The 72089-nt window shown below is 44.1% G+C and overlaps 1 non-coding gene and 4 pseudogenes across 1 annotated transcript; 2 read left to right on the top strand and 3 right to left on the bottom strand.

Moving 5' to 3' along the window:
- The first annotated feature begins 4767 nt into the window (after positions 1 to 4767).
- On the top strand, positions 4768 to 5430 carry LOC101116997 (chromobox protein homolog 1-like; annotated as a pseudogene).
- Positions 5431 to 25049: 19619 nt separating this feature from the next.
- On the bottom strand, positions 25050 to 26500 carry LOC132657176 (protein NYNRIN-like; annotated as a pseudogene).
- Positions 26501 to 29174: 2674 nt separating this feature from the next.
- On the bottom strand, positions 29175 to 30294 carry LOC132657177 (uncharacterized; annotated as a pseudogene).
- A 10508-nt stretch (positions 30295 to 40802) lies between these two features.
- LOC101108497 (acyl-CoA 6-desaturase-like) lies at positions 40803 to 42149 on the bottom strand (annotated as a pseudogene).
- Positions 42150 to 51586: 9437 nt separating this feature from the next.
- LOC114116516 (U6 spliceosomal RNA) lies at positions 51587 to 51690 on the top strand. Its single transcript, XR_003590419.1, has one exon. It is a non-coding gene; the product is annotated as a U6 spliceosomal RNA (small nuclear RNA).
- Positions 51691 to 72089: the final 20399 nt, after the last annotated feature.

Raw genomic sequence — 72089 nt, 5'->3', positions numbered from 1 at the left:
GTTCAAGCTAGGTTTTAGTGGTACGTGAACCAAGAACTTCCAGATGTGCAAGCTGGGCTTAGAAAAGGCAGAGGAAACAGAGATCAAATTGCCAATATTTGCTGTGTCATAGAGAAAGCAAGGAAATTCCAGAAAACATCTACTTCTGCTTCATTAACTATGCAAAAGCCTTTGACTGTGTCAATCACAACAAACTGTGGAAAATTCAAAAGATGGGAATACAATTTCCTCTTACCTGCCTCCTGAGAAACCTGTATGCAGGTCAAGAAGCAACAGTTAGAACTGGACATGGCACAACGGACTGGTTCCAAATTGGGAAAGGAGTATGTCAAGGCTGTATGTTGTCACCCTGTTTATTTAACTTACATGCAGAGTACATCAGGCAAAATGCCAGGCTAGGTGAATCACAAGCTGGAATCAAGACTGCCAGGAGAAATATCAATAACCTCACATATGCAGAGAATAACACTAATGGCAGGAAGTGAAGAGGAACTAAAGAGCCCCTTGATGAGGGTGAAAGAGGAGAGTGAAAAAGCTGGCTTGAAACTCAATATTTAAAAAAAAAATGGAGATCACAGCATCCAGTCCCATCACTTCATAGCAAATAGATGGGGAGACAATGGAAACAGTGACAGACTTTATTTTCTTGGGCTCCAAAGTCACTGATGACAGTAACTGCAGCCACAAAATTAAAAGACACTTGCTTCTTGGAAGAAAGCTATGACAAAACTAGACAGCATATTAAAAAGCAGACACATTACTTTGCCAATAAAGGTCTGTATAGTTAAAGCTGTGGTTTTTCCAGCAGTCATGTATGTACATGAGAGTTGGACCATGAAGAAGGCTGAGCACTGAAGAATTGATGCTTTTGAACTGAGGTGTTGGAGAAGACTCTTGAAAGTCCCTTGGACAGCAAGGAGTTCAAACGAGTCAGTCCTCAAGGAAATCAGTCCTGAAAATTCACTGGAAGGACAGATGCTGTAGCTGAAGTTCCAATACTCTGGCCACCTAATTAGAAGAGCTGACTCACTGGAAAAGACTCTGATGCTGGGAAAGATTGAAGGCAAAAGAAGAGGGAGGCAGATGATGAGACATTTAAATAGTATCACTGATTCAATGCACATGAGTTTGAGTAAGCTGTAGGAGACAGTGGAGGATAGAAGAGCCTGGTGTGCTGCAGACCATGCAATTGCAAAGAGCTGGACATGACTGAATGACTGAACAACAACGTAAAGGGTAAAATGACCCTCTTCCCAGCCTCCTCCATCCACACCCCCAACTTGCTTACTTCCAATGACACCCACCCAGATGCACTTCAAGGGGCTGTACTTGTCTGCCTTTGCTTGGTTCTCTTAGACTTCTTACTCACCTGGGGACTGACCGATTGTCCTTTAGGACAGTTACTATATCATCTGAGTAAGTGTGAAAGTGTTAGTCACTCAGTCATGTCTGACTCTTTCCAATGCCATGGACTGTAGCCCACCAGGCTTCTCTGTCCATGGGATTCTCCAGACAAGAATACTGGAGTGGGTTTCCATTCCTTTCTCCAAGGAATTTTCCCAACCCAGGGATTGAACCTGGGTTTTCTGCTTTGCAGGCATATTCTTTATCATCTGAGCTACCAGGGAAGCCCCATACAGTCTACAGTATAGACAGTATCTGGTCTGTTGTAAACAACCAGTCCTCATTAGCTGAACCAAATGGAATTCCTCAGGGCATTAGAGAGGCCACTGAAATTATAGGATGTTAGTCTCTCTATCCAGTACTCTTGCCTGGAAAATCCCATGGATGGAGGAGCCTGGTGGGCTGCAATCCATGGGGTCGCTAAGAGTCGGACATGACTGAGCGACTTCATTTTCACTTCTCACCTTCATACACTGGAGAAGGAAATGGCAACCCACTCCAGTGTTCTTGCCTAGAGAATACCAGGGATGGGAGAGCCTGGTGGGCTGCCGTCTACGGGGTCACACAGAGTCCAACACGACTGAAGCGACTTAGCGGCAGCAGCCTCTCTCTCTCTATATGTGTGTGTGTGTGTGTGTGTGTGTGTGTGTGTGTGTGTGTGTGTGTGTGTGTGTGTGTGTGCGTGTGTATACACATACATACATTCATACGCACACCATAGCTATAAATATAGATACAGATGCCTAGAGAGCAAACATGGTGTGTGTATGTATGTGTGTGTACATATGCAGAAAGAGAGAGAGAGAGTATACATACATATTGTAATTTTACTGGCCTCTGAGGAATTCTATTTGGTTCAGCTAATGAGAACTGGTTGTTTACAATAGACCAGATGCTGTGCTCAGAAGTCAAAGGTAGTTGTAAAAGTGATCCCTTGTTAACCTCTCCCTCATATAAGCCTCCTAATACAGAACCTTATAACTCTCGTATGTTTCAGACTCACTGGGAGCATGTTATATTTCTGCCCAGGCTACATGCTATAGAAATTCTGACATCCAGTCTAAGATGTCACTGCCTATTTGAAGTGTATTTTGTCTAAAACTAAGAAAGAAAAATGCTTCAAGTTGTTATTTCATCAGTTTTAAGAAGCACAGATTTCTGAAATGTAGGGGAAATTACATCTAAGAACAGTAGTTTGCCTAGTTTGGGGACCCAGGCATTAATGTGTGGTTTTCTTTAAATATTTATTTATTTGGCCATGCTGGGTATTAGTTGCAGCATGCAGGATCTTAGTTGCAGCATGTGAACTCTTAGACGCAGAATGTGGGATCTTAGTTCTCTGACCAAGGATCAAACCTGGGCCCCCTGCATTAGGATAGGAGTATGAACTCTTCACGACTAGACTATGTGTTTTAAATGAGACTTAAATGATTCTAATAAGAATCACTGCCCTGCTACCTCTACCATATGTCTTACTATTCACCCATTCTTCATTCAAGAAGCATAAACACTTACTGAACTGCAGATGGTCTATAATGTGTAATATTACACACACATTTTATATATATATATATATATATTTCCCACCCATATGGAGTTTATACTCTAGTATAGAAGAGATAGGTAAATTAATGAGGGCACTTTCTGTCTCCTTCACCAGATCATGAAAGCAGTAACTCTTCCCTAAGTAAAATGGCTCTATTCCTAATAGAATGGGGAGAGACTATGCAAACCTCCTGTCCCATGGATGAAAAACTTCACCTTTGTTATGCTCCAGGACGTTGACTCTTGATACACCAGACCTCACCCATCAAAAACTATGAACAGTATTGCTCTTTCCAGCTGAGAAGCAACTGGGCCTTGAACAGTAATAACAACAAGGAAGGTGAGGTATTCTTGGCTAGAAATTGCTGGAAAGCTGAGCACACACAGGCAACAGAGTCAGGAGGAAGAAAGACCAAAAAACTAAAGTAACAAGTGGAACAGAAGAAAAAGAATAGCAAGCGGCAGGGGGTGGCAGATAGAAGACAGGACACTAGAGATTAGAAGCAGCCAAGACCACAAAAATGACCAGAAGCAAAAAGTGACAATGGACAAGAGATCTGGTAACAAAGAATCAGAGGGGAAAAAAGACCAGAACATTAGCAGTTACAGTGCAAATAGAAATGCATAGCCAGCATCAGGTGAGGAATTTGGAGCAGAAATGAGTCAAGTCCTACCTGAAGGATACTTCATTACAAAGTAGAAGAGCAACTGATGTTAATAATCATTGAGATTAATGATTATTTTCTATTATTAAAATTGCTGCCCAACTCCATTTAAAAGCTTTGAGAGGTTTACACAGTTAAGATTGAGTCCCTTTTAAGGAATTGCTGATAAGACTGTTGTAGCCACGCATTCTGGGAAACAAACTCACTCAGGACAAGGCAGATAGTGGAGTGGAGTTTATTACACCAGTGGCTCCAAGGCAGAGTCTCCTCTTAGCCAAGGACCCTGACCAGCTTTTCTGAAAACATTATATACCCTAAGTGTATGTGACCAAACCCACCTCCCCAAATTACCTGAAACTAGTCTGAGCAAAGGAAAAGAAAGACACAATCAAAGTTAACCCGTGATTCATATGCCTTAAGCCTAGGTAGTTAACAGTGGACAATTATCAATAGGCCTGTGGTCATACCCCAATAAGCATAATAGAATTTATGATTCTATTCAGTTACACAGATAATTAGGGTATTCTTTTAGGCAACAGAGAGTCTAGGTACGACCCCTGGGGCTCTTGCATCCAGGGGGCCTGGTTTTCCAGTTGGTATGTCGTTTCCATAGATACTGGGGCACAGAGCTCAAAGCCCACAGTCCGGCCCAAGATGGAGTCCTGCTTTCAAGATGGAGCTTGTTCTGTCTGTTTCCTCCTCATCTATCATTTATTGAGTTGCTACTTTATAGCAGGTATTAAGAGACAAAAATCTCATAGTCCACTAAAGGAAAGAAACACAAAAACACATAACTGGTACTGCAAGGAATTTGGCACAGCACCTGGTGACTCCAGATCCTGAGTCCATGTCTGCTGACCTGAAGGTGCACAGGTGTTCATGCCACCAGTAGAAGCTCAATTTGGCTGAGCAAAGGACTCATTATCAGAAAGTACAGAACAGGAGGCATCTGCGGGTCGCTCTTTGGCCTGAGTAGACCGAGACAATGCTATGTGGGCTGGGTGGTCGGCTGGGAGACTGGGCTGGAGAGGAAACATAGTAAATTGGGAAGAGGACAGACGAGACAGCCTGGACGCTTGAACCAGCATAGGGAGGGTTGACGACTACAAGACCCGAGCAGCGTCATCCTTTATACCAGAAAGCTGGTGGCATTATGGGGAAAAAATAAAACAAGAAGAAAGTGGAGGAGGTGCTAGAAGAGGAAGAAGAATAAGTGATGGAAGAGTTTTAGACCATTGAGTGGTAAAGGGCAAAGTGGAGTATCTCCTAAAGTGGAAGGGGTTCTCAGATGAGGATAACACATGGGAACCAGAAGAGAAACTGGATTGCCCTGACCTCATTGCTGAGTTTCTGCAGTCACAGAAAACAGCACACGAGACAGATAAATCAGAGGGAGACAAGCGAAAGCTGATTCTGATTCGGAAGATAAGGGAGAGGAGAGCAAATCAAAGAAGAAGAAAGAAGAGTCAGAAAAGCCACGAGGCTTTGCCCGGGGTTTGGAACCAGAGCAGATTATTGGAGCTACAGACTCCAGTGGAGAACTCATGTTCCTAATGAAATGAAGAACTCTGATGAGGCTGACCTGGTCCCTGCCAAGGAAGCCAACGTCAAGTGCCCACAGGTTGTCATATCCTTCTATGGGGAAAGGCTGACGTGGCATTCTTACCCCTCAGAGGATGATGACAAAAAAAGAAAACAAGAATTAACTCTCTTGAATACCAGCCCCTGTCACATCTGACTGTGGGTTTCAAGTGGGGAAAGGAGGAGTTCTACTTGTTTTGACACCATAAAGGTGGCTTGAGAAGATGTCCTTTGAAGAGCCAGTATAGTTTCTATGCCCTACAGCAGCCCAAGGGCTTCAAAGCCATTCCACACTATACAGTTTGCACACCCATCCCAGTGGAGGGGGAGGGAAGGAAGGTCAGTGTTTGAAGGCAACCCATTCTGAACCTTACCAAAAAAAAAGCAAATGGCCTTCTAGGAAGAACAAAACGCAGAATGGGATGTGGGAGAGCAAGTGATACTATAGATCTTCAAAGAGCATCTCCACAACCCACACAGCCTTGTTCCCAAGAGTGTTAACTCTGCAGTTTTACATCGTAGCATGTGTGTAGTTTTTGGTTATTACTGGTGTATCATTTGGGGTGGGTGGGATTAGGTGGGAAAGAAGGGAGATGGGTTAGGATCATTTTTGTTAAAATTTGGGGAAACAGTGAAAGGAAGGAAAAAACAACTAATAATGACTGGGTTCTGTGTCCAGAATATTGTATCCTTTCAAAAAATGTCATTGGCAACCTAAATGAGGACTGTGAGAGACTATTTAAAAGCTGTGAATGCCTGAAACTTAGAAGCCAAGGTATTCCCTGCCTGAGCTTAATGCTGTTCCCAACAAAAGACTAAGAAACTACCAAAAAGATATATGCATCACAATGCTCAGTTCAGTTCAATTCAGTAGCTCAGTCGTGTCCAACTCTTTGCAACCCCATGAATTGCAGCACGCCAGGCCTCCCTATCCATCACCATCTCCCGGAGTTCACTCAGACTTGCGTTCACTGAGTCAGTGATGCCATCCAGCCATCTCATCCTCTGCCATCCCCTTCTCCTCCTGCCCCCAGTCCCTCCCAGCATCAGAGTCTTTTCCAATGAGTCAACTCTTCACATGAGGTGGCCAAAGTACTGGAGTTTCAGCTTTAGCATCATTCCTTCCAAAGAAATCCCAGGGCTGATCTTCTTCAGAACGGACTGGTTGGATCTCCTTGCAGTCCAAGGGACTCTCAAGAGTCTTCTTCAACACCACAGTTCAAAAGCATCAATTCTTCAGCACTCAGCCTTCTTCACAGTCCAATTCTCACATCCATACATGACCACTGGAAAAACCATAGCCTTGACTAGATGGACCTTAGTTGGCAAAGTAATGTCTCTGCTTTTGAATAGGCTATCTAGGTTGCTCATAACTTTTCTTTCAAGGAGTAAGCGTCTTTTAATTTCATGGCTGCAGTCACCATCTGCACTGATTTTGGAGCCCCCCGCCAAAAAAAGTCTGCCACTGTTTCCACTGTTTCTCCATCTATTTCCCATGAAGTGATGGGACCAGATGCCATGATCTTCGTTTTCTGAATGTTGAGCTTGAAGTCAACTTTTTCACTCTCCTCTTTCACTTTCATCAAGAGGCTTTTGAGTTCCTCTTCACTTTCTGCCATAAGGGTGGTGTCATCTGCATATCTGAGGTGATTGATATTCCTCCCGGCAATCTTGATTCCACCTTGTGTTTCTTCCAGTCCAGCGTTTCTCATGAAGTACTCTGCATAGAAGTTAAATAAGCAGGGTGACAATACACAGCCTTGATGTACTCCTTTTCCTATTTGGAACCAGTCTGTAGTTCCATGTCCAGTTCTAACTGTTGCTTCCTGGCCTGCATACAGATTTCTCAAGCTCATAGCAGCATTATTCACAACAGACAAGGAAAGCAACCTAAATGTCCATCAGCAGATGAATGGATAAAGATGTGGTACATGTATACAATGGAATATTACACAACCATAAAAATAAGGAAATATTGCCATTTCCAGCAACATGGCTGAAACTAGAAATTATCATACTGAATGAAGTAAGTCAGAAAGAGAAAGTCAAATACCATATGATATCACTTATATGTGAAATCTAAAAACAAAAAAAAGGATACTAATGAACTTATTCACAAAACAGAAACAGACTCACAGACACAGAAAACAAATTTATGGTTACAAAGGGGAAAGGGAAGGGGGAAGGATAAACTGGGAGTTTGGGATAAACAGATATACAATATTACATATAAAAAACAGAAAGGTCTTACTGTATCTTGTAATAAACTATATTGGAAAAGAGAAATATATATATATATACATATATAGATATGAATCATTTTACTGTATACCAGAAACTAACACAACATTGTAAATCCACCATATTTCAATAAAAATAAAGAAATAAAGCATTGAGCCTGGAGCCAGGGAGATCTGTTGAAAGAATAATGGTCCCAGTGAATGATCACAAAGGTTTGAACCAAGCCAGTGGTGTCAGGGATGGAGAAAGGGATACCAAGACATGTTTAGGAACAGAATCGAGAGGACTCGGGCTGAATGACAAGTTCCTAAAAGAAAGGGCAAAATCAAGAGTGGCTTGGGTAACTGCATAGAAGCTTTTTACAGAAACTGATTACAACAACAGGAGAGAGTTGAAGCAAGAAGGTGGGGCAGGGAACAGGTGACGCTTCGGTCTTGTTAAAGTTAAGATGACTCTGAGACATCCAAGTTCAAATCTCTAGTAGCCACTGGGAGTACAGAAAAATAGTTGAGCCAGAGTTACCTGTTAGATCTCCAAAAGCTGTAACTAAGGAGACAAGAGAGGATGTACGCATGGAAACAATTAGTGAACAAAGAAATGTGGAGCATTTAAGATGCTAAAATTCCTTAAGTGGGATAATCAGGATTCAAAGAGGAGGGAGAACCATGCCAGCTAGCAGAGTAGGAGAAAGGAAGCTTGGCTATGAGGAATGGGAAGAATTTGGAATAGCAGAGGAAGAACACTTCAGTGGTCAGAAGATGCACACACCAAGTCAGAAGGCAGAAGTGGAAACCTAGGCAGAAGTTAGGTTACAGAGTACAAGCATGATGACTAAAAATCTAGGGAAGAGCAGGTTACCAGGGGTCCAAAAGTCAGGAAGAAGAAGGAAGTCTCATCACAATAGGGAACAAGAGGCTGTTACACATTTTGAATAGAAGAAGGTCATGATAGAAACATTTAACCACTCCATTTGAATGTAGTCTAGGAGATTCACCCCATGCGTATTCACATCTGTGCCCAACACAAAATTATCATCTCTTCAGTAAAGCCTTTTGATCATCCACATTTATATAAAGAAATCTTAAAATGAAGAATTTCCCAAAGATCTAGCAAGGTGAAGAAGCACAGTAACAGTGAAATTTCATGATGCCAAGTATCATTACAATAAATTACTCTGCCTAACGAACATGTCCACGTTCTACAGATGGTCTATAATAACAGTGTTCTGTTGAGCAGCTTATAACATGCCTTCTGTCTGAGAGATCCTGTTTAACACATGCTTTCCTTTATACTTGACCATGGGGGTCACTTGCAATGGTGACTCTGAAATATTCATGAGCTATCCAAAATCTTGGATCACAGATGAATAACAGAACAGGAATTCCTTTTTTCTTCATTAACAGTTGAGTCAAGAATCTAATAAGGGTTTTCCTGCTTCTCTGGGTAGGACAGTTAGCTTAGGAGTCAGTTTGAATAATAGGGACCCAACTTCTTCCACTCAGTTCCTCTGAGTTGAGCAGACTGACAAAATACTCCTATGAACCATCAAGACCACTGCCTCCATAGCATCACAGGTAGGCATGTGACTAGAGGTGGTAGCTGTGATTGGTTCAGGAATGGATACATAACCTGAATTAACCCAGTGAGACACAGGCAGATACTGCCAAGGATTGAAACAGCCCACCTCTTCTTCCTTGCAAATTAAATTCTGACTTTCAATTATTGGGTGACCTTAGCAACATCATATCTAGCCCCTAGGGGATAAATGTCAATAAGCCTAAAACTACCAAGTAATTGTATTCCCTTTGAAAAGGATTGGTAAAGCATGAGTGTGCAAGGTAACTGACCCACGAGACCTCAAGGAGTTCTGTAGAGTTTTTCTGCATTCTCAAAAGACACAAGCAGGGACTTACTCTTTACTACTTTTGGACATTGTCATATGAAGATGTGATATCAGGAGCTGCTACTACCATCTGAGATTACGAGGAGGAGGCCCACAGAGAAGCTGACCAAATGCCCTCACATGATTGATCCCCTACATCAACTCATTTTGGAACTGCCTCTATCTCTGGGCTTTCCGCTGTGTGAGAAAGTAAGCCCCTTTGACCCAGTTTTCCGTTCCTTGTGGCCAAAACCATCCTGAGTGATTCAGGATGAAATCTGGCCCTTTTGCTGCAGCTCTCAGAAAACGGAAGTTCTTCCTCCACTGATGTGACTCATCAGGTGGGACGTGACCTTGGTTCTCTCGACCTCTATCAGGGAGGCAGCAATCAGAAAAGCAAGCCAACAAGAGAAGCACTGTTCGGAGACAGACAGATGATATTATTTGAACATCTAGGTCCAGTTTTTTCCATTAAGTTACCTCCAAATTTTTCAGTTATGTGAATCAAAAAATTTCCTTTTCCCTTCTTCCTAGTTTATGTAGCTTCTCCTCCACTTGTAATTTAAAGACATCTACATATACACAGGTATGGAGGGAGAAAAAAAACTAATTGAGATAACATGGAAAACCTCCAGAAGAATGTCAGGTCATAGGCAACAACAGTGGAACCTTAATCTATGCTTTCTGTACTTCTTTTATATCCTTCAGTCAAATTATCACAACCAAGAATAACATCAAGTAAGTGCCAATCCTCTCCAACTTCCTCCACCTCCCCAATCCCAAATGTCCCACAAGTTTGAAATAAGACCCAGCCAAGCATCCATACCAGCCCTGAAAACAAGGCAGAAGAAAAAGGAAGCAAGGTGGTCAATTATGTGACCTTTCCTTCCTTCCCTTCCCACTCTAAAGAAAGTTCTTTTCATGTATTAGATTCTTTTACTATAAATGAGTCCCAGCTGTTTCATCCTCAACTGCTGCCAAATGGCTGAAAAAATTCCAGCATTTTATCAATCATATCACATTCACAGGTCACATCTGGTTCAGTCCTCTGTCACAGCACATTTGGTTTATATGCTAATGTTTATCTGTGCTACAAAATGTCAAGTCCCTCAAGACTAGGAAGAGTCTTCTCTATTGAACACTCCATGCCTAATACAGTACATACAGTACATAACACACTGAAGGCATCTAAGAATCCTTGCTAATTGAACAGGAGAATGAATTCCACCTCAAGGCTCCCTTAATTTATATGAGAAAGTAGGGGTGTTCTTTAAAGATGAGTCAGGCCAGGGAATACAAATACACCAGATTATTTATCTATCAAGAGCAGTTCTTAGCTATAAGCAACAGAGGAAAACCCTGACTGATTAATTAGAAAAGAAATGTATTTAAGAGATGTTGGGTAACACAAAAATTGTTAGGAGGTCTGGAGAACCAGTGCAAGGCTTACCTTTAAAAACAAAGCCCAATTTCACACCACAGAACTGGCCAGTTGAGGAAAGCAGCACCGTACTAAGCACTGGCAGAAATGCTACCTTGGCCACCAGTGTCACCAAAAATGGAGGCTCCATCCCCATTATGTTATGTTATATTCTTCACATGCGAATTGTAAACTTATCCAGGTGCATCTGACTGCAGAGTCTGGCTTCATATTTGCATTCTCATGGCAAAAAGACTTGAAATTTACATCTATTTCTATATTGAGGAAGTAAAAATTCACTATAAGAGAAGTGTCTCTAAACATAGAAAGGCCACTCAAAAGATGATGAGCAGTCATGAATGTAACACATGCTCACTACTTTGGAACTTAGAATTTTAGACACAAAGTCCTCTGTATGCGTCCCACCCATATCTGGACCAAAGCCCTGAATGAGGCAATGACTGACTCCAGGGCCCTCAGAGATGGCTCTTCAGACTCTTCTCCAGTGGTCTGCTCTGCCATCAGCCACCTAGGCTGACCTTAAGGCAGCGAGGAAACCAGAAAGGAATGCAAGTAGAGTGTATGAGTTTAGTTTGAGAAATGTGTCTCACACAAGTGGTTGAAAGTAAATGATAAGGAATTTGCATCCACTAACTCACAATCTTGGGAGGGGGATAAGAAGGCAAAAAGATATGATAGCAGAAGAGAGCCCAAAAGGTTGGAAGGTGTCCAATATGCTACTGGGAAAGAGCAGAGGGCAAATACTAATAGCTCCAGTAAGAATGCTAGGCCAAAGTGGAAATGACACTCAGTTGTGGATGTGTCTGGTGGTGAAAGTAAAGTCCAATGCTATAAAGAACAGTCTTGCATAGGAACCTGGAATGTTAGCTCCATGAGTCAAGGTAAATTGGACGTGGTCAAGGAGGAGATGGCAAGAGTGAACATCTATATCTTAGGGATCAGTGAACTAAAATGGATGGGAATGGGCAAATTTAATTCAGATGACCTATATATGAACTGATATATCTACTACTATGGGCAGAATCCCTTAGAAGAAATGGAATAGCCATCATAGTCAACAAGAGTCTGAAATGCAGTACTTGTGTGCAATCTTAAATAGGACAGAATGATCTCAGTTCATTTCCAAGGTAAACCATTTAATATCACAGTAGTCCAAGTCTCTACCTCAATCACTGATACTGAAGAAGCTGAACAGTTCTATGAACACCTACCAGACCACCTAGTGAAGAAGGAATTCATAGGGCCTGGACACCATCTTAGGCCTGTTCATGCTGATCATACTCAGCCACCTCTCCGACGGACTCTGGACTCTGTGCTTAGTGCCTATGGAAACTACAATAGAAGGATAAGACCCCCTCTGGACAGGGGAATCTTGAAGATCACATCCAGGTTACTCATCGCCTAAGAGAAAACACACTCTAATCACCCCTGCCTCCGGACAGGTCATAAATTCTTTCTGTATCTATCGGAGTGTAACCACAGGCTTATTGATTATTAACTGTTTGAACACCTAACACTTGATAACACTTGAATAATGGGGTTATTGTGATTGTATTTACCCTTCCTTTGTTTTATGTAAGTCTCAAGGAGATTGGGATGGTGGGTTCGGATACGTACACATGGGGTATAAAAGATTTTCACAAGTGCTGGTCAGGGTCCTTGGCTAAGAAGAGACTGCTTTGGGCCCGCCGGTATAATAAACTGCACTCCACTATCTGCATTGTCCTTCTGAGTGAGTTTGTTTCCCAGAATGTGTGGCTATAATTTGGTGCGTTGGCCGGGAAACTCCTCGCTTTGAGGAGACAGGTCTCATTTGAGGCCACCCCAAGGCTTTGTAGCTTGAATCTCCTAGAGAGGGAAGGCACCTCACCCCTCTGGAAGAATTCAGCCTCTCAACGCCGGGTTTCTTCGCTTTGGCAGGTAGTGAAAGGCAGCAAGGGAACTGAGCCCTCAGGTGGGGAGGAGCCCACCTGGAAGGGTGGAAGAGGGGGCCTGATCACCCCCCTGGGCGGGACCAGAAGGGAGACACATAGGAAACTGGTTTAGATTAGCGACAATACCTGCTCTGCACTCAGATCAAAGGCCATGCCAGGGATTTAAAAAAAAGAGAACTTAGGGTTTAAGCAAGCCAGTCAGAGGTGTGTCCACGCTGTCTTAAGGAACGTGCTGAGCTGTTGCCACAGGGTTTTAGAAAGAGGATATCGATTTCCGCATGCTCGTATTCTGCCCTCCCCCAGGAGGTACCCATGTGCTGTGTGACCCATCACCTCCCCTGCCAGTGGAAACAGGTAGATTGGCTTCTCGGGAAGGCCCTGGGATGTGGGTATCCAGAGGTAAGAAAATGGGAGGAAGCGGATCTAAGGCCACTGTATTGGAGAATATGATTGAGAATTTTAAGAAAGGATTCGATGGAGACTGTGGGAGGAAAATGACGCCCGGCCATCTCCGTACCCTTTGTGAAGTCGAATGGCCTTCAGTGGGAGTTGGCTGGCCAACAGAGGGAACTATGGACTTAAATCTCATAAAGGCAGTCTATGCTATAGTTACGGGAAAGCCCGGACACCCCGACCCGTTCCCGTACATAGACTCTTGGCTGGGAATAGCCCAAGACGCCGCCCCTCGTCCCCCAGATGGGCCCGTTTTTACGCTCATGGAGCGGAAGGAAAAATCTTAACGGCCCAAAAGGTAACCAAGGATGAGGAGGAAATTTTACAAGACCCTGAAGGAGATGAGCTTCCACCACCGCCATATTGGATGATGGATCCGCCAGGTAGTAACACCGCGGCCACCAGAGGAACCAGCCCAAGAAGGGTAAGCCTCCCGGACTCTTCAATGGTCCCGACAGCTCCACAAGTGGTAGAGCCGGCCCCCTGGCAGGCTCCAGCCTCAGCTGGAGGGACAGTGAGCCCACCGGACTCTACCACCCTGGATGCTGCCACTACGTTCCCTGAACTCTACCCTCCACTCCCGGTAAGTACTCCCAGACAAGGGGGAGGAACCGCTGGAATTAAACAAAGGCTCCGCTCGGCCAAAGAGCCAGAGGAAAGAATACCCTTGCAGATGCCCCTCAGAGAAGCTCAGCAAGCCCCAATGATAGGCGGCGGCTGCTGCTGCTGCTGCTGCTAAGTCACTTCAGTCGTGTCGGATACTGTGTGACCCCTAGAGGAGGACGGTAATTATCTCCAAGTTCCGGTAACCTATTACTATCAGCTCTTTTCATCAATCGATGTCCTGAACTGGCAAAAACACACCCCCTCTTACTCGGTGGAACCCCAGGGCATGACTAGACTAATGGAGACTATTTTCCGCACTCATCAACCAACCTAGGACGATATAATGCAATTACTAGCATCTCTCTTTAGTACAGAAGAGAAATATAGGATCAACACTGAGGCAAGGAAATAGTTACAGGAGATGGTTCCTGAGGGCACTGCTAACCCAGAGAGGTGGATAGAGCAAGCCTTCCCCACTGACAGACCTAATTGGGACTACAATCCAGAGGAAGGAAAAATCCAATTAGACAGATACCGGATGGCGATTATACAAGGACTTAAAAGGGGAGCCCGGAGGCCGATGGACATGTCTAAACCGGCTGGAATAGTTCAGAAGGGAAACGAATCACCTTCCAACTTTTACGAGAGACTTTGTGAGGCCTACAGACTCTATATGCCCGTAGATCCTGAAGCTACGGGCTCTCAGATTGTTATCAATTCGGCGTTTATCTCGCAAGCATCTCCTGACATAAAATGAAAGCTTCAAAAGACCGAGAGAGTTCTATCCCTGTCTAGTTCTCAGCTGATTCAAATAGCAGGTAAGGTGTTCTGGAATAGGGACATGGAAATAGAAAAGAAATACAAGAAAAGGTATAAAGACGAGCAGAGGGGAACAGGCGAGAGGTTTGCAATGTTGGCTGCTGCACTTGGAAAGTCTTCTGAAGACTTTTCCATGGCTAAAGCAAAGAAACCCCCTCTAGCTTCAAGGTCAGGACAGCCCTCCAACCGGTCCCAACAGAGGCCACAGACTCCATTACAGCCAAATCAATGCGCCCAATGCCACAGGTTCAGTCATTGGAAGAATGAGTGCCCAGAAGGAAGAAGGGAGAATAAACCCCTCCTGGCTGCAAAACTCACTAACATAGAGACTGAATGAGGATGCCAGGGCTCAAAGACATCAGGTCCCCAAGAGCCCATGGTAACTTTAAAAATTGGGGACCAAGACATTGACTTTATGGTGGACACCGGAGCAGAATTGTCTGTGGTAACTAAACCCGTGGTGCCACTGTCTAAAAGGACAGCCGCCATAACTGGGGTTTCGGGAGAAGAAATGGTTAAGTCATTTTGCCAGCCCAGGAAATGTCAGATGGGGGGGGGGTCACCAAGTGACTCATGAGATCCTCTATATCCCTGAGTGCCCAGTACCCCTGCTGGGGAGAGACTTACTCTCCACAAACTAGGAACACAAGTGACTTTCTCTCCTGAAGAGAGGCCCCTTTTAGGGTGGGCACAACAACCTACTTACTCTCCCTCTGTGTGCCCCCTCAAGACGAATGGAGGCTACATGAGCCCCCTGGAGATAAACAAGACCAGGCAACAGAGTTGGAGAGAAGGCTAACTCAGCTGTTCCCTGAGGTCTGGGCCGAAGATAACCCCCCTGGGCTAGCTAGACACCAAGCCCCTGTAATAATAACTCAAACCTGGCGCCACCCCGGTGAAAAAGCGTCAATACCCAATACCCATAGAAGCCCGAACTGGGATTCTGCCTCACATCAGCAGGCTAAAACAGGCAGGCATCCTGGTGGAATGTCAATCAGCCTGGAACACACCCATCTTACCAGTAAAGAAGGAAGGAGGACAAGGCTATAGGCCCGTACAGGATCTCAGGTTGGTTAATCAGGCCACTGTAACTCTGCACCCAACTGTCCCAAACCCCTATACCTTACTTAGCCTCCTCCCACCTAAGACAAGGATCTGTACTTGCTCGGACCTCAAAGATGCCTTTTTCTGTATACACCTAGCACCTGCATCACAATCATCTTTGCCTTTGAATGGGAGGACCCAATTGGAGGCAATAAGCAGCAGCTCACTTGGACCCGCCTCCCATGAGGATTCAAAAACGCATCAACCGTCTTTGGAGAAGCCTTGGCCTCGGACCTGGAACCTTTCCAGCCTGAAAGGTATGGATGTTGGCTCCTGCAATATGTGGATGACCTGTTGCTGGCCGCTGAGACCTGGGAGGAATGCTGGGAAGGGACCCAAGCACTTCTCCAATTGCTGGCAGAGGCGGGATACTGATTGTCAAGGAAAAAGGCACAAATCTGCAAGGAGGAGGTAAGGTATTTGGGGTTTGTCTTAAGGGAAGGCACAAGGTTGCTAGACCAATCTAGAAAAGAAGTAATTCTGAGCTCCCCACGCCCAGGACTTGGCAGCAAGTCAGGGAGTTCCTAGGGGCCACTGGATTCTGCAGGATTTGGATTCCAAGGTATCTCAAATAGCCCAGCCCCTATTTGAGTTCCTGGCAGGGCCTGAAGAAAATCCAGTAAGTTAGACTGAGAAACAGCAGAAAGCCCTTGAGGAGCTAAGACTAGCAATCACCTCCGCCCCTGCCTAGGGATTGCCAGACCTCAAACCATTCACCTTATATGTGACCTAGAAAGATAAAACAGCCATGGGGGTTTTGACTCAAACCTTGGGAACCTGGGACAGGCCGATAGCTTAACTTTCGAAGCAACTTGATAACGTTGCCACAGGGTGGCCTAGCTGTCTGCAGGCAGTGGCTGCGGTCACCTTACTGGTACATGAAGCCACAAAGCTGACTTTCAGCCAGGACCTGATCGTAAAAGTCTCACATGAAGTCAACACCCTCCTTCAAGGAGACCCCCACAGTTCAGTACAGTTGCTCAGTCATGTCCAACTCTTTGCGACCCCATAAATCACAGCATGCCAGGCCTCCCTGTCCATCACCATCTCCCGGAGTTCACTCAGACTCACGTCCATCGAGTCAATGATGCCATCCACCCATCTCATCCTCGGTCGTCCCCTTCTCCTCCTGCCCCCAATCCCTCCCAGCATCAGAGTCTTTTCCAATGAATCAACTCTTCTCATGAGGTGGCCAAAGTATTGGAGTTTCAGCTTGAGCATCATTCCTTCCAAAAGAAATCCCAGGGCTGATCTCCTTCAGAACGGACTGGTTGGATCTCCTTGCAGTCCAAGGGACTCTCAAGAATCTTCTCCAACACCACAGTTCAAAAACATCAATTCTTCGGCACTCAGCCTTCTTAACAGTCCAACTCTCACATCCATACATGACTACTGGAAAAACCATAGCCTTGACTAGACCGACCTTAGTCAGCAAAGTAATGTCTCTGCTTTTGAACATGCTATCTAGGTTGCTCATAACTTTTCTTCCAAGGAGTAAGCGTCTTTTAATTTCATGGCTGCAGTCACCATCTGCAGTGATTCTGGAGCCCCCCAAAATAAAGTCTGACACTGTTTCCACTGTTTCTCCATCTATTTCCCATGAAGTGATGGGACCGGATGCCATGATCTTCGTTTTCTGAATGTTGAGCTTTAAGCCAACTTTTTCACTCTCCTCTTTCACTTTCATCAAGAGGTTTTTTAGTTCCTCTTCACTTTCTGCCATAAGGGTGGTGTCATCTGCATATCTGAGGTTATTGATATTTCTCCCAGCAATCTTGATTCCAGCTTGTGTTTCTTCCAGTCCAGCGTTTCTCATGATGTATTCTGCATAGAAGTTAAATAAGCAGGGTGACAATATATAGCCTTGAAGTACTCCTTTTCCTATTTGGAACCAGTTTGTTGTTCCATGTCCAGTTCTAACTGTTGCTTCCTGACCTGCATATAGGTTTCCCAAGAGGCAGGTCAGGTAGTCTGGTATTCCCATCTCTCTCAGAATTTTCCACATTTTATTGTGATCCACACAGTCAAAGGCTTTGGCATAGTCAATAAAGCAGAAATAGATGTTTTTCTGGAACTGTTTTGCATTTTTGATGATGCAGCAGATGTTGGCAATTTGATCTCTGGTTCCTCTGCCTTTTCTAAAACCAGCTTGAACATCAGGAAGTTCTCGGTTCATGTATGGCTGTCAAATTCCCAGATTATTCAATACCAGGGACTGCTATGTGAAAAAACCCAACCTCCATATCGAGCCTTACCGGGGTTTAAACCTGGCAACGCTTCTCCCAATGGGAGAAGGTGGACCTACTCATGATTGCAAGGAAGTCTTAGAGGAGGTCTATGCTAGCCGTCCAGATCTCCAAGACAGGCCAATCTCAAATCCTGACTGGACTCTGTATACTGATGGCACCAGCCTGGTAAAGCTAGGACAGCGACTGTCAGGCTATGCTGTAGTCACAGAGAGAACTGTTATCGAGGACGACTCCTTACCAGAGCACTGGTCAGCCCAACGAGCAGAGTTATGGGCCTTAGTCCGGGCACTGCAATTGTCAAAGGGTAAGAGCGTGAACGTCTATACCGACTCCCGGTGTGCTTTCGCTACAGTCCACGTACATGGGGCCCTATACTGGGAGAGAGGCCTTCTAACAGCCAGTGGAAAGGACGCTAAGAATAAGGAGGAGATCCTGACTCTGCTAGATGCTGTCTGGAGCCGCATGGAGGTAGCAGTCATGCACTGCCATGGGCACCAGAAGGAAGACACCCCACAGGCTCGAGAAAATAGGCTGGCTGATGAGACTGCCAGACGGGCAGCCAAGGACAGAAAGGAATCGGGGGACATCCCCATGAGAACATTTGTCCTAGCTGAGCTACCTGAGCTGGCCCTAGACTCCCCGACATACACTGAGGCTCAAAACCAACTAGCTGAAGCGGAGGGAGCCACCAAAACAGACAAAGGATGGTGGGAGCTACCAGGCGGTAAGCTACTAGTGCCCGAAGAGACGGCCCCCTCTCTGGTGAGCCAAGCTCATCGTATGACTCACCTGGGACATGACAAATTGGAGGAATTGATTTGAAGATATTTTCTGGTTCCTCGCCTCTCCTCTCTATGTAGAACGGAATCCCAAAATTACAACGCCTGCTTTCAGATTAACGCCACTCCAGGGTGCAGACCAAAACCCAGGTATCCAATTAAAAGGTACCCTTCCTTTTGAACATCTGAAAGTGGACTTCACTGAGATGAGACTGTATCACCATCTTCATTATCTGTTGGTCTTGGTATGTACTTTCTTGGGATGGGTGGAAGGCTTCCCCACCCAAACTGAAAGAGCATCAGAAGTGGCTCAGAGCCTGCTTAAGGAAATAGTTCGATTTGGATTCCCCACCAGATAACCACCCAGCCTTCATATCGGATCCGATACAACAAGTAAGTAAAGCCATGAATATAAAATGGAAGTTACACACTGCCTACCAGGCTCAGAGCTCCAGAAGGGTGGAAAGAACTAACAGGACTTTAAAGGAGACGCTTTCTAAGTGGATTATAGAAACTGACTGTTCCTGGGTAGATTTACTTCCCATAGCCTTGCTTAAACTCAGGATGACCCCACAGTCCCACGGCTACTCTCCCTACGAAATTGTATATGGGAGGCCTCCTCCCATAATAAGACAGGTACAAGTGATATACATCAGGTAAGAGGAAACAGGATATCACAGCAGATGGAACAACTAGGAAAAGTAATTAATCAAGTAAGTTTGTGCAAGAAAGAATACCATTCCCCTTGAGGGAGCAAATGTGTGAGTTTACACCAGGGGACCAAGTATGAGTAAAAGACTGGAAACATGACCCACTAGACCCCCAATGGAAAGGTCCTTATACTATTGGTTTTTTTGTTTTTGTTTTAATTTTTATTTTACTTTACAATACTGTATTGGTTTTGCCATACATGGACATGAATCCACCACGGGTGTATACTGTTGTTTTAACCATCCCTACCACAGTTAAATTGCAGGCATTGCCCCTTGGATCCATCACACCAGAGCAAAGATGGCATACCACTCTGACCCAGAAGACGCTGACTGGACCACCTAGAAGGACCCCACCGACCCATGGGAAACCAAGATCATCCTGAAGAGGAAGAAGAAAACGAGGTCCCAGATGACCCCTCTATGGGATGGAGCTGGGTAAACGACTCCTGCTACTCACCCTCACCAATGCATTTCTGCAATTCCTGCACAGGACAACATCTTTATCTCATGGGCACATTCTTATGTGGACTTCCACAACTCCTCCAATTGTTGGGTATGTGGGGCTATGCCCATGTCAGTAATGGACAGACTCCCCTGGTGGGTGTCACCACTTCATTATGGAGACTTTATACCACTGTGTTCCTTCTTGGAACAACAGAAAGAAACTTTCCTTTCTCTCACCAATCATAACCTTTCTTTGCTCTCCTGGTGTAAGAAAAAGCCATCAATGGGCTTGGGACATAGGGTTACATTTAACATGAGCACTAGTCTTATGGAGGTAACAAGGGCTTATATCTCATATATGAAAAATAAAAAGGAGAAGGGCTCCCTTACAAAAGGGGGCCAGGCCTCCCAGTACCTTGAACAATACTATCAGGTCTGGGATGAATATTGCTGGATGACTCCTGAGAAAGGACAGTTAATTGTTCCCACTACTATTTGCTGGGAACAAAAAGAACATAAAGTTGGATTTGGAGACCGCCCCCTAGACCCAAAAGAATTAAAATATATGGGTTATTTGTCCCCTGAACAATGTAAACAAATCTTGGAAGTTACTTATCACCCCAATTGGTCTGTTCAGTGGCCCAGTTCCAACTGGAAATAGAGTCCCAGAATCCATTGGGTAGCCCCCAATGGGGCCCAGTGGTTCTGTGGGCTTAACTTATGGCTGTGGTTACCAGTTGGCTGGGTAGGGCTTTGCACACTAGGATTTGCTTTCGCCCATGGCAGTATTAAGCCTAGCCTACACCAACATCCAGTAAACCTGCCCTATCTGCATGCAAGACAGACATGATCCATGTTCCAATGGTATGACTATCTTACTGCCTTGTTCGTACCCTCTATAGGGACAGTGGATATCATGGTTAAGGTAGAGGCCTTAATTAATTTCACTAAACAGGCCCTCTTAGACAGTACAAAAGCCATTCAAGCTTTGAACGAAGAACAAATTCAGTTGAGGAGGGCAGTAATTCAAAATAGGATGGCATTAGACATAGTCACAGCAGCCCAGGGGTGGACTTGCGCCATAATTAAAGTCGAATGCTGTGTATACATCGCTGACCTGTCTGGAAATGTATCTACTGCCTTGGAGGATATGCGAAATAAAGTGAAAGCCATGTCTAATGAAAATACTCTCTTTTGGACTTCGGTCCTGTCCTGGGTAAAGGGAGACTGGTGGAAAACTATTGTAACTGTTGTTATAGTCATCTTAATCATACTGGTTTGTGGGCCCTGCTTCTTACAATGCCTTGTGAATTTTGTAACCCAGAGATTGATAGCGTTCTCTCGTGTGGGTGGCAGGAGGACTAAGGTGCAATATATCGCAGTGAATGATGCTCATTACAGAAACTAAGAGCATCAAGAAGGGGGAATGAAGAAGGAATTCATAGGGCCTGGACACCATCTTAGGCCTGTTCATGCTGATCATACTCAGCCACCTCTCCAACGGACTCTGGACTCTGTGCTTAGTGCCTATGGAAACTACAATAGAAGGATAAGACCCCCTCTGGACAGGGGAATCTTGAAGATCACATCCAGGTTACTCATCGCCTAAGAGAAAACACACTCTAATCACCCCTTCCTCCAGACAGGTCATAAATTCTTTCTGTATCTATCGGAGTGTAACCACAGGCTTAATTGATTATTAACTGTTTGAACATCTAACACTTGATAACACTTGAATAATGGGGTTATTGTGATTGTACTTACCCTTCCTTTGTTGTATATAAGTCTCAAGGAGATTGGGGTGGTGGGTTCGGATACATGCACATGGGGTATAAAAGATTTTCACAAATGCTGGTCGGGGTCCCTGGCTAAGAGAAGACTCTACCTTGGGCCCACCGGTGTTATAATCTGCACTCCACAATCTGCATCGTCCTTCTGAGTGAGTTTGTTTCCCAGAATGTGTGGCTATGACACTAGAACTAACATCAGAAAAAAGACATCCTTTTCATCACAGGGGACTGGAATGCCAAAGTAGGAAGTCAAGAGACACTGGAGTAACAGGAAAGTTTGGCCTTGGAGTACAAGGTGAAGCAGCGCAAGGGTTAATTGATTTTGTCAAGAGAACATGCTGTTCATAGCAAACCCTTTTAAACAAAACGAGAGACGACTCTACACATGGACATCACCAAATGGTCAATACCGAAATCAGACAGATTATATTTCCTACAGCCAAATATGGAGAAGCTCTACACAGACAGCAAAACAAGACCTGGAGTTGACTGTGGCTCAGATAATCAGCCTCTTGTTGCAAAAATTCAGGTTTAAATTGAAGAAAGTAGGAAAAACCACTAGGCCATTCAGATATGACCTAAATCAAATCCCTTATGATTATATGGTAAGGGTGAATAGATTCAAGGGATTAGATCTCATAGACAGAGTGCCTGAAGAACTATGGACAGAGTTTCATAACACTTTACAGGAGGCAGTGACCTAAACCATCCCCAAGAAAAAGAAATGCAAGGCAAAACGTTTGTCTGAGGAGGCTTTACAAATAGCTGAGGAAAGAAGAGAAGTGAAAAGCAAGGAAGAAAGGAAAAGATATACTCAACTGAATGCAGAGTTTCAGAGAACAGCAAGGAGAAATAAGAAGGCCTTCTTAAATGAACAATGCAAAGAAATAGAAGAAAACAAAAGAACAGGAAAGACTAGTGATCTCTTCAAGAAAACTGGAGATATCAAGGGAATATTTCATTCAAAGATGGGCATGATAAAGGACAGGAACAGTAGGACCTAACAGAGGCAGAAGAGATTTAGAAGAGGTGGCAAGAATATACAGAAGTATACAAAAAAGGTCTTAATGACCAAGATAACCATGATGGTCTGGCCACTCACCTGGAGCCAGACATCCTGAAGTGTGAAGTCAAGTGGGCCTTAGGAAACATTACTACAAAGTTAACAGAAGTGATGGAATTCCAGCTGAGCTACTTAAAACCCTAAAAGATGATGCTGTTAAAGTGCTGCATTCAATATGCCAGCAAATTTGGTAAACTAGCAGTAGCCATAGGACTGGAAAAGGTCAGTTTTCATTCTATTCCAAAAGAAGGGCAATGACAAAGAGTGTTTCAACTACCATACAGTTCTGTCATTCAGTTGTGTCCAACTCTTTACAATCCCATGGACTAAAGCAGGCTTCCCTGTCTATTACCAACTCCCAGAGCTTGCTCAAATTCATGTCCATCGAGTCGGTGATGCCATCCAACCATCTTATCCTCTGTCGTCCCCTTCTCTTCCTGCCTTCAATCTTTCCCAGCATCAGGATAACTACCATACAAGGGACTCATTTCACATGCAAGCAAGGTGATACTCAAAATCCTTTAAGCTAGGCTTCAGCAGTATACGAACCAAGAATTTACAGATAGATGTACAAGCTGGATTTAAAAAGGTGAAGAACCAGAGATCAAATTGCCAACATTCGTTGGATCAGAGAGAAAGCAAGGCAATCCCAGAAAAACATCTATTTCTGCTTTATTGACTATGCTAAAGCCTTTGACTGTATGGATCACACTAACAAACTGAGGAAATTCTTTAAGATATGGAAACACCAGACCACCTTACCTGTCTCCTGAGAAACCTGTGTTATGCTCCGAGCCCGTATCTCTAAGCCAACCAAGAGAGCAAGTCCACCACAGTATTGCAAATGCAAGAAGGGAGTTTGTTTATTCCTAGCGCGCTAGGGCCCAAGTCTCATCCCACACAAGGGAATCCGACAAGAGCCCCGAACAAAGGAGTATGGCGGCTTATATACAGGCAGGTCTTTGTCTCAGTTACAGGAGTAGCTGGCATTACATGATTGGCCAGGCAGGATGAGCGCATATCCTATCTCTTTCTGGTAAACATGACTCAGGTCCTAGAGACCGTTGTTTGGTCCCTAACATTCCCCCCCCCCCCCCCCCCCCCCCCCCCCCGCCCTTAGATCATATAGAGGAATCTTCTTCTCGGTCCTGAGACATAGTTTGATATTGTTGTCGAAGCACAAAGAGCTGTACTGTATTTATGTGTTCCTTTACAAAGGCTACAAGTCTATTGATAATACATGGGCCGAAGGTAAGCATTAGTAAAAGTACTAGCAGGGGTCCTAGCAAGGTGGAGATTAAGGTAGTCAGCCAAGGGGATTGTTGAAACCAAGATTCAAACCATCCCTGTTGAGCCTCACGTTTTCGTTTACGTTGGGCTAGTCCTTTTCTCACTTTGGCCATAGATTTTCTAACTATTCTTGTATGATCCACATAGAAACAGCACTCTTTTCCTAGGGCAGTACAGAGTCCCCCTTGTTGCAGAAAGAGCAGATCTAATCCCCTCCTGTTTTGCAGAACTACTTCAGATAGAGAAGTTAGAGATGATTCTAAATGACTAATAGATTGCTCCATACGGGTAATGTCTTTATCTATGGCCACTCTCAGGGAGTTAAATCCTTGGCCTTGCAGGGACAGAGCTGTTATTCCGGTTTCAGCCCCAGCTATTTCAAGACCGAACATAGTTGCTATGGTTATGGCGGTAAGAGGCTCCCTCTTAACTTTATAAGTTCTTTTTGGAGGATTTAGAGTTAATTTGTGGGCCCAATAATCATATATTGCTTTCTCTGGTCGGTACAGAATCTTTGGCGTGACAGCCACCATAACACAGAATTCTTCTTTGGGGTCAAAGATTGAGCTATGCAGGCATGGAGTTAGCCCCGTGTGTGAACAGACCCACCATCCCCCGATTTGAGGTATTAACCATTTAGCTACAGGCAAATCATCAGGCTTGACAACATGCACACAAAGTGGAGACTTTGCTGGTAACACCGTGCCCATGCATAAGCCCTTTCCCCATACCTCTTTCATCGTAAGACCCACCTTTCAGTCCCCTCAATGACATTGAAGAAGATGGTGCTGTTGGCCAAGTCATAAGAGGCGTTGAGGCCTACTGCTTCGTAATAAGGGGGAATTATGTTGTAACATAACCAACAAGATTTAGTTGCCTCAGGATGGGGTCCAGCATGCTGATGGCTCTAGCTTCTGCTTTTATTCACTTGTATAAGACCTCCACCTTTTACTATTGATTCCCAAGATAGGCCAGAGATCCAGGTCCCCTCTTTTTTGCTTTTTTCTGGATTGAACCTTATTCTGACTTTTGCATAATTGCAACTTTTACAGCTATAAGTTGGATCTCCGAGGACCCTAGGGAGGGGCTTGGCGAATGAAAACTTAAGTAAATCTCGATTTCCTACTTCCCAGCGCCGAGGTCCATCATTAGAAGTAACACAATCCCAAGTTTTACAATAAGAGTCTTGTGCCCCTCCACAGGTCTTCCAGTCATGTCTGGGTGTGCCTGGGCATGCTCAGAACCCTTGTTCTCAGAGATAACCCCTAGCCCAAGGCACATTTACCATCGGCTTAAGGTCAAAGTACAAGTCTGGCCACCATGTGTTTGGTGGATGTATTGCGGTAGTGGAGTTTAGCACCTCTCGTGTTAGTCCATTTTGCAGCTTCCAGGTGATTTTGATGGGTTGATGCGGGTTCACGCTGGCAACTCCGGAGCAGAGTAACTGGGTCATCCACAAGATGGCCCAGCCGAGTTGTCCTGGTCCTGTTGGCACCTTCGAAGCTTTAGCCTCAAGGGGTTGGACGGATGCAGAGATGCTTCCCATTCTTTCTTAGCGTCTTCCTGCTCTGCTGAAGCAGCTGGGTGTACGTGGCTGCAATGCACCCAAGGCCCAATACCGTCGACCTTTAGGGCAGTTGGAGTGGTAAGAAGAACAACATAAGGACCCTTCCATTTGGGTTCTAGTGCCTTGGTTTGGTGCCTTTTGACCCATACCCAGTCTCCGGGGCCAATGTCATGTGAGGGAATAGTTCCCTTATTTTGACCCACATGTATTTCCTGGAGCAGTTTCCAGACACGAGAGTGCACCTTGCTTAAGGCCATCAAGGCCTCTTGGAATTGCCCCAACGTGGGAGGCGGTAGTTTCTTCCCTTTAAATATTGGACATACAGGGGGAGGTCTCCCATACAGAATTTCAAATGGGGTCAGATTAAGTTGATAAGGAGTATTACGCGCACGGAAGAGGGCAAAGGGAAGGAGGGTCACCCAGTTCCCGCCAGTCTCTATAGCCAATTTAGTTAAAGTTTCTTTTAGAGTCCGATTCATTTTTTTTACTTGCCCTGAGCTCTGTGGACTGTATTCACAATGTAACTTCCATTTAGTCCCCAGGGCTAGGGCAAGGCTCTGAACTATTTGACTCACAAAAGCAGGTCCATTATCAGAGCCGATGGTCACTGGCAGGCCAAACCTGGGAACTATTTTTTCTAAAATCTTTTTATGCCACTATCATCGCGGTTTCTCCCTTTGTAGGAAAAGCCTCCACCCACCCTGAGAAGGTATCCACCAACACTAACAAGTACCGGTAACCATATTTGCCTGGCCTTACCTCGGTGAAATCTATTTCCCAGTGTTGCCCTGGTCCTTTTCCCCGATACCTCAGTCCTGCATGTTGTCCTTTTCCTGGCCTCATCTGTTGACACACCTTACAAGCATGCACTATGTTCTTTACAGTTCTCTGGTGCCGGGGAAATCGCAGGCGCGCAGTTTGAAAGCGCATCAGAGTCTTTTTTTCTCCCAGATGAGTAGACAAGTGCAAATGCTCACATAGTTGCTGTCCCAACTGAGCAGGGAGTATCAAGTAGCCGTCTGAGTCTCGGTACCATCCATCTTTATCTTTTTAAAGGTTGGTGTGTTTTTGGATCCAAGCAAAGTCTGTGGATGAATACTCAGGGGTTGGGGGCAGAGTTCCCATACCTGGAGGTGGAAGTCCGATCGCCAACACAGGGGTGATGAAATCTTCATCAGCTACTTTTTTAGCTGCCAGGTCTGCGGCATGATTCCCTCGTGCCGTGGGGCTGTCACCCTTTTGATGTCCAGGTACGTGTACTATTGACGCAGCCCGAGGCATCTGTACAGCCTCTAAAAGTCTATGGATTTCAGGCAAGTTTTTAATTTCTTTTCCTTCAGCTGTCAAAAACCCCCGTTCCCGATATATCGGGCCCTGGATGTGTACCGTGCCAAAAGCATAGCGACTGTCAGTGAAAATAGTTATTTTTTTTCCTTTGGCTCTCTCTAATGCTTGAATCAGGGCAATTAACTCTGCCTTTTGTGCTGAGGTATCTGGGGGAAGGGCCTCTGCCCATATCGTCTGTCCAGAGTCATCTACTACTGCGGCTCCTGCCAGTCTCTGTCCATCTTTTACATAACTGCTGCCATCTGTGAACCATTTTAGCTCACTGTTATCCAGTGGAGTATCGGTTAAGTCCTTTCGCATTGCTGTTACCCCGGCCAGTATCTCATCACCATCATGGAGGGGGCTATTTTCCCCCGGATTGGGCAAAAGAGTGGCCGGATTTAGAGTGCAGGGCGTTTGGAAATGAATCCGTGGGGTGTCAAGTAGCAAGGCCTGGTAGTGCGTCAAGCGGGCATTAGAAATCTATTTACCTGGGGGTTGATTTAAAACTCTTTCTATGGCATGAGGAGTGTAGACCAAGAGTCTCTATCCATAAGTCAGTTTATCAGCATCGTGGACTAAGAGCACAGTGGCTGTGATGATACGGAGGCAAGGTGGCCATCTGGCTGCCACTGGGTCCAATCTCTTGGAAAGGTAAGCTACAGGTCGCTTCCATGGTCCCTATCTCTGTTAGTACCCCTTTTCCTCTCCCCCACTTTTCATCTACAAATAATTGGAAAGGCTTAGATGGATCAGGGAGGGCAAGGGCAGGAGCTTCTAGCAAGGGGTCGCCTGAGCTCCTGGAAGGCCTCTTTCACTGGCTCAGTCCATTTCCAGTCCTTGTTTTCTTTGGTCCCTTCATATAGGGGCCTGGCCTTTTCTGCAAACCACAAGATCCATAACCGGCAATATCCCATCGTTCCCAGAAATTTTCTCACTTGTCTAGGGTTAGCCAGCTCAGGGATCTGGAGGATGGTTTCTTTCATAGCCTGTGTTAGCCACCTCTGGCCCTGTTTTATCTTATAACCGAGGTATGTAACCTCTTGCTTAGCAATCTGGGCCTTTTTGGCACTAGCCCTGTAACCTAAAGTCCCCAAGGTTTGGAGAAGGTCACCTGTTGCCTCTTGGCACTCTTTTTCTGTAGCCGCTGCCAGCATAAGGTCATCAACATATTGTAATAAAACAATGGTAGGGTGTTCAACCCGATACTCATGGAGGTCTTCGTCCAGGGCCTCATTAAATAACGTGGGGGAGTTTTTGAAACCCTGTGGTAAGCGAGTCCATGTCAGCTGCACAGGGGTCTAACCATCGTCTTCCTGCCATTCGAAGGCAAAGATCTCTTGGCTTGCGGGGGCAAGAGGCAAACTGAAAAGGGCATCTTTTAAATCTAAAACAGTGTACCAAATGTAGTTTGTAGGCAAGTTGCTTAGCAATGTATAAGGGTTAGGAACCATAGGATGAATATCATTCACCCGTTTGCTGACTTCTCGTAGATCTTGAACCGGTCTAAAATCAGTTCCCCCAGGCTTTTTCACAGGCAACAGGGGAGTGTTCCACAGGGACCGGCACCTTTTTAGGACCCCAGCGTCTATGAGGCATTGTATATGAGGAGTAATTTCTTGTCGAGCCTCTTGACTCATGGGATACTGTCGTACCCTCACCGGGGAAGCACTGGCTTTCAGTTCCACAATGATAGGGGGCCTCTGTTTGGCTAGTCCCATTCCTGCAGTTTCAGCCCAGGCCTGAGGGTATCTTTGAACCCATGGTTGTAGTTCGGGGCTTATTGTTGCTGGGGCCTCTGGCAAGTAGAGTCTGTATTCATCTTTTAATGCCAGAGACAAGACCTGAAGAGGATGCCCGGTCCCATCTAAAACCGACACTTGTCCGTGGTCGAAATGAATTTGGGCATTTACTTTAGACAGTAAATCCCTTCTCAACAAGGGCGCTGGACACTCAGGTATCACCAGAAAAGAATGGGTTACCTGGTGGGCCCCCAAGTTCACATGCCATTTTGTAGTCCATCCATATCGTTTAGTCCCGGTTGCTCCTTGCACCCAGCTACTTTTCTTAGACATGGGTCCATCTTTTTGGTTTAAGACTGAGTATTAGGCTCCCGTGTCCACCATGAAGCCAACCAGTTTCCCCTCCACATTTATAGTTACCCAGGACTCGGGGAGGGGCTTCAAGCCCTGACCCCCCTAGTCGCTATCCTCACCCGCGTAGAGGATATGACTGTCTGGAGAGGGAGTCTCGTTCTTGGGGTTCTTGGGCCCCTCTTTTAGATTTTTATTGGGGCATTTATCTTTTTATGTCCAAACTCTTTACAAAACGCACATTGGTTTTTCTCAAGCTTACGCCTTGTTGTTTTTTATTCAGTTTTTGAGTCCAATTTTTTCCCTTTCTGGAACCTGTTTTTGTTTTCAACCCCAGCAAAAAATATCTGGGCCAGCTCTTTTTGATTTTTACGGTTTTCTTCAGCTCTAAATTCTCTTTCTTCTCTTCTAATGCGGTCCTCTCTCTCTTCTGGGGTCTCTCTATGATTAAAAACTCTCTCGGCTGCCCTCACTAGATCTTGCAAGGATTGTCCATTTAACCTCTCTGTCTTTTGTAACTTTTTTCTAATATCGGGGGCTGCTTGATTTACAAATGCTAACGTAACTGCCGCTCGTGACTCATCTGCCTGTGGGTCCATAGGGGTATACTGTCTAAAAGCTTCCATTATCCTTTCAAGGAAGGCTGCTGGGCTCTCATTTGGTTCCTGCCTCACTGAATTTATTTTGGCCAAATTAGTTGGCTTCCTGGCGGCCTCTCTAAGGCCGGCCATAAGAGTCTGACGGTACACCCGGAGACGCTCCCTACCTTCAGCGCGTTCGAAGTCCCAGTTGGGTCGCACCAAGGGGAATCCCTCCTCAATGAGGTTAGGCTGTATTGTGGACCTCCCATCCACCCCTGGCACATTCTTCGGAGCTTCTGACAGGATCCGCTCGTGCTCCTCTGTGGTGAGAAGCACCTGTAACAGTTGCTGACAATCATCCCAAGTGGGATTGTGAGTAAAAAGGATAGATTCTAAAAGATCAATAAGACCCTGCGGTTTTTCAGAGAAGGAGGGAGTCTGGGTTTTCCAGTTGTACAAATCACTAGTGGAAAAGGGCCAATACTGATATGTCCGCTCTCCACCCTCTCTGGCTGGTCCTGCCCAGACCGGAAACGCGTGAACAATGGAGGAGGGGACTTCTGGGTCTTCTTCCACTACACTGGCCATTTTTCTTGTTTTTTCCCGAGTTCCCTGGGCGGGGCCCCCTTCTCTGCGATGAGCTGAAGGCTCGGTTCTCCTCCTGGCTTTTCCCGATGAAACCTGTGGAACCTGTGGAAGCAAGGGCAGATGTGGATCCACATACGGGGGTGGGAACAATTCGGTCTCCAGATCTATCAGATTAGGATACAGAGAAGATTCCTGGAAGACCGGCTTTGGTTGATTGTCTTTTTTTTTTTTTCTCTTCGGAAGCCTTCATGACTAGCACCTGTGGGCTTGGCGAGGTTGGAGTTGGGGAAGAGGGACAGGGAAGTTTAGGAGGAGTGAGAACAAAGGGTTTAAGCCATTCCAGCGGGTTTCTCACTAGATCCTGCCAGACCAAAATGTAGGGAGTCTGATCTGCGTGCCCAGCAGGACTAGGAGTAAGCACCCTCTCTTTAACTGCCTGGATAATTTGGGGATTGAAGGTTCCCTCTTGTGGCCATCCGACGTCAAAGGTGGGCCACTCGGCGGAACAGAAAGTCACCAGTTTGCTCTTCTTTACCAGTAACGAAAGATTCTGAGCTCTAGACTTGAAATCAGAGAAGTGGTTAATCATAAGAGATAAAGGAGTAGAAGTTGTTTGTCCCATGATCACAGAAAAGTACACTGGGAGCCAACAGAGCACACAAAGAGCAGCGCAGACACCACAAATAGACAAACAGATAACAAACACAAGGTGGCCACCGACAATGCACTCAATCTTACCTGCAGGATGTTCACAGAGCCAGCCACCTCCCCAGCACGAAACTGGGCCCCGGCCTTATGCTGGACTTAATCCAGTAACCAGAGCCAGCTGCCTCGCCAGCACGAAACCAGGCCCCGGCCTTACGCTGACTTGCCTCTGCACTTTACAGCCAGATGCCTCCCCAGTACGATACCGGGCCCCGGACTTAATCTGGGCTTCTGCAACGTTAGCACCGGTGCTCAGAGCTCTTATCTCCTAACGAGGTTACTCCCTTCTACCAGGAGAGTTGTCCTCCCCGGCGGGACGGAGATCCCAGACGAGCCCCCAGATGTTACGCTCCGAGCCCATATCTCCAAACCGACTGAGAGAGCAAGTCCACCACAGTATTGCAAACGCAAAAAGGGAGTTTGTTTATTCCTAGCGCGCTAGGGCCCAAGTCTCATCCCACACAAGGGAATCCGACAAGAGCCCCGAACAAAGGAGTATGGCGGCTTATATACAGGCAGGTCTTTGTCTCAGTTACAGGAGTAGCTGGCGTTACATGATTGGCCAGGCAGGATGAGCACATATCCTGTCTCTTTCTGGTAAACATGACTCAGGTCCTAGAGACCGTCGTTTGGTCCCTAACACCTGTATGCAGGTCACAAAGCAACAGTTAGAATCAGACATGGAACAACTGGCTGGATCAAAATTGGGAAAGGAGTACAACACGGTTGTATTTTGTCACTCTGCTTATTTAACTTCTATGCAAAGTACATCATGTGCAGTGCCAGGCTGGGTGGATCACAAGCTGGAATCAAGACTGCCAGAGAAATATCAATAACCTCAGATATGCAGATGATACCACTCTAGTGGTAGAAAGTGAAAAGGAACTAAAGAGCATCAAGAAGCATTAAGAAGCGAAAAAAGCTGGCTTAAAACTCAACATTCAAAAATACTAAGATCATGGCATCTAGACCCATCATTTCATGGCAAATAAATGGGAAAAAAGTGGAAGCATTGACAGATTTTATTTTCTTGGGCTCCAAAATCACTGAGGATGGTAACTGGAACTGTCGGGAGCCACGCTAGGCATTACTGACAAAATGGAGGCACGGCCCCAGCCCCCTCTCCTCATTCCTCAGGCACGGACCTGGGATGAAGGAGTTAGGCCTTATAATTCTGACTTGTTTTTTCCTCTCCTCGGCTGAGTTGACTGAAAAGGAATATTAAGGTGCTTATTGTTCTTGAGAGGAGCATGAGAAGGCACAAAGCCTTCTGCGGCTGTGCTCAGAGAATAATTCATAAAGTTAATAATTGACATTTGTTTAAGGACTTTTACAAAAGAGTGTTCCAGGATGAGCACATAGGCCACAGCTTGAGGCCACGGGAGGGATTGCTATCTGAAGCCTATTTGTGAGGAAAATGTTTATGGCAAAGGAGTTTACTGAATTTAGGGCTTAGAAATAATTAAAATAGTTAGAAGTTAAAGATTTAAGGAATGTTGTAATGTTAGCATATTTTACTATAGCTTATAGAGGTTAGGAATTTTAGAGATACTATAGCTAGAAGCCTTTTTAAGAGATAGTGAACTCAGGATGCTAGGGGCAAACAGGATTTAGGAAGATAAGTAGTAAACTGAGGAATGTAGCATGAGTTACAATGTAATCACAAGTTAACTATAGGACACATTAGAGGAAGTAGATAATAGATGGCAAGGCTGATTCCAAGAGAATCACTGAAGCAGAAACTCTGTTTGAAGAGCAACAATGATTTATGGACATAATAAATCTGGGTGAGGGGGAACTGAAAATGTCAAACCTCTGACCTAATGCTTTTGTAAAAGTATAAAAGAAAATCTTAAACTTGAAATAAATAGACAGTCCAAGAAAACTGAGAGGCTGTCTCATCGCCGACATCATTCATCTCTTCAGGTTGAATCCCTGGCTGCTAGAGCTGGACTCCAGCATGGAACCATGAAATTAAAAGACACTTGCTCCTTGGAAGTAAAGCTATGACAAATCTAGACAGCATATTAAAAAGCAGAGACATCACTTTACCAACAAAGTCCATATACTCAAAGCTACGGTTTTTCCTGTAGTCATGTATGTATGAGAGAGCTGGACTATAAAGAAGGCTGAGGATGAAAGAACTGATGGTTTCAAATTGTGGTGCTGTGGTGCTTGTCTCCCTTGGACAGAAAGGAGATCAAACCAGTCAATCCTAAAGGAAATCAATCCTGAATTTTCATTGGAAGGACTAATGCTGAAGCTCCAATCTTTTGGCCACCTGATGTGAAGAGCAGACTCATTAGAAAGACCCTGATTCTGAGAAAGACTAAAAGCAGGATAAAGAGTTGACACAAGATGAGATGGTTAGATAGCATCACTGACTCAATGGACCTGAATTTGAACAATCTCCGGGAGATAAGGGATGGCAGAGGAAACTGGAGTGCTTCAATCCATGGGGTTGCAAACAGTCGGACATGATTTAGTGACTGAATAACAGCAACAACATATCAAGGAAATCAAACAGCGAAGAATGCTGTTCAATAGGGATGGAACACCATTGCTGACCCAGCTCCATACTGTAAGAAACGCCACGGGAAGAAAGAGCCACCCCTATGGACTGTTGATCAGGGCCTTTTATTGGGCGGTCGCTCTCGGGCAGAACTCCCGGGGGCGGGTGAGCAAGGAAGCGAAGGGGGTCTGCAAAGCAAAGGGAGTCTGTGAGGTATGAGGGGTGGGGAAGGGTTTTATAGCCCGGGCCGGGCTCCCATATAAGGAAGAAAACACAGGTTCAGCGGTGATTGGTGTCCAAGGGCTCCGTGTCGGCTCCTGATTGGACGGCTTGGTTGTCGGCCCGCCTCCAGGGCTTGTCTGCGGCTCTCTGCTGGGACATGTCCCGACATGCCTGGGCATGCCCAGGCATGCCTCAACATGCCCAACCTTGCCCTGACCTTTCACATACCTCCCCACCTTCTCTGATGGACCCCATTGCATTCTGACAACATTTTTAGATTTTAAGTCCTTTGGCACTTGTGTATTTAAACCTTCTTGGCTAGAAAACAAAGTATTTTTATTTCTGTGTCTATCTTTTCATTTTCCAAATGTTTATTATGACAGATTCTCCAAAATTGCTGCTTGAACAACAGAACGCAGATTTTACAAAAGATTAAACTGTCTATAATCTCTGCCTTTATTGATCTGAACCCCATGTATCACAATTGCTGAGAAAGACTTGTTTCCTGTGAAATAACTTCAATAATTACAGCATGCCACATAATACATATAATGCTCTTTAACCAGCATAGCTACGTTTACCCTCACAGGCACTCGTTTTCTGTAATTAATGCTTATATGAAAATAAACCTGGGCTGAAAGCAAGGGAAAAAAATCAATGAAAAATAACACCTCTAACTTGCCAACCCTGCAGAGATGTTTACCAATATGCATACACCATTTCTGTGTGCTGCCCACTGAGACAGCACTAACAGTTCACAAATTCCTCTAAGAATAATCTTATTGACAAAGGCAACGAAATGAAATTGAAAAGTGCTGTCAGCTCAGTGATTTGCTGACAAATTATCCACAATAGTCAGTGACTCCTGACTTCAGGATTTCTAGAAGAACCCACTCCAGTGAATGCTGTGTTTTTTTGGTATCCCATAGTGAGGACATTGTACATTATCATTACCTTTTGTCTTTAATGGAAGGAAGCTGTTGTTATAGCAAGACTTAGGCATGAATTCTGGCTCTGTCTGTGGCTATCTGTTGGATAAATTATTTCACCCCTCTAAGCCTCTTTTTTACTATCTTAGAACTGATATATATCAGGATTTTTTGAGAAGGCCAAAATAGGCATTCACAAACAGGAAATTAATAAATGTTGATATATTTAACATAAACTCACAGTGTAAGATATATTTAACATAAACTCACAGTGTAAGATATATTTAACATAAACTTACAGTGTAAATTTCCAGTAGAATTCAGTCATAGGAATAAATATTACTTGCCAGACACACTGATGTACTTTCTTTAAACTGGGCTAGCCTGCTTTGTAATAGACCAGGAGGTAATCAGATCAAGACTGCAAACTAAGAACATGCTTCTCTCATCTCAAATCCCCATAAACTGTAAGAAAATATTTTAAATTGAAAACAGCACAAGAAAAGAAGACTTGGTGCCCTCAATAGGTCAGAAATTATAATAAAATTCCTAAAATGTTAAAGGCAGAGGAGTTTATATTTAAGGAAGAAATAATGGCCAAAACACACAAAAGAGAGAACTGATGAAGAGCGTGACTTGGGCTTCAAGCTGAGAGAAAACAGATGAAAAGAGAGGATGCAGGGTCAACCAGCAGGATGACTGGCTGATGCAGAGGCATCCAGGAAGGTCGAACCCTTGGATCTTCTCCTTGTGCCATGCAGGATCAGGAGAGATTTGTGTCCCTAGACAGAAGCGATGCACAACCAGGAAGATGTCCCCCCTGGTAGTCAGGGCTTGGGACAGAATTCACTGCCACCTGAAAGAAAGAGGAAGCCTCCGTAACTGAGGAGGCCACATTGCTGCCTGGAATTCTGGAAACAAGCCAGGCAGAAAGTGAAGAGGAGCTAAAAAGCCTCTTGATGAAAGTGAAAGAGGAGAGCAAAAAAGTTGGCTTAAAGCTCAACATTCAGAAAATGAAGATCATGACATCTGGTCCCATCACTTCATGGGAAATAGATGGAGAAACAGTGGAAACAGTGTCAGACTTTATTTTGGGGGGCTCCAAAATCACTGCAGATGGTGACTGCAGCCATAAAATTAAAAGATGCTTACGCCTTGGAAGAAAAGTTATGACCAACCTAGATAGCATATTCAAAAGCAGAGACATTACTTTGCCGACTAAGGTCCATCTAGTCAAGGCTACGGTTTTTCCTGTGGTCTTGTATGGATGTGAGAGTTGGACTGTGAAGAAGACTGAGCACTGAAGAATTGATCCTTTTGAACTGTGGTGTTGGAGAAGACTCTTGAGAGTCCCTTGGACTGCAAGGAGATCCAACCAGTCCATTCTGAAGGAGATCAACCCTGGGATTTCTTTGGAAGGAATGATGCTATAGCTGAAACTCCAGTACTTTGGCCGCCTCATGCAAAGAGTTGACTCATTGGAAAAGACTCTGATGCTGGGAGGGGTTGGGGGCAGGAGGAGAAGGGGATGACAGAGGATGAGATGGCTGGATGGCATCACAGACTCGATGGAAGTGAGTCTGAGTGAACTCCGGGAGATGGTGATGGACAGGGAGGCCTGACGTGCTGCAATTCATGGGGTCGCAAAGAGTCGGACAGGACTGAGCAACTGAACTGAACTGAATCACATATAGCATGACACAGACTAACCTAGGAGCCCGCCCAGATCCCATATAATGCAAGCCCAGCAATTTGTTTCTATTTTTTCTCTTTTGGACTACACCATGTGGCATGTGACACCTTCCCCAAGCAGGGATGGAACTGTGCCCCCTTGCATTAAGAAGCATGAAATCTTAACTGCTTGACTACCAGGGAAGTCCCCAAACCCAGCAAATATTTAAGGAAAAGTAACTCTTTAAAACCTTCGTGTGGCTCAATGGTAAGAATTCACCTGCCAGTGCAAGAGATGCAGGAGATCCAGGTTCAATCCCTGGGTTGGGAAGACATCATCTTCTGAATGAAAGGGACCATAATCATTATATGGATAAACTAACATCCAAAGAAACAAAGTTTTAAAAATGAGATTTTAAGTATGTATGGTACATATAGGGCTTTCCAGGTGCAACAGTGATAAAGAATCTGCCTGCCAATGCTGGAGAGGCCATAGACAAAGGTTTGATCCCTGGGTTGGAAAGATCCCCTTGAGTAAGAAATGGCAACCCGCTCCAGTATTCTTGTCTGAAAAATTCCATGGACAGAGAAGCCTTGTGGGCTTTAGTCCATGGGGTCACAGAGAGTTGGACATGACTGAGCACATTACGTATGATTAACATCATAAGAGGAATAAGAAGATAATGTCCTAGAAATATATTCTAAACAACTAGGGATCTTCAAAAGGAAGGTTGTAATTATTGAAAAAGTCTGAAAAACTCAATAAATGTGCCGAGTAACAGAAAAGATATAACTAAAGGATGATTACTTGGCTAGAAGATACAACTAAGGATCCTCCTAGAATACAGCTTAGAAAGGACAGATAAAAAGGTGAATATGGGTGGGAAAAAAATTCAAAGGTTTCAACATTTGCCTGATAGGAATTTCAAAAAAAGAACAGAGAGAAGAAATATTGATAGAAATGAGACAAAAAGATTTCCAGGAAAGATAAAAATCCTCAGAATAGATGGGTTGAACCAATGTCCACAACTTGCAAATACAGAGGATAAACTAGTGGTCACCAATGCGGACAGGGAAGTGGGGAGAGGCAATAGAGGGATAAGGGATTAAGAAGCACAAACTATTGTGTATAAAATAAGCTCCATGGATATATCATAGGGGCTTCTCTGGTGGCTCAACAGTAAAGAATCTGCCTGCAATGTGGGAGACTGGGGTTCGATCCCTGGGTCAGGAAGATCCCTGGAAAAGGAAAGGGCAACCCACTCCAGTATTCTTGCCTGGAGAATTCCATGGACAGAGGAGCCTGGTTGACTCTAGTCCACAGGGTCTCAAAAGAGTTGGACACGACTGAGTGACTAACACTTTCACTTTCAAGGATATATCATACAACACATGGAATATAGTCAATACTTTATCCTAACTATAGATGGAGTATAAGTTTTAAACACTGTAAACAAATCATTTCATTATACACCTGAAATTTATACAATATTGTGAGTCAACTATGCCTCAATAAAAATCAATAAAAAGTTTCTCCACTTCTTTCTTACTGACAGACAATATTAGCAAGCCCCAGCCCTCCAGAGGCTCAAACACAACGCCGCAGTATTGGAAACCCTGTTCAATGGCTGAGTGTCATCCGCATGTTTTCAGAACGCTTACTGAATGGAGTTCAGATCCTGATATACTGGTTAATGCTTCCTTCAAGCTTCCTTTGTGAACTTGATCTTTGCCTTTTGTCACCCAATATTCCGTGCCTTCCCTTAGGGCCAACTTTAGCCATGTCCCACAGTCTACAAAACTTATCCAGGCACGGAGCAGTCTTTGAAATCAAAGGTACACCGTGATCAGACCTACTCTAAATGCTGCATGAGTTTCTGATCCAAACTTTTGATCTGCCATTTGTTCCCTGTTCCCTCCTTCCTGGAGTCCTGGTCCAGATGGCACTTTTCATTGGTGCTGTGCCCCATTCCTGTCACAGAACAACAATGGTTTTAATGTCCAAATATGGAAGCAGTGTTTCAGGACTGATGGTATCTACCACGTAAGGTAACGTATTCCTCAAAATATTTCCAAGATTTGGATGTCTGTTACCACAACTGATCACTCTTCAAGTCTGTGTTTGTTGACTAAACTATAAATATTTTAGCAATGGATTCACTCATGTTTTAAAGACACTATGCACTTATGAAAACACAAGGCTCATTATCCATAGAATATTTCATGTAGCTTAGGCAAAATACTTCTACATGTAGTAAGGGAATACAAAAAGGTTAACAGATGGGATGTATTTGCATTAGTGTCTTACTCATAGAAGTGAAGAGGTGAAACCTTTTTTTCTTTGGAAGTTACTTGGCAAAGAACTTGGCAAATAGATTAGAAATTATAATGATAAGAATCCAGTAGCAGAATTAGAGCCAATTCCCATTTAAGTGCCCCCATGCAGTCTCATTTACATGAGGGGATGGGGGGGACAGGGAGGAGGGGGAGAGAGAGAGAAGCCTAGTAGAAAGAAAAAGTTGTGAACTTACTATAACAAGTGACACAATACGTAGAGACTTCCCTGCAGTCCAGTGACGAAGACTGCGCTTCCAACGCAAGCAGCCCAGGTTCAATCCCTGGTCAGGGAACTATATCCCACATGCCACAACTAAAGCTCTTGCATGGATCTTTTCACTGGTGCATGTTGTAACTAAAACCCAGCACATCCAAATAAATAAAATAAAAATAAATATTAAAAATAAGTGATACAATATGTGACTGACCATATTTTCAATTAAAACTCCAAGCCAAAACAATCTGCATGATAAATTATTGAAAGGGGCTGTCCAAGGCACCAGAAGAGATACAAAGAGTAGCCCATTTCCTAAAGATATAAGATAACTCCTCTGCTTAGAATTCAATACCTTCCTCCACCAGGGTTCAGTGGGGGCCCGTGATCTGGACACTGAGCACATTGCCTTCACCCCATAATCCAGGAATACCAATGACATTAGTATTCTTTTTTTTTTGAGAATAAAATCACTTCATTTATTTCCAAAAGTGTAGAGGTGGGAAAGCAGCATGATAAAAATTAAGGTCAGCTCCCTGTGGATCCATTCTGGCTCAGGTGAGGGACAGTGGCTCTTTGGGCCAGTGTGTTCTCAGTGGGAGGGCTTCAGGTGGTTGGATCCCTCATTGCCATGGCATCCCTCAGGTCCATCACCAGCCAGAGCTGGTCCCTCCTGCCCTACCCTCCCCGGGAGCTATCTACGGGTTAGTGGGTTAATTTCCAGATGCAGCAGCTCTGGATCCTCCCAGTGGCCACCAGGTTCCCCACCCTCTCACTTTCCTGTCCCCTCAGCTGTCTCTTCAGCCGCAACCCCTCCTTGTCCCACTGAGTACCCCCACCACCACCAAGTCCCCGGCTTCTCAGGGTCACCCTCCTCTGGAACTCCTTCCTTCTGTCTGCTGACAGTCAGGCCATGGAGGTCTCAGTGACTGAGCCCCGCTCAGCCCACTGTGGGGCCTGGGGAGGCTGCAGAGGGGGTGGGAACAGGCCATCCCAAGCCCCAGTCCCACTGCCACCCCCAGCAGAATGCATCCTGTAGCAAAAGGTTAAAAAACGAGTAAAAGACACAAGCGCGTGATAGACCAGGAAAGAGCATGTCCACGCAGGCAGCCCCAATGTGGGGAGGGGCTGTGATGAGCTTCTGGGCTCCAGTGCCCACTTGCAGCCTGTAGAGCCTAAGTGTGCACCAGCCAAGTGGCCAGGGACTGGCTGGCACTGCCTGGCAGTAACAGAGCACTCTAGGGGAGAGTCCAATTGCTCCAGAATCTTGCGTCTCTCAACCAGTACAAACATCTGAGCCTACAGGCCGGCTCAGCCCTGGCCTGGCTATTGCTTCCGCTGAGCTCATCTGTGGCCCTACCCCTGTGGACCCAAGGTCACAGGCTCTGGACTTGGGAAGTGGTGGGATGGAACTGCTGGAGCCCTGGGTCAGAGGGCTCTGGTGGGGCCAGGACGTTTCCCTGGGCTTGGAGGCCTGAACTGGCTGCAACACAGCCGAAGGGAGCCTGGCATCAGGGCCAGGGCCCTGGACATCTGAAGAGAAAGTGGGGCCTGCAGAGGTGCCCCCAGTACCGACCCGGTGGTGGGAAGGAGACCCGGGGAATTAAGCACATCACCTCACAGAAGGGCAGAGGGTGGGCGGCCATCCAAGGGGGTGGGGCCGGCCTGCAGGCCCACGGAGCTGTCCCACCTGCTGGGTGGGACCCAGCCCTGCAGACCTCAAGAGCAGGTGAGGGAGAAAAAGAGGGTGGTGTGTGGCCTGGAGGCCAGGCTGCAGGGGGCTCACAGGCCGCACCTGTGTACATCTGGTCTGGCAGATGCTTAAGGACAGAGGGTGGAGGTGGGGCTGACTGACCAGGACCCAGGAGGGAGGGTGTCAGAAGGAGGTGTGAAAGCCTTGAAACCAGAAAGCAAGAGAGGAAAGACCAAGCCTGAAGTGTGTGAGCCGCACACCACAGCCTCCTGATGCCTCTCTGAATAAAACCCCACCCTCCCCTCCGGCCTCCACCCCGACCTGCTCCTCCCCCACTGTCCCTGTGAGCACCCAGAGGGCTGCAGCTTCATTTGTGGAGGTAGGCGTCCAGCCACAGCTGCCCAGACTTCCTCAGGGACCCGATGATATCTTGCAGGGCCTGGAGCAGCAGCTTCTCCAGGTACTCAATGCTGTGCTTGGCGCACAGGGACCTCACCAGGGGGGCAACCTTGGGCAGATTTTGCCAAGGCATGGTGGGGAAAAAGTGGTGCTTGATCTGGAAGTTGAGGTGCCCACTGAACCAGCTGTTGAAGAAGAACTGCTCCATGTTGCAGGTGGCTGCCAGCTGGCTGCTGAACCAGTCACGGTAGGGCTCTTGGTCCATCTCCATGACGATGTGATTCATCTGTGTGATCCACACAAACCAGTGGCTCTCCAGGAAGCCGATGAAGTTGAGGAAAAGGATGGCTTAGGACAACATAGAAAGGGATGTAGCTGATGAAGAAACGGATATAGTAGCTAATGACCCAGGCCAGGTCCACCCAGTCCTTGCGAACGATAATGGTCATGACCATATGGTACTGGAAGTACAAAGGGATGAGCAATGGAGGCCCAATCAGGAAGAAGTACTCACGCTGGTGGTTGTAAGGCAGGTATTCCAGCTTCTTCTTGCCGTACTCAGTGGGCTGCCACTCCCCCAGGACAAACACACGCAACATGTTCACATCCAGATCCTTGTGGAAGACGTTGGGTTTGACGTGGTGCTGGAAGTGACGATGGTTCCACCAATTGGCAGAGCCACCCTTTAAGTAACCGATGATGAACTCCTGTACGATATGGTTCCACATGGACTTCTTGTAAATAGAGAGGTGGCCGTAATCGTGTTGCAGCCATCCAGCCTGGGCCTGAGAGGTAGCAAGGACGACAGCCGTAATGATGGTTGGAATCCAGCCGTTGCCAAAGTAGAAGATAGTGAACCAGGCGATGCTCTCCATGGCGATGAAGTGGGCCAGGTGGAGAAGGAAGAAGAGCTGGTTACTCTTGAACAGGTTCATGACCTCAGCAGTCTTCCTCAGGGCCCAGAAGTCCTCAATGATCTGGGAATTTGTCGCGGTCCTGGCTGGGCTCCTCAGAAACCAGCTCACCAATCAACAGGGGCTTCATGAACTTGAGCACAAAACCGAAGTTGCGGTGGAAGGCCAGGAAGGCGTCTGTAGCATCTTCCCCGGCATAGTGCCCGATGACCCGCTGGCCCTCCGGGTGCCGGCTGGACCATTTGGTGATGTTGTAGACCTTGCGATTGATGACCAGCCACTTGTCGGTACGCAGGTTGTGCTTCTGAATCTCCTCCCATTGGAAGGTAGGCATCGGCACCTCAAGCTCGGTGCCCTGGTTACCCCACTTCCCCATGCTGCCTGCTGACCGGGTGTGGTGAGTGCGGTCCAGGGGTCCAGGCCGTTCTTGCGTTCGGCTTTTGTCGCCCTCCCCCTCCCACGACATCCCCTCCCCCTCCCACGACATCCCCTCCCCAAGCCTCCTCGCCTCTGTTCCGGAGGTCCCCTCTCTCCGCCCACCACAACCACCACCGCCCTCCCCCACCCCCACCACAGCTTGCACTTTTGCCTCCAGAGAAAACTCCCGGGTAGCTCAGGGCCTCAAAGCCTCCTCTGCCCGCCCCTCCTCCCACCCCCCCCCCCCCCCCCCCCCCCCCCGCGCCCCCCACCCCCCCAAGAGTTCACATGCCACAAATAAAGAACTCACAAGCTGCAAATAAAACAGGGTACACAAATGAAAAACTAGAAATTCTACAATACAGATCAGACTCAGCATGTCTGGAAAGGACATCTCTCCCCCCAATATCAAGGGGTCACTGGGAGTTTCTTGTGATCAGTTAAGAGAGGAGAAAAATGCCTAGTCCTGGTAACAAATAAATTTCCACCATATGCCTTTCAGGTCATCCCTGCAAACCAGTGGTTAGTATAAACCCTCCCCATAAGGAAAGCTTTGGGTTGTTTGCTTTGTGAAAAAGGAAAAACCACTGAGATCTAGATCGACACTGACTCATGGGCAAGAGCTAATAGTGCTAGCTGGCTAGTCACAGACTTGCAATCAAAATTGGGAAATGGAAGGTGAAGGTAAGCAGGGGAGAGATACGTGGGTGCACTCAGAATGCACATGAGGTATGAAGACTTTCACCACAAGGATCACTTTGAAGGAGGCTCTCAATCAGGTAGACAAAATGACCTATTTAATTTCTGACAGTAGCCTCTTTCCTTAGCCTCTTCTGTGTTTTCTCAGTGGATCCATGCAAAGAGTGGTCATGGGGGACCTCCCTGGTGGTCTAGTGGTTAAGACTTTGCCTTCCAATGGAAGGGGTGTGGGTTGGATCCCTGGTCAGGGAGCTAAGATCCTACATGCCTTTTGGCCAAAAAAATCAAAGCATAAAACAGAATATCATAACAAACTCAATAAAGACTTTAAAAATGATCCACATCAAAAAAGTCTTAAAAAAAAAAAAATAGTGGCCACAGTAACAGGGATGAAGGCTAGGCATCGGCTTATCATCCAGCTACCACATCTGCTGAGTGTCCAAGGTGCCAACAGTAGAAGCCAACACCAACTTCCTGATATAAAATTATTTTCCCCAAAAAATTAAACACATAAAATTACTTTCCCAGAGGTCCAGCCGGTCACCTGGACTTACCCTGGCCTTCCTCCGTGATGGAAGGAGTGAAAATTTGTCCCCACACCTTAGACTCATATTCTGGGTATACATTTGTCTTCTCTACCTAAAGTGCTTTTTCCAGCCCCTCCATGTGGACTTACAGAATGTTCTAACTATTGCCATCGGTATCCCACTCACATGCTCCATCCAGAGGAAATATTTTAAGGCTAAAAAAGAATAGTAAGGGTCGTGCGTATATATAATTGATTGGTCTTTCCCTCCAAAGGTAACTGGCTTGATAAAACAATAGAATGGCCTGTTTAAATATTATCTACTGCACTAGCTAAGAGACCACTGGGAAATACTATGAGGTTGGGATGCCACCCTATAGAATACAATATATGCCTTAAATCAGTTTCCACAACATGGTTCTATGTCCTCCAGAGCCAGAGTTCATGGGTCCAGGAATCAAAGGCAAAAGGTAAAAATACTTCTTCTCACTATTATTATCTAGTGATTTTTTTCATCTTCCTCACAACTCAAAGAAATTTCGTTTCCTATCAACGTGACTTTGAGCTCAGTGGATTTAGACATCTTAGTGCCCAAGGGAAACACAGTCACTGTTCTGATGAATTCTGAGGCTGACCTCAGACCTTTCTGAAATTCTCATGCTGCTGAGTTGACAGAGGAAAAAGGTTTCTCTACTGGCCAGGGAAATTGATCCAAATTACCAGGAGGAAATTGGATTGCTGCTATATAACAGAGGTATGGAGGACTCTATGTGAAAGACTAGAGCACCTCCTAGAACTCTGGTCAATGGAAAACTGACCAATAGCCCTGATAATGAAAAACTGTCAGCAACTCAATTCAGACAGACATCCAAGGATGCAAATCCCATGGGAATGAAGGTTTGGACCACCTCACTAGGAAAAGCACACTATTTGGGTGAGACATTAACAAAGGAAGTATTGGCTTTTTGTTCAGGATTGGCTCCTGAACAAAAGCAATAATGGTTACCAGTAAACTCTTGTGGCAATCTACAGAAGTATTAATATTAATAGAAAACAGCAGCAATACTTTATTTTTCCCTTTCTCCCCCACATCCTCATGATTTTACAGGAAGAACACCGGTGATTGCTAACATGTTCAGCTGAGAGTACAACCAAATTGATGATATATGTATCAGTGATTAACTGACAGGACAATGTTTCCTCTGCTGGGACACACACACTTACCTGAGTGAAGGGCAAGAGTGGACACAGAGGATGTAGAGAAATGGACTATGCCCCCCAGGTCTAGTCTCCCCTCTCCTCCACCCTGTTCTCTGCTTCCAGAGGTCTCTGCTGACCTCTAAGTACCACAAGAACCATCAGTGAACTTCCTTGCCTCCTGATGTCTGGTTGAGGAATATCAGGAGATCAGAGGACAGAAGTAGAGTGAGATGAGATGTTTATTCTCTCTACCCATTTAGTCCCTACCTGTATCACCCATCTAAGATTTCAGCTCCATCCAGGAACCCTGATTGTCTCTTTTTCTCTAGATTCCAGTAACTGCTTCCTTCCATGGAACCTTTCTGAAGCCCTGCACTCTCCCTTACGGGGGCCCTAACCGTGGCCTGTAAAGATCTCATTGTTGTTGCTGTCATTTAGTTACTGAGTCATGTCTGACTCTTTGGCAACCTCAGGGATTATAGCCTACCAGGCTCCTCTGTCCTTGGGATTCTTTAGGCAAGAGTACTGGAATAGGTTGCCATTTCCTTCTCCAGGGGATCTTCCTGACCCAGGGATTAAACCTGTGTCTCCTGCATTGGCAGGTGGATTCTTGACCACTATTAGATCCTCTTCGATTTACTCAATAGCTATGCCTTCTGTTTGTTACTGTGACACTGACACACGCCTCTTTGTCACCCACTAAGGTATGAACTCCTTGAGGAAAGGGCTGAAATCCAGTCCAGACAGAGTTGGCACAGAGCTATGTGAAATGAAAATATCTCCTGCCATATTAATAAACAAGAAATGTCACAGCGATTTCTAGCCTCCAAATGTGAATGAAGGCTCCCAAAACTACAATTCAGGGGATGCTGCCAATGCCCCCCCAAGGTGATTGCTGAGGAGCTGGGGGAACGCAAGAAGCAAGGGTGGACAAGGAAACAAACAGGGTTGGCCCCAGAGAGCTGAGGTGCATATGAAAGGAATGAAGTCAGTGAGCCCAGAGGCTCGCACCTCCCCATACATACAGTACTAAATTCTCTTTGATGTTCAGACTGCCTGCTCCCTTTGTTGCAAACATATATATATATATATATATAGCCTGACTTCTCCTCCTGGCTCCTTAGAGCAATTTTCTCAGAGCTACTGAGATGCTGTCTCCTAGGCTTGGAGTCCTAAACATTCCCACCAAATAAAATGACTCTCTACTTTCAGGTTGTGACTGTATTTTTTAGCCCACAGCTGTCTCAGCCTGACCCAGAGAAGGGCTACCTTTTACAGACTTAGTCCAGCCAGTGAGGTACCTCTTGATAATATGCACAAAGAGATGGTAACTCCCCACAGGTGGTCTTGTGTAAGAAAAAGAAATGACCTAAGCAATTTGGGGCAGTAAGAAAATATGTTTATAACAGCTTGGGGACAGAAAGAAAGACTTCAGCTAAAGGATATCTCATGATTACATTTATCATGAGATAAAAGCATTGCTATTTGGTTTTTATATGATATTTACAATGTTTTAATATAAGAACAAGACAGGGTATTTTTAGACAAGGCTACATAACTCCAGACAAATCATAATAGGATCTTTTTTTGTTTTCTTAACTCCAGGCCAATTAGTTGAGGGCTAATTTAGCAATGGAAGATGCTTCCAAATACTTAACACATGACTCAGCTGTATAAATAAGTGGTGGCAAATGAAGCTGAACAAATTTCTCATATGTTCTGATTTGGCCACTGGTGTACACACACAGATTTATACAAAGCTTGAGTTCTCTCCATAAAGAGGACAAAAGAAAAAAGTCCAAAACCAATAAATGTTTTTTAGGTTACTAAACCAATATCTAAATACTGTGAGATAAATAATTGACTATATAAATAACAATGCTATGCTTTAACCCCATCTGATAAACTTAAATAAATACCACAGAGAAATAATGCCAAAGGCTCAGCTCAATTGCTATCTGTCAGACAGATGAGGGACTAAATCGACTGAAATACTTTGCTTTATTTGGTATATCTAGATTCATTTCAAATAGCTGTAGGAAATACTGAATCTGATTTTTCAATGATAATTTAAGCAAAACCTCTGTGATGGACTAAAATGCTCTAGTATTAGCATTTGTGAGACTCTTAGGTCCTTAGTAAAACTATAGGGTTTGAGGTTGAACAAAAGGAGGATTGGTGAGCCTTCACTTTCATAAAAAAGGAGTTTAAGATTCCTATGGCAAAGTGGATTAGTCAATAGAGAACTCACACATTTTTATGGTTCTATCTGACCAGTCCTGTTGGCAAACAAATAAGGCACTTTTGTTACTGCTCTGCCATCCTGGGTCAATTCAAACCACACCTGTTTAGAAGGGTGCCTAGAAAATTTCTACAAGTTTTTACCTGCATCTCCTCATTCAGAGTAAGCAAGAATGTGTTTCTATATCATATTTGTATCTCGGGTTTCAAAGTCTTACGCAGAGGAGCAAAGTCAGTTTGCTATTTTATGGGTCACTTCGTGGAGTGAATGTCTTCTTTTACCTTCTCTTCTGCCTTTTTCCCCCCTTGTATAAAGGAAACGACATTGTTTTAAGTCAGGCTGTTTGATTCAAATTCTATTAATAATATTCCCTTAATTTTAACTATGTTTTTAATGATAAGATGCTCAGTTTCCCCATTTATAAAATTGGGGTAAGAATAACTGTTTTACAGTTATCATGTATATAAAAAATGCATAGAAAGTATCTATTTCAACACCAGGTATTTAATAAGTGGAAGCAGCATCATTATCCATGTTATTATTATCACAAGTACCCCATCAGGACTTCTAAGATACTAACATGATTTTGAGAACCTGCAGTATTTAGGAAAGCAATTATTCAAAATTATTCAGGAAGGCAGGGTGAATCACTAGTAAGTCAGTTGTATTTTATTCATTGGCATGTACCTAATGATGGGAAGAGAGGCTTCTTCTCCAAGCCTTTCTACCATATAAAATGTCTGTATAATGTCTGTCTAAGTAGAATTATTTTTGAACGGCAATCAGAGAGCCAGTGGAGGTGAAAATTTAGGTGAGGTCTGCAAAGTCTAAGATACTCCCAGAGCACTCAGAGTTCAGAAATGAGTTTTTCATTTGTCAACATTGGTCCAGATTTCAGCATCCTCTGTGAGCAATTAACAGCTTTAGCTATTGCCATTTTAATATAAAACCTCCATGAAATGATTTTTGCCATTTTTCTTGCTATAATTGTTGCCATGGTTCATTTAGGCAGCATCTCTTTTGTCCGATAAATAAACAAAATGTTCAAATCACTTGACAGCCATCCATGCAGGTCCTGGATAAATAGTACAATAACAGAGATGCTTTAAGCATGAAACTGTAAATCCTCAAGTTCCAGCCATATTATAATATCAGTGTTGAAATTTCTCACCTAAAGAATTAGAAAGCCTTTTACAATAGGATTAATACATGACATCATTTAACATCTACCTTGCTTCACCTGACCCCGAGACCATATCTAACAACAAATAATTTGCCCCATTCTTTCAAGGTGTCAAATGACTTTTTTCTGTATTTGAATGATCTAATCTAAGAGAAGTAGCTTGGAAAAGCATTAGGAGTGTCAGGTTTTATAACAAACCATGTGGGTGGAGGGTTTTGTTGGGTTGATTTTTCTGGGTTTTTTTTTTTTTTTTTTTTTTTGGCTGACAGCAAACAAGTCTATCTGAAAACACATAAGCTCCAGCAGGTGCCCAGAGCTAATTTGGTTTGACACTATTTTTAAAAAGCACTAGCTAAGTTTTATAACAAGTCATAGTGAATGGTTGTATTGTTTCTCTGTCTTCTGCAACCCAGGAATCAGTTTTAAAATAGGACCCTAAGCAGAAGGCCATGAATCTAAAACACCCAGCTTCTTAAATCTTCTCCTAGATCCCTAGAAACAAAATGCTTAGAGGTTTACACTTGACTTTGCACTTCACACCTTCCACCACGAAATCGAAATCGCTGCACTTCCTGTCAGCAGTTTTCATTTAAATCTAGTGAGTTTCAGCTCTGGCCAGCAAGGATGATATGAAATGCTTGCCGGCAGCCAGACTCAAGATGGATTTGTCGATCCAACCACCTGCTGATGGCATGTGTTTGGCTCCCAGCATTCACAGTGGATACTCATCATGATATTCACTCTCCCTATGGACTCTCACAGCAGACACATCAGTTGACATCTCCTACTAATACGCCAAGCTTAAACGCCCACTTAGGTGTGGTGTTTGAAGAGCCCTTCATTTTTAATCTCTCTGATACGTGTGGTTAGCCTGGCCTTTCCTCTCTCAAACACAGAAGTCCTATTTGGATTAAGATACAAAGACTGGATTTGGAGAGTTGTTTTTCATTTGTTCTGTCTTTGTCTGTGCAAGCACAGAACTCACTAATTTACTGCCGAGGGTCAAAATATACATTTCTACTATTGAGTTAGTAGGTGCAATGTTAAGGGTCAATCAAACTTGGATTTGAATTCCAGCAAGTTCACCTGGCAGTGTCATGTTAGGCAAGTGTGTCATCTCTGACAAGACAGAGATAACAGCACCTACCTCCGAAGATTGTTAAGATTAAATGTGATGATATATGTAAAATGCCTAACATTAAGTCAGGTTTGTAATAAATGCTCAATAAATTCTAGTGGCTAGAATTCTAGTTTTTAACTTTTTATTTTATACTGGGGTATAGCCAATTAACAATGTTGTGATAGTTTCAAGTGAATAGCGAAGGGCCTCAGCCATACATACACATGCATTTATGTCCCTGCAACTTCCCCCTCCCTTCCAGCCTGCCACATAACATTAAGCAGAGTTCCAAGTGCTCTACAGTGGACTCCTGTTGGTTATCCATGTTAAACATAGCAGTGTGTACCTGTCCATCCCAAACTATCCCTTCCCTCAATTCTCACTCCTGGCAACCAGAATTCCTTCTCTAAGTGTATGAGTCTGTTCCTGATTTGTAAATAAGTTCATTTGTATAATTTCTTTTTAGATTGACTTTAAAAAAAAACAGTGAAATAACCCATCCGACTCTCAGATAGCTTTGTAACAGGATAGAGGCAGCCAGCATCAGCCTCCTCTTGCAGACTGGAAAATGGCAGTGCAAAAAGGTGAAGCAATTCTCCCAAAGCCTTACAAGAGGGAAATCGAGAGCCCAAACTAGACCCTAGATCGTCTAACCCTAAATCCAGTTCTTTTTCTCCAATTTTATTATTTGTGGTTTGACTTTGTTAAATATCCTCTGAACTACTCAGTGGAAACCGACTCTCGGTAGTCTCCATTCTCAGCAGACACGGTAAACAGAATTGTGAGTCTATGATAGGGACAATGACAAGCCGTTCGAGTCATGTTCACCGTGGTCCTGCCAGTGCAGCCAAGGATCAAACTGGGGGAGGACATGGCTGCCTTCCACGCCATCAACTTCAAAAGACTGGGGTATTAGGGCCAGAGAGGACTTGGCCTCAACCCAAGGTTAAGACGTGATGAGTTCAGTGCTGACATTTTGAGGCTGAAGAGACAATAGGACTTGTTGCCTGGTCCACTCCACCCTCATTCAAAGGGCTGGCAGCCCTGGGTGGTGCAGAACGGAGCTACCACAGTTGGCTGTCACCCTTGTACCCAAGACTCCCAGGTCTCAAAAGAAACTGCCCAGTGTCTCATAATTTAAAAAAAATTTTTATAATACTCGAATTTTCCTATTTCCCTTGACTTTCACTTTCCAGTTATACTGGACTATAGACAAATCAAGTATTTAGTAAGGAGCCTGAGGTTCAGACATGATAGGTGGTAAGAGAGGGCACTGAAGGGGAAGCCAGGCCACCTAATGCCTCATCCCGAATTCTTTGCACCGCCTCCTGCCTCCTGTCGTAGCCATGGGAACCCAGGCACTGTGCTTCTTGGTCTCCCACTAGGAAGCATAAAGGGGATTCTATAAACATTTGCTGAATGGATGGTACAACAAAGGGATAATGAGGAGCTATGTGCTCCCATTTCTATACATTCTGCCTCTCTTTTATTGTGAATGAGATGCCCAGCAAACGCAGCTGAAATAATCAATTCATTTTTGTGTTGTCACACCAGTTTGTCATGTTACCACCAGCCAAAGCAGTAATGACCCGGGTCAACACCCCCGGAGCACTCCTGTGGAAGAGATTCTCAACAAGGGAAGGTTGCATAAAACGTCCTGAAAGGACAAAGAAAAAACCCACAAAGCTAAAAGACCACAAAATTAATGTACCCCATGCTTGTTTAGCAGGCACTTCCAGTCTCTTTCTCTGCTGATGACCTAGTGTTGTTGTTTTTGTTTTTTGGTTGCTAAGTCATGTCCAACTCTTTTGCGACCCCATGGACTGCCCACCAGGCTCCTCTGTCCATGAGATTTCCCAGGCAAGAATACTGGAGTTGGGCTGTCATTTCCTTCTCCAAGGGATCTTCCTGACCCAGGGATTGAACCCACAGTGGAAGCCCCCTGCGGTGGAAGCACAGAGTCGTAACCACTGGACCACCAGGGATGTCCATGTAAATATAATTATAGAGCACAAAGTCATGAGACCATTTGGTCAGCTCAGTTAAGACGTCAGACTCATCAAGTTTGAAAAGCTGGAACATGAAAAAACCTAAGAAAAAAATTATGAGAGGTCTGAAAAAGCAAAAGAGAGACAAAGATGGAGAGAGAGAAACAGTGGGTCCAAGGACTATGCCAATGATAACCAATAGTGACAGAGCATGTTCCTGTTAGTATGTCTATCTAAACTTGAGTCAACAAAATCCCCTCAGATCAAACAGAATTGCCCTTAAGACTCCTTAGACTGCATTGTTATTGTTTATAACAGATTCATTAACCAGGTTATCAAGGCCCTCTTTTGTCAAAACATCCTTTATCAGATTAGCAGCAGTCTGGTGCTCCACTACTGGACTGCTGGTCACCCAAGCACTTGTTTATAACATTTCCTGTTTCATTGTGACAAGACAGCGCTCCCTTCGGCAGCACACATACTAAAATTGGTACAATACAGAGATTAGCATGGCCCCTGCGCAAGGATGGCAGGCACATTCCTGAAGTGTTTACTATTAAAAAACAAACAAACAAACAATGTAACAAGACAGCCTTCCCAAATCAGACCTCCCTGTTACCTAATCACATTTCTGTTCCAGATTTCAATCCTCATTCAGGAACACTCAGTAGCAAAAACTTTTATAGTGTAGTTAAAGACACCTGCAAAACTTGATGGGGAAAAATGTGTGGAACATTTAGAGCCTCAATATGAGTTCCAGGAAACGTCTCTTGTCTTTCTGATCTAATTGGAGGGGATGTTAATCTCTGTATTCAACCCCACAAAGTGGTCAGTTGGGTAGGTCGTGCTATTTGATATTGTTCTCCAAAACCTCAAATCAACACATTATGTATCTATGGAAATAGAAAAGTCTCATGGGTCCCAAGACCTATAAGATGCAATAGAGAATTCTAAAGCAAACAGGTGAGGGATGACAAAATTACCACAGAATGCTAAGAGGGAAAAACAACATATGGGCCGCTGCTTTATTTATTTATTTTTTGATGGAGGGCAGCAATCTGTGCTTATGAGAAATCTTAAAACAGTGCTTCTCAACCAATGTCACCACCTCCAGGGGACATTTTGGCCATTTGTGGGGGTTGTTTTATTGCCTCAATGGTAAGAGGACCCCAAAGACATTCAGTGGATGCAGACCAGAGACGGCGAATGTCCTGAAGTGAGCGGGCTCATGCCATGGGGCAAAGCACTCTTCTACACCCTATAAGACATCATACACATCCAAGGCTCTTGCCCCACAGTCATGTAGGTGAAACCCTATTTACAATGGTCTAAATCCTATGCATATGTTTTGGATGCCACATCCAACTTCTTCAACGTGTCCTCTCGTGAAGAAGTACCAACCCATTCACATGCTGAAATGCACATTACTTTTTTATAAATCACTATTCTTCCATTCCTCTTACATTACAGTTGAAATTATGTGTCTGTAGGCTACATAAATCATCTATAAGATATACTGTAGGACAGTAAAGTGAGTGTCGCACATAATCTGTGATAAAATCCATTTTCACTTTCTGTCTCCATCATTTCATCTACATTTATTAATGACATGATGGAATTGGGAAATTATCTGTAGATGCTAACATGAGTGGGTGCAAATTTACTATCAAACAGGAGATTTATGCAGTTGTAAAGCATCTCCTCACAAACTGTTTAACTGCAAAGAGAAAAATAGTACTTTACAGTGTCAAAGCCTGGAAAACACCACCTTAATCAAATGATCAAGGTTTAGAAAAATAAATGTAATATTTGTGTGTGTGTGTGTGTGTGTGTGTGTGTGTGTATGTAGAGAGAGAGAGATATCAAGAAAGAGAAGCAGAGGGGAGTAAGCAGAGGAGGAAGGGGAAGACAGCAAGAGGAGGAAGCAAAATAAAAATGAAATGAAAGGTAAGAACTGAAGTAACCTTTTTTAAATAGTTATGATTCTGTGTGTTATATAAACAATGTTAATTTTCTCTTTCATAGGTGCAGATAGACTCACGGAAATATCTAAGAACAGTGGGAGAAAGCAGTGTGAAAGAAGAAAAAGAACAGTACAAACGTAATAAGGGTCACAATTTTTAAAGACAAATGGGGGTGTGGACATACATTAAAATATGCAACTTTATCCTGATTTACAAAACTTTCATAAATTCAGTGTGAGATGTAAATATAAGAGAAGCTGACAAAATTTTATACCAAACAAACAAAAGCAAATCAAACACCTCATTCTAACCCTGCTCAGTCCACCGTACGGATCCTCCCAGCAGTCACTGACCGCAGCTTTGCATGTGTCCCCAAACTGCAGCAGAGTTTTTTTTCTGAGAAGCTAAGCAGCAGAGTACATTATGTGCCCATAATCATATGCTCCCAAGTACAAAATGTTAAGTCAATGATTAACCTACCAAAGCACTTTTTTGGAAAGATAGGCAGACTTCAAGGATTTCAAAAATCTTTCTTGTAACCCCTGATCTGGCCTACATCTTGGGAAAAGGGGTATGAGGTACAAGGAGGGGCATTTCCCTTTGTGGGAGCCCAGGAACCCCTGCACTGACCAGCTGTCCACCCCACCCCAGCCAAGATGGTCAGAGCCCAATGCAGTGAGCATGCAGGAAAGGGTTATATCTCCTTTGCAAGCAGTTGTCTTTTTCCTGGCAAACAAGCTAGGTGCCAGAAACTTTACCCAGACGGGGAGGAAAAGAGAGGAGAGGAAGCAGAAGGGGAGGGGGAGGGCACGAAGGAAGAAAATAGAATCATCAGGGAAAAAAAATAAATAAAAGATGAGGTCAAGATGATTACAGTTTGAAACAACTTCAGAACAGTTACATATTTTTTCAAAGCATTTAAAGCCTCTCAAAGCTCTCAAAAGGTACAAGCCTGCAGGGAGGTGACTTCCCTCAGCCTTGAAATCTTTCACTCAGCTGTACAAAAACAGAAAAGAGATCTCAGACTCAGAAGTTACAGAAGTACATGTGCAAGCACTATTGCTGGTTGCATTTCATTTCTTTGTCTAAACAGAAACTGTTCTTGCAAGTTACCACCAACCCCAGGACACCTTGCAAGTGCACTTCCCAGGGCTTACATCATCCCGTGCTTTCATTACACCTGTTTCTTTCTACTTGTCACACATTCCTCTCCCTTTCCCCTGAACAACGGAGATACCATTTCCAAGTTCCTTAATTAAATCTTATTTTATCTTGCAACTATCAGGAAAAAAAACAAAGTCATCCAGGGTCATCTCTTGAAGGTTGAGAAGCCTGAGCCACCCACCTGCTCCTGCTTGTCAAAATTAAATCTGCCAAGTGCTGAGTTGCTTGAAAATGTCCTGTTAAGTCATTTAAAGACATAGCTCTTCATATATCTAGCAAGGCATATCCTTAATTTGAGACATATGCCTTGCCACAATCACAGAACCTTTCCACCAAATGTTTTCTTTAAAAATATAATAAGTTCCCATCTGAAAATGTTATTATCCATGTTTCGTCTTCATATTTCTTATTTCCGTAACAAAGTATTCTTGCACCTAATGAACCATGAAATCTTTAACAGAAAAGGATGTTTTTTGAGGAATAACTGGCATAACATTGTCTAGCTTCAGGTGTACAACATAATGATTTAATACTTGTATATATTATTATTTTTATAACAGCCATCCTGATCAGTGTGGGGTAGTGTCTCGAGGAGCTTGCCACCTGTTTTCTTCCAGGAGTTTTATGGCTTAAGGTTTCACATCCAAGTCTTGAATCCATTTTGAGTTAAAGTTTGTGTATGGTGTAAGGTAGTGGTCCAGTTTTTCTATTACCATTTACTGAAAAGACTATCCTTTCTCCCCAGCACATCCTTGGCTCCTTTGTTTTCAATCACTTGACCACAGAGGCATGGGCTTTTTTTCTGGGTTCTCTATTCTGTACCATTGATCTATGTGTCTGTGCTTTTGTTTTGTTGCCAATACCATGCTGTTTTGATTACTGTAGCTTTGTAATATAGCTTGAAATCAAGAAGCATGATACCTCCAGCTTTGTTCTTTCTCATGATTGTTTTGACTATCTGGGAGTCTTAGTGGTTCCATACAACTTTTAGGATTGTTTGTTCTATATCTATGAAAAACACAATTGAAAGTTTGATAGAGATTGCATTGAATCTGTAGGTTGCTTTGGGCAGTATGAACAATTTTACAATAATTATTCTTCCAATCCAAAGCATATAGTTCCACTGATGTATACCTTCAGTTCCTTTCATCAGTGTCTTATAGTTTTCCTACAATGAGGTATCGCTCACACAGGTCAGAATAACCATCATCAAAAGGTCTACAAACAATAAATACTGGAGAAGATGTGGAGAAAAGGGAATCCTCTTGCACTGTTGGTGGAAATGTAAATTGATACAGCCGCTATGGAAGACACTATGGAAATTCCTTTAAAAACTAGGAATAAAACCGCCATATGACCCAGAAATCCCCCTCCTATGCATATACCCTGAGGAAACCGAAACTGAAAAAGACTCATGAACCCTAATGTTCACTGCAGCACTATTTACAATAGCTAGAACATGGGGGCAACCTAGATGTCCACTGACAGATGAATGGATAAAGCTGCAATACGTGTATACAATGGAATATTACCCAGCCATAAAAGTGAATGCATTTGAGTCTGTTCTAATGAGGTGGATGAACCTAGAACCTATTATAGAGAGTGACATAACTCAGAAAGAGAAAGACAAATATGATATACTAACACATATATATGGAATCTACAAAGATGGTACTGATGAAATTATATACAGGGAAGCAATGGAGACATAGACATTGAGAACAGACTTATGAACACAGAGTGGAGGGGAGGAAGGAGAGGCTGGGTTGTATGAAGAGAGTAACATGGAAACATACATTACCATATGTAAAATAGATAGCCAATGGGAATTTGCTGTATAGCTCAGGGAACTCAAACAGGAGCTCTGTGACAACCGAGGGTGGGAGAGGAGGGAGGTGGGCGAGAAGTTGAAGCGGGAGAGGACATGAGTATACCTATGGCTGATTCATGTTGATGGTTAGCAGAAACCAACACAATACTGTAAAGGAAACATCCTTCAATTAAAAATAAATAAAGTTTAAAAATATATCTTATAGTTTTCAGAGTACAGATCTTCCACCTTCTGGATTAAATTTATTCCTGGCTATCTTATTCTTTTGATGTAGTTGTAAATGGAATTGTAAATTAATTTCTTTGATTGCTTATTATTAGCATATAGAAACCCAACAGATTTTTAAATTTGGTTTTGTACCCTGAAAATTTACTGAATTTATTAGTTCTAACAATTTTTTGATGGAATCATTTGGGTTTTCTACATATAATATCATGTAATCTGCAAAGAGTAACAGTTTTATTTCTTCCTTCAGAATTTGGATGCCTTTCATATCTTTCTATTGCCTGATTGCTCTGGTCAGGGCTTCTAATAGTATATTGAATAAAAATGGTGACAGTGGACATCCTTGTCTTGGTCCTTGGAGGGAAAAGTTTCATCTTTTCACCATTAAGTACGATGTTAGCTGTGGGCTTATCATATATAACCTTTATTATGTTGTGATACTCTCCCTCTAATTCATTTGTTGAGAGTTTATCATAATGGATGTTAAATTTTGTCAAAGGCTTTTTCTGTAGATATTGAGATGATTTTTATGTTTCATTTTGTTAATGTTTTGTGTCACATTAATTGATTTGCAGATGCTGAACCATCCTTGCATCTCTGGGATAAATCTCACTTAATGGTGGTGTATGATCTGGCGTGCTGTGATTCATGGGATCACAAAGAGTCAGACACGACTGAGCAACTGAACTGAACTGATGATCTTTTGAATGTACTGTTGAATTCAGTTTGCTAATACTGAATTTGAGAATTTTTGCAGTTATGTTCATCAGGATATTGGTCTGTAATCTTTTCTTATGGCAACTTGTCTGATTTTGTTATCAGGGTTACGCTGGCCTCATAAAATGAATTATGAAGTGTTCTTTCCTCTTTTATATTTTATATATTTTGAATATTTTAGAAAATTTACCAGTGAAACCATCTGGTTCTGGACTTTTGTTTGTTGAGAGGTTTTGACTACTGATTCAATCTCCTTACTAGTAATCAGTCTATTCTGATTTTCACCTTCATGATTCAGTTGTGGTAGACTGTACATTTTTAGAAATTAATACCTTTCTTCTATGTTTTCAAATTTGTTGGTGTATGATAATAATATTCTCTTATGATTTTATTTCTGTAGTATCTGTTATAACATTTCCTTTCATTTCTGATTTTGTGTCCTTTTTCTTGGTGAGTCTAGCTAAAAGTGTGCCAATTTTATCTTTTCAAAGAATCAGTTCTTAGTTGTATTAATCTTATCTATTGTCTTTTTGGTCTCTGCTTCATTTACTTTTGCTCTGATCTTTGTTATTTCCCTCCCACAGTAAAAGATATTTTAAAGTTAACAGATCACTTGCAACTGCAGTGCCTTATAACAGGTTTCTATCCTTCCTTCCTCAGCAAGCATGTGGGATTACCAGAATTAGCATTTTAATCATTTCAAGTTCAAGAACTAGGCTGTCAATCTCTCCATCACATCATTGACACACTCATTCATTTTCCTCTTTTGCTGAGAGCTGCTGACTTGTCAGTGTCTTCTCTGGGCATCTCCATCTAATCCACTTGCCTTAAAAACCCACACCCCTGTCTGTCAAATAATCTAGGATATAATATTACCCTACAATCTAAGCCTTGAATAAATGCCATTGTAAACTGTGCCCTTACCAGACTGTGATTGCTTTTTATCACATTCTTCTTCAAAATGACTTCCAAAGAATCATTTCACAAAATAAGTTTAACATTATCTGTGTGTGCGTGTTAAGTTGCTTCACCCGTGTCGGACCTCTGCAATCCCCATGGACTGTAGCCTGCCAGGCGCCCCTGTCCATGGGATTTTCCAAGCAAGCATACTGGAGTGGGTTGCCATGCCCTCCTCCAGGGAATCTTCCCAACCCAGGGATCAAACCCACATCTCCTGCATTGGCAGATAGATTCTTTACCACTAATGCCACCTGGGAAGCCATTAACATTATCTACAAAGTTCTGTGTTTCTGGAAACTACTATTCTAATCATCCATTCTGCCAGGTGAAGTCTGTTTGGTTACCTTCTGCAAAGGCAGAAGCTTTGCAGGTTTCCTGCTCACTGTGGCCCTTTGTTCTGTAAACACAGTATCTCAGTTCAGTGAGGAAGGACCCAAGCTCCCACTGTGAGTCCCCTTGATCTAAACCAGATGGATAAGTCAGTTTCTTCAGACATCAGTTTTTGCATGTGAAATTAGGGAGTTTATTACATGATCCCTTAATTTCTTTATGAATCTAACTCCTGCATCTCTGGGGGTCATATGACGATGACTCAACAAGGACACCTTGCTAATGGTTAACCCGGCTCTCACTCTTAAAGGCTTTGCATCTTCCAGAGCTTTCTCTCATAATCTACCTCACAGAATTTTAATAACACTCCCATGAGGCAGCACTGGCAATTCATTCCTCACTTTGCTAATATTGACCCTGAGCCTCTGAGAGTGACTTGTCCAAGGCGAAACAGCCACAGATAAGCAGGATCTTGATTCAAACCCCAACTCAAAGTTTTAAATTCCCAGCCAGGTGCCCTTTCTACTACATAGTAATGTTCCTCATAAAGTTTCTGTAAACCACCGCTAAATCAGTTATACAGAAGACTCTCATTCTCTACCCTTCCAAGTAAATTAATCTGGATACTATCACATGCAGGTGTCTTCATTCTGAGATTTCTGTCCTGCACAGTTAATATTCTTTCCCTTAGGAACTGTGACAGACCAGCACCATTTGTTTCTTGCTTTAAAATTTTTTTTAATTAAAGGGTAATCACTTTACAATATTATTATGGCTTCTGCCATCCATCAGCATGAATCAGCCACAGGTATACATCCATCCCCCTACTCCTGAACCTCCTCCCACCTTCCACCCCATCCCGCCCCTCTAGGTTGTCACAAAGCACCAGCTTTCAGTTCCCTGTGTCATGCATCAAACTCCCACTGACTATCTATTTTGCACATGGTAATGTATGTTTCAGTGTTATTCTCTCAAATCATTCCACCCTCTCCTTATCCCACTGTGTCCAGAAGTCTGTTATGCCTGCATCTCCTTTGCTGCCCTGCAAGTAGGATCATGACTATCTTTTTAGATTTCATACATATGCATTAAGTGAAAGTGAAGTCGATCCGTCGTGTCTGATTCTTTTCTACCCCATGGACTGTAGCCTACCAGGCTCCTCCATCCATGGGATTTTCCAGGCAAGAATACTGGAGTGGGTTGCCATTTCCTTCTCCAGTAGACCTTCCTGACCCAGGGATTGAACCCGGGTTTCCTGCATTGTAGGCAGATGCTTTACCATCTGAGCCACTAGGGAAGTCCAGATATGCATTAATACACAATATTCATCTTTCTCTGACTTACTTCACTCTGTTTAATAGGCTCTAGGTTCATCCACCTCATTAGAACTAACCCAAATGTGTTCCTTTTTATGACTGAGTAATATTCCATATTATCTAATCTCCAGCAAGGAGATCAAATCAATCAACTCTGAATATTCACTGAAACGACTGATGCTGAAGCTGCAGCTCCAGTATTTTGGTCATCTGATGCAAATACATGACTCACTGGAAAAGTCCCTGATTCTGGGAAAAGATTGGGGGCAGGAGGAGAAGGGGACAACAGAGGATGAGGTGGTTGGATGGTATCACTGACTCAATGGACATGATTTTGAGTAAGCTCTGGGAGTTGGTGATGGATAGGGAAGCCTGGCGTGCTGCAGTCCGTGGGGTCTCAAAGAGTTGAGCACAATGGAGTGACTGAACAGCAACCCTCTCACGGTGTACCTGATGTGGCCTATCTTCTCTGTGTACAGAGAGAGCTCTCAGGTGTCTCTTCCTCTTCTTATAAGGACATGAGTCCTAATGGATCATAGCTCCACCCTTATGACCTCATTTAACCTTAATTATCTCCCTAAAGGTCCTACCTCCTTATACAGATGCATTGAGGGTTAGGGCTTTAAGATAGGAATTTGAGGGAACACAATTCAGTACACAGCAAATAATCTTAAGCCAAACCAACATGAGTCAAGACTATCAACCAGCCCAAGAAGTTTGACCTCCATTTAGTTGCTGGTAGAAAGATGTTGGAAATCTCAAAAGTGGTCATGGACATGTTTTCAAGAAAGGCACCATCCTTTTCATTTTTCTGGTCTATAAAATAAGAACTATTTTCTAGGATCCCTTCCAGGCTAGTAGACCATGATTACTGACTGCATTTTACAAGATTAATCTTTTAGAATTAGTTGTTCTCTCTGATATATAGCCTATGAAGCAATTATGTCACTGAAAGATAGATCATTTTAAGGGCCATTGTTTTTGTTCTAAAAAGGTTAATGATTACTTAAGTAGAGTAGCTTCTACCAAAAGCACCCAAATCCTGCTGGTTCTTAAGAGTACTGTCAAGCAAGACATTAAAACAGAGTAAGATGCACCTGGAAGATTTAGAAAAGACCAGTCCCCCTGGCATGGTTAGCTTGCACAAGAGTATTTGTGAACATTTTTCCAAGGCTGTACTCTTATCCAGTTTCCAAAAGAAATCCTAGTCTTTTAAAACTCCCTATCAGTAAAGAATCTGCCTGACAATGATGACCCTGTATGCAAGACAGCGAGAGACACAGATGTGTAGAGCGGACTTTTGGACTCAGAGGGAGAGGGAGAGGGTGGGATGATTTGGGAGAATGGCATTGAAACATGTATACTGTCATGTAAGAAACGAATCGCCAGTCTATGCCCGATGCAGGATACAGCATGCTTGGGGCTGGTGCACAGGGATGACCCAGAGAGATGTTATGGGGAGGGAGGTGGAAGGGGGGTTCATGTTTGGGAACGCATGTACACCCGTGGTGGATTCATGTCAATGTATGGCAAAACCAATACAGTATTGTAAAGTAAAATAAAGTAAAAATAAAAATTTAAAAAAAAAAAAAAGAATCTGCCTGAAATGGAGGAGACCCAGGTTCAATTCCTGGATCAAGAAGATCCCCTGGAAAAGGAAATGGCAACCCATTCCAGTATTCTTGCCTGGAAAATCCCATGGTCAGAGGAGCCTGGCAGGCTCCAGTCCATGGAGTCACAAGAGTCAGACAGGACCTGGCAACTAGACCACTACCATTCAGTAAAATATGAATTGATGAGGAGAACCAAATCCCAGAAGGCCAGAGCTGGCAGGTTGCTTCTGAAATGACTCGTTTCTGACTTTCACATCAAGATGAGGACGCTGAAGCCCAGAGATGTGCCATGAAGGGCCTGGGATCCCACAGGTACTTATTAATACTAGAAAAGCTTGCTTGACACAGACAAGAAGTATGTTTCTAACTGGTCCAAAGGCAGAACTGCTCCAAAACAAAACCAGCATCAGGCAGTCTTTGGTTACGTCCCAGCCAGTGTTTGAAGTCACTGTTTCTGGGACATCGGTGTGCAAGGAAAAACCTGAGGAGCTCGTCAGAAGGCAGATTCGGGTTGGGCAGGTCTGGGTGGGGTCTCAGAGTCTATTACTGACCAGCCCCCCCAGGTATCACTGATCCTGCTGGTCTGAAGTTGACAGGGAACAGAAAGGTTCTAAGAGCAAACTCTCATTTCTCCAGAATAACCCTGTTTCTGTGACAGATGCATGTCCTCTACAGGCACTGGTACTATTGCCATTTGACAGAGGAGGAAACTAAGCATGAGTTCAGTGAATTGCCTCATGCCACACAGCTGGGAAGGGCTGGAGCCAGGATCACCCAGAGAACCAAACTCTAGTTAAGACTCCATGCTCCTAATGCAGGGGTCCCAAGTTCCATCCCTAATAGGGGAACTGGATTCCACATACTGCAACTGAAGATCCCACATACTGCATGGAAGTTCGGAGATCCTGCATGCCATAACTAAGACCCCATGCAGCCAAATAAAAAAGTATTTAGGGCTTCTCTGGTGGCTCAGTGGTTTGAAGGAAACAAAGAAAAAAAATCCGCCTGCCAATGCAGGAGACACATGTTCTATCCCTGATCTGGGAAGATCCCACATACTGTGGAGCAATTAAGCCCTTCCTCCACAATTACTGAGCTCTAGAGTACTCTTGTGCCTGGAGAAGGACGGCAGAGCCTGGTGGGCTTCCATCCATGGGGTCACACAGAGTCAGACACGACTGAAGCAACTTCGCAGCAGCAGCAGAGTACTCTTGCCTGGAGAATCCCAGGGATGGCAGAGCCTGGTGGGCTGCCATCCGTGGGGTCACACAGAGTCAGACACGACTGAAGCGAATTAGCAGCAGCAGCAGAGTTCAAGAGCTGCAACTACTGAAGCCCTCGGGCTTGAGCTCCATAACAAGAGAAGCCACCACAGTGAGAAGCCTGTGCACTGCAGCGAGAGAGTAGCCGCCACTCACCACGAGAGAAGAGCCCTCGAAACAGTGAAGACCCAGCACAGCCAAAAGGAAATAAAAATTATTTTTAAAATAATGAAACCAAGAGACATTTTTTAAAATAAATATTTAAACGCAATCCAAGATCACCTCCATGCTTACACATGTCAGCTTTCAAGGCTGAGTCATTAGGACCATATTTTAAATATGTAGCTGTTAAAATATATTCATAAAAAACAGAAAAGAAAAAGTGGGGCAAGTACTCATGAGATAATGTTAAATAAAAACATCAGGATACAAACTATATCAGACCAGGCCAGGCCCGCTGATTACCTGGCTCCATCACTCAAGCTGATACAAGCCAATGCATTATGGCAATAGCAGGAAAGGCTTTCCCTTCTCTTTTTCCTCCTCCTCCCAGAAACTATCCCAAGGGAGACTTCACTCTAGCCCCAGCTCCCACAACAAACACTTCAGAAAGTGAGGTCTTAAGGGGAAAAAGGCTTGACACAGAACAAGTCTCAGTACATAGGAGAAAGCCAGCCCACAGCTCCCAGCATCCACAATTTTCTCTTATTCATTCAGCACATAGCTACTGAGAACTTGTGCCATCAACCACACCAGACTTTAGGACACAAAACAGCCAAAAGCCCCTGTGCTCATGAAGATTGCATTCTAGTAGGAGAAGCTGACAATAAAAAATAGGGCTTCCCTAGTGACTCGGTGGTAAAGAATCCGTCTGCCAATGCAGGAGACACAGGTTGGACCCCTCATCCAGGAAGATCCCACATGCTTCGGAGCAATTAAGCCTGTGCGCCACAACTCCAGAGCCCAGGAGCCTCAACTACAGAGCCCACACACATCAACTACTGAAGCCCGAGTGCCCTACAATGAGAGGCCCACATACTGCATCTAGAGAGTAGCCTGCCCAGCAGTGGAGACCCAGCACAGCCAAAAATAAAGAATTATTCTTAAAAACAAGCATAGTAAATAACCATACCATATAGTATGTTAATAGATGATAAGTATTATAGAAAAATAAGAGGGGGATAAGGAGTGCTGGGGTGGAACAGACTGCACTAGTCATTAGGGTCATGAGGAAGAAGGTGACACTGGAGAAAGGGCTTGCAATGAAGGAGTTAATTACACACATGTCTGGGGCAAAGACATTGAAGGCAGATGGAACACCAGGCGCAAAGGCCCTAAAATGGAAACAGATCACATCTGGAATGTGTAAGGAAAAGCAGAGGCCACTGTACATGCAGTGAAGGATTTAATAGGAGAGGAAGCCAGGGAGGTATAGGCAGAAAGGTCAGATCTTACAGAGCCCCTCAGGTCTAGAGAAGGACTTTGGCCTTTAAGGGAAACTGGGAGTCGCTGAGGGTTTGGAGCCAAGAAGTGACGTGATCTGACCGATGTACTGAACGACCTCACGCCAGTCACTCTCTGAGCCAACTGAGAAGTGGGCAGAAGCCTGGAGACCAGTTACAAGGCAGCTGCAATAACCCACGCAAGGGGCACTGGTGGGTCAGACTAGAAGGGTAACAGTGAGGTGGTGAGAAGTGTAATAAGACCTGGGTCTCATGATTTCTTGAAGCTTAGAGGTAAAATGTGAGGGAAAGAGAGGAGTCAGGGATGTTTCCTGCACTTGGAAGAATGAAGTTGTCCTTAATTGATACAAATAACTCCAAGGGAAGCGGACTTGAAGGCCAGATCCAGAGTCTGCATTTAGACAGGTGATGATTGAAGTGTAGACACACACAAGAGATGAGTGACTGCATGGGTCTGGAATTCAGGGACGTGGGCCAGAGATGTCCACGTGGGAGCTGTGAGCACATGAGACCAGATGAGGTTTCCAGGAAAGGGAATCAAGTTGAGAAGAGCAGGCGCTGTAGGGTCTGAGTCCTCAGCACATCCACGAAGAGAAAATGAAGCAGCAAGCGTCTGGGAAAGAGTGACCCATGAGTGAAGTCAGAGGGCAACCAAGGAGTTGTGAGGGCCTGGGAGTCAAGAGAAGAAAGTGTTTGCTAGAAGAGAGTCATCAAGTGTGTCAACTCTGCTGAAAGGCCAAGTTAGACCAAAGCAGAGAGTTGAGCTTTAGATTTAGCAAAGTGGAGGCCATAGGTAATGTTCGCAGCAGTTTCAGGGGGAGAAAGGCAAGGAAGTTTTACCTACTGAAAGGATAGGAAAATATCAATGATAAAATGAGAAAAGGAGAGAGGGAAGAAGTGATGGCACCTTTGGCATTTAAGGCACAGACTTGTGTGTAAGCCAAGCAGAGCTGTTCTGTGTGTGCACAGCCTCTATTTTCTCATGACTCAATAGACTATGCTGCTAACTTACTGACTCTTTGTTCTCTCTCCAACTCTATCCTAAATACAGCTTAATCTTTTAAGTGAAAGAAAAATAATAAAAGGTCACCTACCAGCTATTAAGCCTTCCTTCATCCGAAATCAGGACTTAATTCATTACCTGAAAGCCATGCTTGAAGGCTTCAACCTGAGGTACATTGTTCCAACAATGGATTTTTGCTTTTGATATTGTTGCCACACCTTTGGAACAACAATATGGGGAAACTCACACTGTTCTTTCTTGGTGTTAGGTACAAAGAGGCCAGATTTCTACGTTTAAGGCTAAGCTCACTCTTATCCCACACACTGTCTCCCATAAAATCATCTATTGCCAATATTTCTGCCAAGTTACCCACTTAGAACCATCTTGTTCTTTCTCACACAAAGCCATATATAGAATGCAGAAGAGATATCTACTTAATCCCATCAGAATTTCTTTATCTCAAAAATGGAAGGTCACCTCAAAAAAGTCCTGAATAGTACCAACTCATTAGGAATTACCAATTGCTTATTTTTCCAGTTGGACCAGAAGATGAAATATTTTCTAGAAAAGTACCTAAGACATAATTATTTATACTGCTTATCTTCTACTTCGTTTCAACTTGATGGAAAGAACTATCATTAACTTCTATGGCTAAAGAATAGGAAAATATCAGTAAAGCCTCATTATTTCAGATCCAACTGCTTTGAAAATAACAGTAATTAAACCTTGATTGAAGACTACTTTTGTAACATGTTTGAAAAGGGAGCACTACAAAGAAAATTAATAACATAAACACTGTTCAGGAAAGACATCTAACTCACTTAAAACATAATGTGTTTCAAATATTATATATTTGTTAAAGGAGACCTATCTGTACACTAACAGTACAGAAAGGCAGTATATATGTTTACGTATGATGGATGTGTATTCATGAGTTATGCCATTTCACAATTTTTCTAAATTTAAGAGGTTGTAATTTCTGATCTATACACACACATACTCTCACTCACCTACAGTCATGTAAGTATATACAAACAACTCACCAACCCACACACTTTATCTGCCAATGCACACACCCACGAGCAAGTAGGTTTCCCAGATAAAATAAAATAAAATCACCAATTTGGTTGGGGGGACAGGATCCACAGCTCCCTCTATCACTGAGTCTTAAATGGACTACCCCCAAAACTGCTTTTTCACAATTATATAATTGCAATTTTAGTTGTGTGAAATTAAAAGAAAAAAATGTTTTTTCTTGGCTAAGAAGTAATCTATAAAAGAGATCTGCCTCTTCTCCATGCCGGGTACATTTCCTTACCAGGGCAGATATGATCAGAATCCATGCTTACTAAATCCAATACACCAAGATTTACTTACTCGACTTGAAATAAATAATAAGCTTTCTTAAAATATTACTTTTAGGTGAGTTGTATAAGCAACCTGCAGAAGATGAAAATTGAAGGCGGTCCCTCCCAAGATGTTAGGTTTGAGAGGCGTATATTAGGAATCTTCCCAGCCCAAGACCAGCAGATGATGAAACCTGACAGATTGGCTGGCATTATCTCCCCCATTCTGGGTGTCTGTCTCATGCAATCTGCTCCCACGGGGCTGAACCATTGCCTTGTTCTAAAAACACCAACCACACACACACACACACACACACACACACACACACACACCACCTCCAATCCTGGAAGCTAAAGAGCTCTCCACTGCAGTAAACCCTTATTCTCTGAAGTTTTCTTAACTGAACTTTTAGGATTCATACTGACCACACATGTACCAAATGCACAACATTCAGAAAACCTCCTCCATTGCTATCCCACAGGAGATAAAAAATACTTGTTTAACAAACATCTTCAGAGCACCTGCTATGATGCCAAGCCCTGCAACAGCTATTAAAGATGTGAAGCTACATCACAGGCTGGTTCTCTCTTAGAGGAGATGGATGTGAAGGCGAAAAACAATGTTGCAAATGTGATACCAACAGTGTAAGTGGGGGAAAGGCAGCTGCATGAGACGGTTTGAGAAAAGCTGCCCTGGAGAGGTTATTGTTGACCTGGGTCCATAGGACAAGAAGGAGGTCACTGAGGGAGAAAGGCAGGACACGCGTTCCCAATACAGCAAAGCCCTGAGATCTCTCTGGGAAACGGGAGACCTTGAATCATGAGGGCAAGAACACTGAGCAAATGTGATTAAAGTGACGGGTTGGGCAGGATGCAATTCAAATGCCACGCTTCTGTGTTATACTCAAACAATAAGGAACCATGGATGCCTTTTAGTCAAGGGCGAACAATCAAGTTACATAAAGATAACTGTGGCAGTTTGGAGGATGGACTGAAGTGGAGTGAGGAAATCAGGAATTGAAGGGGAACTCATGCTTGTGTTCATGCTCAGTCAAGTCCAACTCTGACACTAAGAACTTTAGCCCACCAGGCTCCTCTGTCCTCGGGATTTCCCAGGCAAGAATACTGGAGTGGGTTGACATTTCCTACCCCAGGGAACGTTCAAAACCCAGGAATCGAACCCAAGTCTCCTGTGTCTCCTGCACTGGCAGGCAGATTCTTTACTGCTGAGCCACCAGGGAAGCCCTGAAGGGGAACCAGTTTTATGTAAAGGGAAACGAGAAGGTGAGGTGAGAGTTATTTCCAAAAGAAGATGAACAGAACTCGGGGACCTTTGCGTGACAGAGGTTAAAGAGACACAGGAGCACAGGATGCATCCAGTGATTCCAATGACAGTGACAGATGAGACAGACTTCCAAGACTCACACGCAGGCGTGCAGGAGGAGGAAGAGGGCAACCTTGAGTGAAGATGTCTGCCCAGCACTGGCTCTCCTGTGGGTCACCTGAGAGCAGTGGGTGAGGGAGGAGCCAGGGGTGAACAGGTAGGTGATCGAGGTCAAGCAACTAATGCTAAGGCCAGGAGTCGTTGATGCTGCAGTTAAAGGCAGCGACAGAGACAGGAGGGAGATGGTGGCCCTAGAGCGAGTGGATGCAATGAAACGACATGAATTTTCACATGTTATGGCAGCTTGTGTGGAAGAACATGATCCAGCTGGAGAGAATGGCCCCTGGGGCAGATGTTTGCAGTTGGCTAAGTCAGAAGCCCTAGTGGCTCAGAGGGTAAACAATCTGTCTTCAATGCAGGAGACCCAGGTTCCATTCCTGGACCAGGAAGATCCCCTGGAGAAAGGCATGGCAACCCACTCCAGTATTCTTGCCTGGAGAATCCCATGCACAGAGGAGTCTGGTGGGATACAGTCCATGGGGTCACAGAGAGTCAGACACAACTGAAGCGACTTAGCACGCACATAGATCACAATACATCATTCACCTTATTTCATCTTACTTATATATAGACATTTATTCATCTCACATCATCACAAGAAGGGTGAATATAGTACAACAAGACATTTTGAGACATAGAGAAAGAGAGAGATCATATCACAAGTTTTATTACAGTATATTGTTATAACCACTCCATTTTATTATCCATTACTGTTACTAATCTCTGGAATATGCCTAATTCATAAATTAAACTTTATCAGATGTAGGTATATGGGTTTCCCAGTGGCTCAGATGGTAAAGAATCTGCCTGCAGTGCAGGAGACCTGGATTTGATCCCTGGGTCAGGAAGATCCCCTGGAGAAGGGAATGACAACCCACTCCAGTATCCTTGCCTGGAGAATCCCATGGACAGAGGAGCCTGACAGGATACAGTCGAGGGGATCACAAAGAGTCAGACGTGACTGACTGACTTTTACTTAAGTCAGGAGCCATTCTCAAACCTCTTCTTCCCAAAGCCAGACTCTCATTTTTCCAGTATTGCTTTTAGCTTGAAGTGGTGAGACAGTGATGGGGAAGTCCGCTTGGAGCCGATGATAAAGCCCACTTCTCTGATGAAAGAAACAGACATAGCTGGAGCAGCCCCCCGTTTGCCTTAAATGAGGACACGAGGCCTAGAAGTTCTTAGAGCCAGTTTGTCACCCATAAGATGGAAAAAAGTATGTTAATGATGGGGTGGGGGGATGAAAAGATAGGATGCTGTCTAGCCCTGGATTGTGGGAAACTCTTACGCAAGAAACAAACACGAACAGTACTAGAAGAGGAAAATCAGACTACAAATGAATCTAGAGGAGGGACACATCAAGGCATATGCCTGGCACATGGTAGGCTGTGAAGAACATGGTTCCATCTTTGGAGATCCACAGCTCCACTAACACCTAGGGACTCTCCAGGGGACACCAGCCATCTTGGAGGGGGATGCCCGACTCTGAGAAAAGCCATGGGTCCACTGGAATCTTTCATCATCTGACTCTTCAAGTCTAACAAGATAGGAATCTCAGAGTGTCTGACTTTAGCCAGGTTTCATCTGGAATGACCAACTCCCATGGAAGGAAGGTGGGCACTGGATAAGAAGAACTAATCAGCTCCACAGCTCCAGGGGAAGCAGTCTTGCAAGGTGGTATGGCCTCAGCAAGCTTTCTGGGTGGAGAAATATGGCCCAGCAGCTTAGAAAGCCCACAGCTGGAGGAAACTAGCCATCTGAAAAGCACTCATAGAATTTCTCATGATACCCCACAGTTTCTTAAGTTTTACTGCAGCCTCATCTTCCCCTGAATATCCCTTCCCTACACCATCCGTTTCTGTACTTCCACCTCCCTGCACAAATTCAAAATGGAAAGTAAATCTAATGATACTTTATGTGGTCTTAACAAATAACAGCCCCCTCAAAATATATATACGTGGGGCTTCCCAGGCGGCACCAGTGGTAAAGAACCCACCTGCCAATGAAGGAGACGTAGGAGATGAAGATTCCCTCTCTGGGTTGGAAAAATCCCCTAGAGGAGGGCATGGCAACCCACTCCAGTATTCTTGCTTGGAGAATGCCATGGACAGAGGAGCCCGGCAGGCTACTGTCCATAGGGTCACAAAGAGTCAGACATGACTGAGGTGACTTAGCATGCCCATATATATGAAATATATACATAGACCAGAATCACATGGGAAAAGACTTAAATTGCCATCAAACAGTGAAGGTCTCTGTAGCATGTGAGCACTGCTGTATTTCCAAATTGAGATGAATTTTTGATCCTTTATATAATATCTAAGTATTCCATTAAGGAAGAATGACATTTTCAAATGTTTGTCTTGTACATATAATTTCAAGAGAGTCTTACCAAATTGCTGGCGAAGCTAATCTAATTATCTACAGACCAAGTATAAAGTTCAGTTAAAATTGCATTTAACACTCAACCTTATTACCAGAGAGGAAGGGTGAAGAGAGAGTGAGTTAGGGAGTTTGGAATCCACATGTACACACTGCTATATTTAAAATGAATAACTAACAAGGTCCTACTGTAGAGCACAGGGAATTCCGCTTAATGTTATGTGGCAGTCTGGATGAGGAGGGAATTTGGGGGAGAATGAATACATGAATACGTATGGATGCGTCCCTTCACCCGAAACTAATACAACATTGTTAATCAAGTATGTTCCAATATAAAATAAAAGTTTTTAAAGAAAGAACAGAGAATAAAAGAGAGCTCTTATGAAAACAAAACATTCTACCTTAGTGGCCTTGCACACATGACCTGGTGGAGAGGAAGCCCTAACAAGAAACAGTGTCACCTACGGACCACACACTAAAAATAGTCTTACTGTCGATTTTAAAAGCATGTTCGGGCAGACAGGCTATCACATTGAGACATGTAATTTATTTCATCTGAACTGAACTTTGACATTTTTGGAGACTTCATTGAAGCACAGTGGGGATAAAAAAATTCTAAAACACTAGCAAGGCTTCCTGCCTCTTTTCATTCTTTAAATATATCTTACATCTCTATTATAAAAAATTCTGTTAAATTGTATTAATTCATTAAACACACATTTGTTGGGCACCTACATGGGCCAGACCATCTGTCTGGCAATAGGACTAAAGTGATAAACAAGTCCAACCTGGCCCCTTATCCTTTTAAGCTTACAATATTTCTAGAATCTGGCCATTTTTCACCACCTCCACCCGGAGCAGCTGGGTCAGAGCCACACGGGTTATTACTGCAAGAACCTGCACACCGGTCACTCACTCTTCTGTCCCCACCACCTCTTCTGAACGGAGCACAGAGGGAGCCCTTTAACCCAGCAGCCTCCAGCCTTTTCAGCACGAGGGACTGGTTTTCATGGAAGAAACCAGTGCGGCGAGGGGCAGGGAGATTTATTATGTACTCTATTTCTATTATTATTACATCAGCTCCACCTCAGATCATCAGGCATCAGATCCTGGAGGCCGGGGACCCCTGATTTAACCTAAGTCAGATGATGAGCCAGCTTTGCTCTCAACACCCAAAGCTTCCATCGGATCCAGAGTAAAATCCAGAGTCTTCAGTGCAACTCCCGTTTCCAACTGCACAGCCTCCAAACCCCCATCAGCCATACCGGCCAAGCTGCCCTCTTGTTCTTCCTCAAATCTGACAGGCCTCGGGGCCTCTGCACTTGCCAGACCCTCTGCCTGAATGCTCCCCTTCTCAAGTACCTGCATGACTCCCTCCCTCCAGGCCTTGACTCAAATAGCCCCTCTCAGACACCATCCCTTCACGTTGATACCCATCCTCCCCCCTTGCCCTGCTTTACTTCTCTCCAAGGTGCTTGTCACTATCCAACACACTAAGAGCAAGTGTTTGCCTGTTTGTTGACTGCTGTCCTCCCCAGTTAGATTTCAAGCCCCATGAGGACGAGGACTTGTTTACTGCAGAATCTCCAGAGCCTAAAACAGTGTATGTCCAGTATTTGTGGAGTAAGATCTCACACACTTTCCCCCATGTATCTCTCTCACTCTCCAGGACCCTGGTTCCTGGGGACAGGAGAGAAGTCAGATGTGGGATGCCCTCACACAGATCCCCTGGGTCAGGACAAGGAAGAGCCTTTCCTTCATATGTTTAGGGCAGAGACGACATCATGGGTATGTGACCTGCAGGCTAGTTACAGAGGGCTCCATGCTCAGAGTGGCCTTGTGCTTCGTTGAATGCTCTGTGATCACTGATTTGAAGTTCTTAGTAGTCTTTGAACAAGGGGACCTGCATTTTTATCTTGCACTGGACTCCACAAATTATG

Source organism: Ovis aries, chromosome 9 (assembly GCF_016772045.2).
Source record: "Ovis aries strain OAR_USU_Benz2616 breed Rambouillet chromosome 9, ARS-UI_Ramb_v3.0, whole genome shotgun sequence".
Classification (NCBI taxonomy): domain Eukaryota; kingdom Metazoa; phylum Chordata; class Mammalia; order Artiodactyla; family Bovidae; genus Ovis; species Ovis aries.
The sequence above is the reverse complement of the archived record's forward strand: the minus strand, read 5'-3'. Positions and strand labels throughout refer to the sequence as shown.